This window comes from the organism of the source record quoted next, unplaced genomic scaffold (assembly GCF_019419815.1).
Source record: "Pyrus x bretschneideri cultivar Hongxiangsu unplaced genomic scaffold, Pyrus_bretschneideri_v1 Contig55, whole genome shotgun sequence".
Taxonomy (NCBI): domain Eukaryota; kingdom Viridiplantae; phylum Streptophyta; class Magnoliopsida; order Rosales; family Rosaceae; genus Pyrus; species Pyrus x bretschneideri.
In genome coordinates this window covers 741,981-814,069 of record NW_025999793.1, presented here as the reverse complement: position 1 = coordinate 814,069, position 72,089 = coordinate 741,981, and the positions used below count along the sequence as shown (strand labels likewise).

At 38.2% G+C, this 72,089-nt stretch overlaps 3 protein-coding genes and 1 long non-coding RNA gene across 5 annotated transcripts; 3 read left to right on the top strand and 1 right to left on the bottom strand.

The window, feature by feature from the left end:
* Positions 1-1,084: 1,084 nt before the first annotated feature.
* Positions 1,085-4,537, top strand: LOC103938569 (transcription factor bHLH113-like). Its single transcript, XM_048570841.1, has 5 exons — positions 1,085-1,851; positions 1,933-2,040; positions 2,238-2,300; positions 2,425-2,544; positions 3,993-4,537. The coding sequence occupies exons 1-5, from the start codon at positions 1,522-1,524 to the stop codon at positions 4,170-4,172; spliced, it is 801 nt and encodes a 266-aa protein (XP_048426798.1). The 5' UTR covers positions 1,085-1,521; the 3' UTR covers positions 4,173-4,537.
* Positions 4,538-37,968: 33,431 nt separating this feature from the next.
* LOC103938568 lies at positions 37,969-40,971 on the top strand. 2 transcript variants are annotated; one of them, XR_007253340.1, is made up of 7 exons: positions 37,969-38,313; positions 38,482-38,597; positions 38,730-39,164; positions 39,730-39,865; positions 40,356-40,488; positions 40,568-40,656; positions 40,767-40,971. It is a non-coding gene; the product is annotated as an uncharacterized LOC103938568 (long non-coding RNA). The 2 variants fall into 2 exon arrangements; XR_007253339.1 differs by having other exon boundaries at positions 38,482-39,164; positions 40,767-40,969.
* Positions 40,972-44,747: 3,776 nt separating this feature from the next.
* Positions 44,748-45,140, bottom strand: LOC103938577. Its single transcript, XM_009348596.1, has 2 exons — positions 44,945-45,140; positions 44,748-44,881 (listed from the first exon to the last, which is right to left on the bottom strand). The coding sequence occupies exons 1-2, from the start codon at positions 45,138-45,140 to the stop codon at positions 44,748-44,750; spliced, it is 330 nt and encodes a 109-aa protein (XP_009346871.1).
* A 9,881-nt stretch (positions 45,141-55,021) lies between these two features.
* Positions 55,022-55,843, top strand: LOC103938567. The gene has a single exon (XM_009348584.2). The coding sequence runs from the start codon at positions 55,037-55,039 to the stop codon at positions 55,712-55,714; it is 678 nt and encodes a 225-aa protein (XP_009346859.2). The 5' UTR covers positions 55,022-55,036; the 3' UTR covers positions 55,715-55,843.
* The last annotated feature ends 16,246 nt before the right edge of the window (positions 55,844-72,089 follow it).

Sequence of the window (72,089 nt, the reverse complement as noted above, 5' to 3'; positions counted from 1 at the left end):
TACCCTAGGAAACCCAGATTATTTACCAGGAAACACCATGCAACCATGCCAACTCTCTCTCTCAACATGCTAAACTGATGAACTTCTAGCTTGCACACCACGCTTCTCTTGTTCATGTCATTATTTGCCTAAGTCATGCTATCTTCGAGTTGTTGATCTAACCGGGATATTTCCTAAGACAAGCTAACTCTTTTGAGATATTCCGAGACTTAGTACGAAATCTAACCAAGGGAGACAAGAAGACGTTTTCAAAGTCCAAGTCCACCTTAACCTAAAAGTCCCTCAATAGTGGTTTATATCTTCTTTCTCATGTGATGAGAGATGAAAAAAAAAATGTAAGTGGAGAGAAACTCGTTACATGTAGGTTTTTGTCCAAATAAAATGATGTCAGGAGAGTGATTAGTCTTATATTTGATGTAATAGATGTGAAGTGCGATCATCTAAAGGTTAAACTTTTCCAAATTGTCGGAGAGAATATAACCATAGGAGAATATGTATGCAATGTTAACACACAATATAATGTTTGTTGAAACTTTTCCCATTTGTAGGAGAGCATTCAACCCTCTTTTGAAAACCTATATATTGTTTTCAATTTTGATACACACATTTAACTACTTCTTTATCTAGTTAAAATTGCCACCATCGCTCTCTTAGTATATCAATATTTCATCTTTTTACATAAAGATATTCACACTAAAGTGATTGGGTAATAAATTGATTACGAACTCGCTATTTCTAATATTTATAAGGATGTGATATCCACACATCCTTTTTTACTTCTCATATACTTTTTTAGTTTATGACCGTCGGATCGGATGATTTAAAGAAGATTAACGAACATAAATTAATAAGGGGTGTGTGAGAAATAAAAAGAGGTGTGTGGATAGCACATCCCTATTTATATATAAGACTTCTAACTTACAAAAAAATGTTCAAACTTTTTCGTGTCTGTACCGTAGTACTAAGCGATAATATTACACCTTTAATACGGAAAAATGTTCAAACTTTTTCGTGTCTGTAAATCTAATATCACATAAGTTATGCGCGCACACACGCATAAATAAGGGAAGTTATAGTCGAAGCTGGTCCATTGGCATGTAACGCTGTCTGGTCCTGTGTCCTCCTGAGTCCTGAGTCTCCTGACAAAGGTGACGAAAGAAGAAACGTTTCAGAGTGTGGGGGCTAGGCAACATCGCGTTGGAGCTCGAAACCACGGTTTTCTCGGGTCAGGTGGGTTTGACCAAAAGTCGTCGAAAACCGAAGCCTCCACCCTTGGAAAGCCCAGCGCACACCCTCCTTTCTTCTCAGCCCACCCATTCCCTCTCTCTCTACACTGTAACGCTTCTATACTCTCAAGAGTCTCACTCGCAAACATAAAGCAACAGAACAAAATCAGAGCACCCTCTCTCTCTCTCTCTCTCTCTCTCTCTCTTATCAACAAGAAACTTCCGTTGTTTTCTCCTAAAAACCCCCTTCTCTCTCTGAAAAGCTCAAAGCTTTTTGAGTTCGGTGGGGTTGAAAATGGCGGAAAGTGGTGGGTTCGAGGGGGACCATTTGGCGGTGACAGAGGGGACTAGCTTCTCTCAGCTACTCTTCGCGGCCGACGAAGTCGTTAACCTTGCCGTGAACTCCGACCAGACCTTTAACTACACCCGCTCATCTACTTATCCCACCCAGATTAAGCCACCCAAAATGCTCTGCTTCGGAAACTACGACCACCAAACCGACGTTAACCGTGTCGAAATTGGGTTTTCGGAAACGCCCAAGAAATCAGCCATCACCTGCAGCAGCTCCTCCTCCGTTTCTTCCACAAGCACCGCCAGCATCAGCGCATTGCCCAACTCCAAAAATGTCAGCCATTAATTCCTCATTTCTTTTAAAACTATTTTTCTTTCTTTCAAAGTTTCTGAAATTTTCTGGGTTTATTGGCAGAAAAGGCGAAATGGGTTGGCTCCGATCAGCAGCACAACTACTCCGACAACCCAGAGAGCCACTAAAAAGACGAAATCGGAGAATCGCTCGTCGGCCGGCAACGGAAAGGTACGACCTTTCAACAAAAACAAAACCCCGTGACTTCATCTGCGTCACTGCATGCTACTCTCTCTCTCTCCCCACAACTCACACCCTCTGCATGCTCCTCTCTCTCTCTCTCTTCTCTCTCTCTGCCATTTCTGCAAAGCAGAACAATTTTCGTCTCTGTTTTTACCAAAGGGGTTCTGGTTTCTGCAAATGTACAGAGGAAAGAGAAGCTCGGAGAACGAATCACAGCGCTCCAGCAGCTCGTTTCACCCTACGGAAAGGTGGAATTGCAAAAACCCAAATTAAGCCACCCATTTAATTATTTTTTGACAATGTTTTTGCAAATTCATCGAAAATATCTGATTTTTTTTCTTCTGGGAACTTGGAAAATTGGGTGTGTTGCAGACAGACACGGCATCGGTGCTTCACGAAGCGATGGGATACATCAGATTTCTGCAGGAGCAGGTTCAGGTGCTGTGCTCGCCTTACCTTCAACGCCTGGAGCCTCCTTCGCAACCTGTACCTGTAAGTACCAAAAAAACACTCTCACCGTCAGATTTTTTTACTTCTATTTGTATTCCACGTCATCTAGGGACCTGTACTTGGCCAGTAGTCATAGTGTGGGACCCGGAGTGATTGTGACTTCACTGACTTTTGGTCATGTCATGGAAATTTTAGTCAAAAGAGTGACGGTGTCTGTAGATTTTGGATTTTTCACATTTTAGAAAATGCTACTTCCATCTGAAAATTTAAAAAATAATGTTGCTTTTATCATATTTTTCGTACTGCGTTTGCGAATATTTTTCTAACAAAAATAAAGCTTATCAAATATGTGGGTTTTATTTTTATTAGAGATATTATACAAATAAGATTCTAAAAGATATTAGATACTAATCGAGCATAGGTTGAGGCTTAGCGGTTAGGCATGACATAGGCAGGGACCTAAGCAAAGTAGGCGAACTAGGCAAGCTAGGCATGACATAGGCAGAGGCTTAGATATACTATGCAAATTTAAGTAAATTTATTATATATTGTATAAATAAATACCTATTTATACTTAAAAACAAACATAATTATATTGGGGTACGTATATTGCTAAATAAAATGACATAAATTTAAAAGTATTAGAACATATTGAAAACATGGATAACAAACATACGATGAATGTGCATTCAAGTATTCAACAAATATCTTATATTTATTAAAAAAATAAAAAGTAAAATAAAAGTTATCGATTTTCTGTCTATGTCAGAGTCGCAACTTAGGCGGATTTAGGTGGTCTAGGTTGGGACCTAGTCGGGTATAGATGTGGATTTTTTAAACAGTGTGTACAAATGTAGTATGAAAAATGTGGTAGGTGAATTTTTGATCAAGAATCTATTTGTCATAATCAATTTAGTGTGTGACTGGTGCTAGGCGGAGAAAAACAATGCGTACAAATATAGTATGAAAATATGGTAAGTGTAGTATTTTCGATGAAGAATTTATTTGTTGTAATCAATTTAGTGTATGACAAATTCTTAAAATTGGTCCTTGTCATAATCCATTTATCATTATCCCAAAAAAAAAAAAAAATATCTTAAATTGATCCCTGTGGTTTACTTTTACCATTGGTAGTGATATTTACACCACAATTTTCTTTTGCTGCACTCATTACCTAATTTATGTTTATTCATTATTCTGACTTGTTCAATCCAACACCATACACCATTGGAAGAATGGAAATCACTTCCCTAAATATCGATAGTTGTTGAATGATCAGTCCTCCTCAATTTGTATAACTTGGCATTCCACATGCAAAAATCACGGGCATCGTGTTTTTATATCAGAAGTAAACGACAAGGGTAAAATCGATAAAATGACAACCCAAATATACAAGTTACTAGTTTCTAGTTACTGTAAAGCAAATTGACCATTTGTAACTTTTGGCCTACCATGTTTTCACTACTTTTTTCTGTGTTTGAAACTTTTAGGGTGGAGTTGGAGAGGTAAAACAAGAAGCAGGAAGAAGCGACCTGAGGAGCAGAGGACTGTGCCTGGTTCCTATGGAGTACACAATGCACGTCGCGAACAGCAATGGTGCAGATTTTTGGTTACCCGCCATGGCCAACACCAACATTAATCCTGTGTCATCTCCTTCAACCAATTATTGAATGGAATACTAGTACAAACTAGAAAGAAAGATGTTTAGCTTAGCTAGTTAAGCTAGTAGGGGATTCCGGGTCTTGAGGGATTTGATGTCAAAGGAAAGGACGGTGTGGGCTTGGTAGAGGGAGGCAGAGGTGTCGAGGAAGATCAGATGAGTGTCCGATCAGATGAAGATCAGATGAGGATCAATTTCTGGAAATCGGGGAATCCTTTCTGGAGGAGAGGCTGACTGAAAAAAAAAGGAGAGAGACGAGGGTCTGATAAAAAGGAGTCGATGCTTTAGATGAGGAAAATAGTGGTGGGTGGAAAAATAATAGAATATTAAAAAGGTTTTGTTGTTAAATAATAAAGTATTGTAGTGTTTGTTAAATTACGAAGTGTCGTTAGAGATGAAAAGTTAAAAAACGTTCCTCAAACAACTTTTGCGCAATGTTCAACAGCTATTTTAGCAAAAATTGAACTTCATTGGTGTAGATGCTTTGGTACATGGTCGGTCGCCCAGTGAGAGTGCCCGCTCGTTTTGGTAATTTGTAAGCCTAGCTACAAATTTGGCATGACATCTTTATTTTTTAGAAGAATAGGTGAAAAGTGAAAAAAGGAGTACACAGAATGAGGCAGGGCGATAGTGAAAGGAAATGAAATTAAGAGAAATGAAAATTGAAATATAAGGTTACTATTTTCTTGTGCAAGGAAAGACAAAAGTTGTGCAATCTCACAAGAGAAAGGCACTAAGGTGACATAGGAAAACACTTTGAATAATTTATATATTTTAGAACAATGCTTGACTACTTAAAGATGAGTAGGAACTTCTACTCAATACTCTTCGTGTTCAAATCACAAAGCTTTGTGTTTATGATCAAAATCGTTCAGATTATAAATCACACTGTAACAATCATCTCTGTAAAAAAATGAATTAAAACTAAGGTCGTTTAATTAATCTATTATAGCAAATACATAAATAGTTCTTAATGCTTTTACCAATTCCGTTCATTTGTTTTTATACAGTTTGATGACTAAACAACCTTAGTTTTAATGGATTTTTTTATAGAGGGGATCTTTATAGAGTGGTTTATAATATGAACAGTTCTAATTATAAAAACGGAATTCTATAAATCGATAATGAATAATTTTGAGTAGGAACTCCTACTCTTTCTTTGAGTAGGCAAGTATTATTCTATATTTTATAAGCACATATAACTTACATTCAAAAATTGAAATGATAACAAAATTGAAGTCCTAGGTTATAGAACTGTTTTTTAATGCATGTCTGCATTAAGAGTTATTATGTATGCTTGTATGCTCAAATATTCTTATATGTTCTTAGGGCAAAATTTTTCCTTCAATTGAATTGTTGCCTGGCCAAAGATTTTGTAATTTCATATACAAAGATCTTATGTAATTATGAGGCAAAAATTTAGCACGCATGTTTTTGTTCGTCATTTCCCATGTTTCAATTTTTCTCTTGCTGTCCAAGAGGCCTTAATTTGTTGCCACCAAGCTAATGTTCTGTTTGGTAAACAAGTGGCCACCAATCCTACCTTTTTGTCTTCTAGAACCTCCTTAAATCAAAGATTTCCTCTATTTTTGTTAACCAGTTTAAGATGTCCTCTAGTTGCATCCCACAGTGAAACTCAGGGATTTCAGTTTGAAATTTGGAATCATAGCAATTATTATTATTTTGAATCACCCGAGTAGCTGCTTATGGGGAATTTAGGTACCGTTTGGTATGTGGGACGGGACAGAATAGAGTGGGATGAGGCGTTCCGTCCCACGTTTGGTATGCCTAAAACGGGTGAAACGCGTTGTTCCACGGGACGAGTTTTGGGCGAATTTTCGTTCCACCTCCACCCCCTCGAACGACTCGTTCCACATCCGTGGAACACTAAATTATAACCTCTCCATCTCCTTCTTCTTCCTCCTCGCTTCCATCCGAGGGCGTGGGGAGCTATCAGAAACGGCGGCCGGGCGGGGACCAAAGCCGCACCAGCAATGGCGACACTGGCTGCGCCCTGGTGGAGAAAGGCGTCGACTTCGCCAACGACTTCTGCACCTATGCCTTCCGCTACCACCAAAAGGAGAAGCTCTCCGATCGAGTCCGCATGGACGCTTACTACAACACCATTTTCAAGAACAAGCACCACGTCCATGGCAAGGTACAACATCTCATGAGCTCACTACTTAATTACTCCTCCTTTACCATTTGTTGTTATGATGTAAAATATTTGGGATAAATTTTGTTTTAAGTCCAGAAAGAACGAAAATTTACTGAAAAAGTTTTGAAATCAAGAGGTACCCACTTGGTTTTTCCCGACGATTTGTTCGAAATCGGTCTGAAACATTTCTTATTTGTTTGATTTGGGTTGGGGTTTTCTGTTTTTTGCAGGCGCGGAACAACCATTCTGTTCTGTCCCTGCTCGTACCAAACATACACGGAACCTCCATCCCGTCTTGTCTCGTCCCGTCCAGTTCAGTCCCGTCCCGTCCCGTCCCGTCTGCGTACCAAACGGTACCTTATGGTCTCCTTTGTGCCTTAAAACCTGCAAATGGATTAACATTTTTATGTTCTTTATAATCTTCCTCATAACCCTCTGGTGGCGTTGGAGGGTTTTGTCTTTCCCAATGATTTGATGGATTGTTAGGGAGCCTAAGTCTGATTTCTTCCATCATACGCAACTTTTTTGCAAACCGATTGTCATGTCGAGCCAATGATTGCTTGATTTGTATCATCTCATCTCCCTGTAATGAATAACTCGCTTTGGAAACATCCTAAAAAATGTAACCAAGCTCTGATACTCAACTAAAACAGGGCAATAGTGAAAAGAAATGAAATTACGAGAATGAAAGCTGAAATATAGGGCCCACTATCTCCTAGTGCAAGAATAGACCTACAATGGACTAGCAATAATGTGGTTCAAATTCGCATTTGGTAAGAATCAAACTTAAGGCCTCTCATTTATAAGTGAAGAGAAATATCACTAAACCGTAATACTAAGTGGCTAGTGATTTGTTAGAGCTAGGGAAGAAAGTTAGTAGTTGTAACTCATATTAAAACATCTTAGCTTTTTTAGAGATGTATCCTTGCGATCAGTGGCGTAGCTAGAACAACCTTGAAGGAGGGTCAACTTTATGTAACTATAAGATTAAAAGATAATAAGAAAAACTCATATAAAAATAACAATCATTAGTCTTAATAGGTGTTCATAAAACATTCTACTAGAATTACAATTGCCCTCGACGAGTTTTCATAGTTTGAAATCTTCTCATAATCACATCATTGTCAATATTAGCGAATATATCTTTCTCGATATATATTATCATGTTGTCATTCATCCACATATCTCCCATTTGGTTTCACAAATCACTTTTCAATATTTTCATGCAGAAAAAGTTCTTTCAACACTAGTAGTGTCAACTGGTAAGATTAGTGTCAATGTCACAAATAAATAGACCAATGAATATACCTTGTCTTTGTTTTTGTTGTCTCAACCAATATTCCTCCAAGATCACTAATTCCTTTCAGCCCCAAAAACACATTAGTCGACTGCATATCAAATATGTATGTCTCAAGTTCATCTTCAAGTGCTAAGAGATCACCCTCAGCAAAACGATTGTTCAGCTCTGCAAGTTGCAAATCTATAACTGCAACAAATAAATCAACTTGATAGTAATGCAAATTTGTCATTTTTGGAGCTCTCCGTCGCGATTGGCGTGGAAGGAAATTTGTCAACTCGATAGTAACGAAAATCTATAGCTGCAACAAATAAATTAACTCGATAGTAATCATAATTGATTTGTTGGTTCTAAAAAGAATTCCAAAGATGAACAAGTGAAGGCTTGCTGTCTTGGAGTTGGAGATGCCAGAATCTTGGAATAGGAGTAGGGCAAAAGTATTTTTTTGTTGAAGGAGGAGAAGTTTAAAGTTTAATACTAATTGATTGATCACCTTTTTCAGTTTGTATAATCCCCATAATTTTCTTAATATTCTAAATGTTTTAAATAATGAAAGAAGAGAAAAAGGTAAAAATAACTCTACCAATGTGAGACTCTTCGGTCAACTAAGGGTTAAATTGTTTAGTGGTCACAAGGGTCAGATCAATAAGAATAATCTAAAATATTAATAAATTATAATATAATGTACTCTTTTATTGAGTATTATTAAAATCTTAGGAGGGTTAAATGACCATCCTCATTACACTGTGGCTCCGCCCTTGCCTGTGATTCAGAGAGGTTCTTCTGTGGTTAGAGAGATACCTCAGTTGTTCAGAGTCATTTAAACATTGACTTATGCATGTTCTGAGTGAGAAAGATAATCTTAATGTACGAGATGGATGCTCAGATCAGTCCCTTAAACGTGTTGCGTGTTTGACCTCCTTGGTTTCCTACGGAGAGAGATGAATCCTTCCTGGTGTATACCCAAGCTAGGGTATTTATAATAGTTGTTCAGAGTCCCCGTAGGAAAAACAATCCCTATTATGGTTGGAGAGTATTTAGGAGGAAATCTCGGATAAGATCTCTAAACCTCCTCGAATCGTGATTACTTTACCTAATCTCCAAGATCATTGTGAACACGAAAAATTCCTGAAAACAAGAAACAGGAATATGGGTAGAAAATAATATTTTTGTGTTTGATGATTTTGGGGTTACGATCTCTTAAATTTGGTCCTCTGATTCAATCTCCGTAAGATGTAGATTTGTTGATCCAAGGGCCGTCGAGGCTTGATCTTGGATGAACAGTTGTAAGTTTCTTCAAGGGCCTTCGTGGCTTTGATCTTGAAGGTTGATGGAAGTTTCTTCAAGGGCCTTCGGGGCTTGATCTTGAATGTTGATGGATGAGCGGATCTTCAAGGGCTTTTGGGCTTGATTTTGAAGAACGGTTGGTTTTCTTCAAGGGCCGTCGAGGCTTGATCTTGAATGAACAGTTGGTTTTCTTCAAGGGGGCTTTTGGGCTTGATCTTGAATAATGGTTGTGTGGACTTCTTCAAGGGCTTTTGGGCTTGATCTTGAAGGTTGATGGATGTGCGGATCTTCAAGGGCTTTTGGGCTTAATCTTGAAGAACGATTGGATGTGTGGATTTGTTGAGGTTGTTGATCCAAAGGGCCGTTGGGGCTTGATCTTAGGATGAACGGATGATGAACGATGAACACTTTCTTCAAGGGCCGTCGGGGCTTGATCTTGAATAATGGTTGTGTGGATTTCTTCAAGGGCTTTTGGGCTTAATCTTGAAGGTTGATGGATGAGCGGATCTTCAAGGGCTTTTGGGCTTAATCTTGAAGAACAATTGGATGTGTGGAGTTGTTTGTGCTGTTGATCCAAAGGACCGTTGGGGCTTGATCTTAGGATGAACGATGAACACTTTCTTCAAGGGCTGTCGGGGCTTGATCTTGAGTTGGTGGAAGTTCTTCAAGGGCCGTTGGGGCTTGATCTTGATGGAGGATTTGACGAAGAATGAAGAGTGCTTTCTCCATTCTTCGGGATTCTTGGGACTTTGATGGTTGGATGCTTGAGAGCTTTAGAGTTTCAAAGCTTCAAGGATTTTGGATATGTGGGGAGTATTCTCTTCCATTTTGGGAGTAGAGAAATGTATTTGTGAATTGGTGTCTGTTTGTGTGTTGGTGTCTTTGTGAATTGGTGTCTTTGTGAATTAGTGTCTCTTCCTCTTGATAGAGAAGCCTATTTATAGGCTTTGAGAGTGAATCACCACCATTCATTTTTTTTGGTGAAGTGAGTGGATGATGTAGGTGAAATGAGTGGAGGTTGTTGGTGAAGTGAGTGGAGGTTGTAGGTAAGGTAAATGGATGATGTAGGTGAAATGAGTGGAGGTTGTTGGTGAGGTGAGGGAATGATATAGGTGAAATAAGTGTTGTATTGGTTAACATTTATTTCACTAAAATTTCGATGTCTACAATCATAATTTGACTTGAATCAGTATTTTCAAGTAACCATAAAACTTCAAAATGCTTATGAATTACAAAAATAATGAGAAGTGTTTTTCTTGCAAGGATTTGAATTTTAATAAGATTTTATTGTGCTTTTAATAAAATTTATGTCACCAAAAATGTGTATTGACATATAATTGTTCCCCACATAAACGTTTTCAAATTAAACAAGCCTCTAGTTTGTGGACTCATATTATGTTGCTTTCTTTTGTCAATACTCATATTGTGTTGATAGTTTCATTTCTATAAGTAATATTTAGGTGTCCTTAGAATACAATCATATAGAGTGATTATTTCACTCAAATTATAACGTGATTTATTTATTTATTAATATAAAGCAAGACATATCAATCTTATGGTCCATCAATATTATAACACATTGAACGGTCTCACTATGTGTCAATGTTTCTGATGCACACAAAAATTTAACATCATGTTGTGTCCTCCTTCCTCCTAATGTTAAATTACTAGATGAGGAAATTCTGAAATTGTAGCAAGGTCCCTCTTAACTTACCAAAATGTGAAGCTATGATCATTTTCGTCAACTTCATTAGAACTTCCGTCAAAATGAGTCACGAGCGATGCACGTGAGACTGAATCAAGGGGCAAATATGGAACACCAAATGAGAAAAAGTGTAGCAATGGTCCTTCCATTTTACCCCAATTGGAGAAATGGTCTCTCCACTTTAACCCAATTGGAGCAATGATTCCTCAACTTTAATCCAATTGTAGCAATAGTCCTTCCAACATGACTCATTTTGACAGAGTTGACGAAAATGACCATAGTTGCATGTTTTGATGGGATAACAGACCTATATGAATTTTTAGTTAATGACCATTGCTCTAATTAGGTTATTGATGGAACATTTCTACAATTTTCTTTTACTAGATACAATCCAAAAACAATTAGAGCACTGTTATTGACCCTAAAAAGGAAGAACAACTCTTTGATCAAAACAAACTAGCATATGGGCACACACGAAGTGTGTGAGAATTCTTTTTATTTTTGTTTTTGAAATAGAAGGAGAGAGGTAGAGAGTACTAGAGAATGTGGGAATGAGATTTTTTTTTTTAATTAGAGATATGTTAGGATAACATGTAGGTGAGGCTTCGAAAAAAAAAACTGTAAAATTTGGTTGTGTGAAATTACATTTCTGCCCCATATTTCGAAGTCATGTTATATTTTAATTAGAGGGTTAAACTGGTAATTTCATAGAGTTTTGGTTGACAATGAGTGTTTTATTAATTAGTAGAGATAAAAAATAAAATAAAGAACTCTAAAAAAATTAAGGGAAGTGATTTTCTCACACTTAACCTTCTTTATTTATGACTATTCGATTGGATAAATCAAAATGAAAAAACGACTAAAATTAAATAGGTGTGTAATTTTGGAGCCAACATGTGTGTGTAAGAGATTAAAGTGTGTGAAAATCCCCTCCCAAAATTAAATGGGGTGTATTCAACTGAGAGTTTCAGAGACTTTAATGGATTTATAAATCTATAGATTTTTTTGGAGTTTAATTGATTTGTAAAGATTTCATATAAAATTTTGATTCAATTCTCTCGAAATCTTATTGGAAAATGTGAGATTTGTGGATGCTTAAAATACACTACGAAATCTCTCCAATTCCCCCTAATTCCTCAACTTTCTCAAATTCTTTAAAATTAATTTCTAATTGAATACACTTACAATGTTATAAATTTCTTTAAAATCCTAATTGAATACACTCGGATTTCTAAGGATTTTAATAAATTATCTTAAAATTCTAATTGAATACATCTTAAATTTTAGAAAATCACTGAAAATCTTGATTGAATAGTTCTAGATTAATTAAAATAATTAAAATCTCTCAAAATCTCAATATAAACCACCGTCCGGTACGTACCGTTACAAAAAACCGTTACTATCGACGACTCCCACCAGACATATAAATACAGCTTCTAATTTGCCGCTTCATTTGAATGACAAAATCTAACAGCTTCTCCAACACTCTTTCCTCCGTAGAAATGAGTTTGAATTCGTCTCGCTCCGCCGGCTCGTCCGGCCAGCGATCAAATTCCAAGCGGAGCGTCACTTCCAACTTTAGAGCAGTAACTCCAAGAAGAAGAAGCAGCAGCAGACGACGGCCAACAAGAAAATCTTAGGCACCTCTAGAGGGCGCCAATTCTCTCTCGTACTCTCGCTTCTCCTTAAAAAATCCCCCTTCTCCGATTTCGGCAAGTAGTTCTCTCTTCCTCTTTCGTTCATTGCCGTCAATTTTCAATTTTTGTTAAGAATGCTATGGCAATTGGAAAAATTGGAAATTGGATGAGATCAATAAAACCTAGTTTTGTTTGATTTGCATTCAATTTTTGAATCTGTGTGCTTGTTAGTGATTTGGAGTTATATTCTGATTGGTGTTTGTGAAATTGGGTGCAGTTAAATGCTAGAGAATAATACCGGAAAAGATACATTTCGCGGGGTTTCGAAATTTGCGGATGGCTACACGGTTCCTCCCAATTAGGTTTTTTGGTTTCTTATGATTTTATGTTGGCAGTTTTTGTTGGAAATTCAAATCAAAACAGGTTGTAAAATATTGCTGCTAGCTGTTTGTTTCTTTCCAGCTACAAAGAACAAAGTCTCCTCCATGTGCTAGCCGAAAGGTGTTGAAAGACAGCAAGGAATGATGCAGAGCATGTGTGTAAAAGTGTCTAGCAGCTGGTGCATATGTGAAAGGGTGTAAAGATGGTAATCACCATCTGTCGCTGCATGTGTGTGTGCCAGATTGTTCTAAGTTCATTTGATCTGTTTGAATGATTGTATGTGTTGTTGTATTTTTTTATTTAAAGCACTTGAGTGGTTCTTTGCTGTTTGGCTTGTATAAATAAGCCTCCTTGCTAGGCTTTAGAACCATCCCATCCGAATCCCACTTCCAATTGTGAAGAAGCTTGTAAGCTTTCTTATTTCATCAGTTTGTAAACTGTCTTTTATTTCATATATCAAGAAAGTGTGTTTCGTGGAATCTTGTTATTTCTTATCCCTTCTCCATTTGTTAGTCCAATTTTATTGAGAGTGAAAGTGAGAGGTGTGATAGAGTTTGTAAACGTATCACCCACATATTTTGGTATTGAGTTAGTAAACTCTTGTGAATACCAACAATTGGTATCAGAGCCAGAATACCATTCTGGCAAGTGCAGTAGCTATGGCGTCCAATTTAGTGCAACTCCAAGTTCCCACATTGAAGAAAGAAAATTATGAAAGATGGTGCATCCAATTCAAAGCATTGTTTGGATCATAGGAGCTATGGGAAGTTGTCAGTAGTGGGTATGCTGTACCCACTGCCGAGCAAGAAGCCGTATATACTGCGGATCAAAGGAACACTCTCAAGGACTTACGAAAGAAGGACCAAAAGGCGCTGTATCTTCTATACCAGGGTTTGGAAGATTCAACGTTCGAGAAGGTTGCAGAAGCAACAACGAGCAAGCAAGTATGGGATACACTCAGTACAATCTACAAAGGAGTAGATCGAGTCAAGAAAGTGAGGTTACAGTCACTTCGAGCAGATTTTGAAACTGCTCACATGAATGAAGGGGAGAGCATCTCTGACTATCACTCAAGGCTCATTGTGATAGTAAATCAGATGAGGAGAAATGGCGAGAGACTCGATGAAGTACGAGTTGTGGAGAAGATACTCCGGTCACTCACATCTAAGTTTGAGCATGTGGTGACTGCCATTGAGGAATCCAAGGATTTGGAGGTAATGAGCGCAGAGGAGCTACTAGGATCCCTCCTAGTTCACGAGCAACGCATTCAGAAGAATGCAAACCCCACAACGCTAGAGCAAGCTTTGGAGTCAAAGTTGAATATTGACAAACCAAATGGAGGTCGTGGGCAGTGGAACTCACGTCGTGGGAGTTCATCTAACCGTAGCCGAGGACGAGCTCGAGGAAGAGGTCGAGGCTATGCACAAAATCGAGGTCAGTCTCAAGAGTGGAGATCTACTCGAGGAAAGGCGCATATCTAATGTCACAGTTGCAAGCAGTATGGACATTATGCAAATGAATGTTCATATAAAAATGGTGAGCATGTCAACATGGCAGAATCAAGTGGAAATGCTGGTGAAGAACTTACAGTCTTACTAGCACACCATGATATCAGTAGCCAACAAGATGTCTGGTATTTAGACTCTGGTGCAAGCAACCACATGTGTGGAAAGAAGGAGTTTTTTGCCGAACTAAAAGATGGGGCCTATGGATCTGTAAGTCTTGGTGACTCCTCAAAGTTGCCAGTTGAAGGCAAAGGGAAGATCAAGATCATCCAGAAGGATGGTAAAGAAGAATACATCTCCGATACCTACTACATACCAGGTATGAAGAGCAACATTTTAAGCATTGGTCAACTGCTCCAGAAAGGGTACATTATACATATGGAGAATATGTTTCTCACTCTCAGAAATGCAAGGAGAAAACTTATTGCACGTGTTCAAATGTCAAAGAACCGAATGTTCCCGTTGAAGTTGAACACAAAGATTGGGAGTTGCAACATCGGAGTAATGGAAGATGAGTCATGGAAATGGCACCTTCGATTTGGCCATCTTCATTTCAATGGCCTAAAGTTGCTGTCTGATGCGAGTTTTATACGCACACAAATTAAACCCTCTTTTTGTCAATTGTAGTATAAGTATAAGTAGGGATCGTTCTGGACCGGGGATTAGGAGGGATTGTTAATCACTTGGATTTTTTACTCAAAAACGTAAAAACAATATAAAACACTAAACTAGACTCAAAGAATGTGAAACTAAACGTTAAATCATTAAGACAAACCAAAAGACTCAAAATTCTATAAAAACACAAACTAAATTGATTTCTAACTAATTTGACAATAAAGTAAAGGGGGGATTGTGTTTGGACGAGATTAAATTAAATGGACAAATTGTAATTAAAGGCAAAACGTAAATATGAATGAGATGAAAATATGGATGATGGAATAGCCAAGGGGTTCATCTCCACACATGTTATACTTGCATACAAAATTGATTCTCAGTTGGTCTTTCGATAAACCATGAATTCTCAACGCCCCAGGTTAACCGTGATTGCACTAATTAACCCTCAGATTTTCCTAACATTATTGAATTGGATGATTGCATACGACAACCCAAAACATTTCCCACAAGTCCCCTACATGATTGCATAATAGAGATACAAGTAAGAATCATTACGTTCTTTGAAAACCATAAGCATTGACAAGGCATTCGTTACTATGATTGCATGAAACTCGTGCCAAGAATTTATTTAACGCGATTGTTTATAAGCAACCTCCACTACTTGTGAATATAAGTTCATAACGATTAGGTGAAATTCACTTATATTCTAGCGTCATATTCATGCATGAAAATTAAGTGTGCACTCTCAATCAACATACATAAATAAGTTATCGATCAAGCAGTTAAACAAATTGAATCCACAACTTATGAAATTCCAACCAAATATAATCAATTCATATTGCAAGCATAAACATGGTTTCGAATTACCCCCTAGCTAACTAGGGGGATTTAGCCTCTCATGTTCACAAAAAGAGAATTACAAATGAATTTAAACATAAAGCACAAAGGATTGATTACACCTAGAACGCCCAACGAATCCACGTGAATTGGTGCGCGTCGAAGCTCCTCTTTCCTCTTCTCCTTCTGCGGCAGATTGGTTTTCTTGTGTTTTTGGTTGATTTTCTGGTTTAGGAATGGATCTATGGTGATAAGGTGGTGCGGCAAGGGTGTGTTATATGTGGAAGATGGCTAGAATGGTGTGGAATGGTGTGAAAGGTTGGAGGAATGGCTGCGGCAATGGGAGAAATTGGGAGATAATACACGGCTTGGTTTGGAATGGAAGGAAGAATGGATGGTAGGCTGCGGACTGGAGAGAATTATGTGGAATATGGCTGATTAGTGTTAGGTTTTTGGGTGGAATGGTGGGGGGATTGCACTATTTGAATGGAAAATGGGATATGCGGCTGAATATAAAACAAATGAATGAATGGGATAATTAGGTTGTAATAAAAAATGGGATATGGTGGCTTAATGGGAATGCATGGATTAGCATTATGGGATATTGGCTTATGGTGGCTGAAGTTGTTTGATTAGTTTATTAGCCCTAATGGCAATGCACGGTTTAGGGTTAAATAATGGGAAGTGAATGGATTAATGGGAAATGGATGTATTAATGGGAAATGGATGTAAATGGGATAGTGTTAGAACACGGCTTATGGTATGGTGGGATTAATGAGCCAATATGGCTGAATAATGTATTCGACTTAATGGAAAATGCACGACCTAAAGTATATGGTTTATTAGGGTTTTAATAATGGGAAAGAATGGATTAAAAGGAAAGTGGGATTTGGGGCTGGATGTTTTTTGGGTTATGGCACGGCAATCACTTTTCTTTTGGTGATGGAATGAATATATTATGGTGATGCGGCTGAATAAAGAATGCAATCCATTGAAACCCACGGCTGGAATAAAATATGAAAATATGGTGCTATTAGGTTTTCTTTTGATAAATGGGAGAATGGATGCCACGGCTAAAGGCCAAAGAATGAGATAATGGGCTGATTATATATTAGGGTTCATGGATGATGGATAGGAATGGTGGGATGCACGGCTTAGGAGGAAGATTGTGTGATGCATTGTTTTGGACGTCCATTCCTCGTGCTCTATTTGCATACACCACATTCCAGCTCAGTTTTGCTCCAAAAGCTCCAAATTGCATCATTTCATGTAATATGTCCTTTAAACCTGAAAACACATGAAAGTAGCTTAAAAGACTACTTTAACAAAGAAAACATAACAAAAATGCATAAGAACTAGCTAACTAAGGCGCATAAATATGCTCCTATCAAATTCCCCCACACTTAGCTTTTGCTAGTCCTCGAGCAAAACAAACAAAAGAAAGAAAACAAAACGAAACAAACTAACCAAAACCAAAAACTAAACCTTCCAACGTTCGCCTCAGGGATTTCCAATGAAACATGACATGTCAAAATTCATTACTCACATGGCTTTTAGTCTTCCTTTCCCTCAAGCACATACTTAATCATAGTCACCATTCACTAGTTCGCATTTAATCAATTAAAACATATTTTGAATGTAGTAACATGCCTTAGAGAATTCCCTCAATTCCTCACTCGTTATGCACTCAATTTTCACTCAAATTTTCTGACTACACACCCTACACTAGTTATATGTGAGAAGATTGATGTAAACATGAAAGACTAGTACTCACATACGTTATACAAAGAAAGCAATTTCGGGAGTAATTAAACGTGTATGGATATGATCTCATGAATGGGATGCTACTACTTAGATGCGAGAACCAGTGACACCATATGCTCATACCAAATTCAAACTCCACATTTGAAATGCACAACACTCAAGATAGAAGTCAAGGGTTGTAACGGGGCTTGGGGTATTGGCTCACAATGAAAGGTAGGGATACACAAAAATTCTTTAAGCAATAGTAAGTAAAGTAATGAAATTAAGACCTAGAATTCCCTTAGAATGCAGAAATCAACTTTTAAACAAATAGGGAAGATTCAAACAACTCTTAGGGCCTAATTCATTGTTTTGGGCCCTTACTTCAACAACCAATACTTTGGAACTCTTTTTCACTTCTTTTTTTTTTTTCATTCTTTTTTTTTCTTTTTTTTTTTTTTAATTTTTTTTTTATTTTTTTAACCGTGCTTATGGCACAAAAACTCACATCCATAATCCTTCCCCCACACTTATTTTCTGCAACACATTAATCAAAAGGAATTCATTGCTTACTATGCTTCAAGAACAAGGGTAAAGATGGTCCTAATCTAGGCTAGGAGAGGATAATGTGGGTTAACAAAGAAAGTAGGCTACACAAGGCTCAACGGGGTTAAATCCTATAAAACAAATGAAAAGGGAAATATGGCAATTTGGCTATGGTGTTCACTACACAACTTCATCTTGAATACGTGTTATGCAAATCAATAACATGCTTTGAATGAAATGGGCATAAGTTCTAGCATTTGGAACTAAGTGATGAAACGCCTTCTAAGTAGCAACCAAGAAAAGAATAATGAGATCATGCAACGACTTTAGAAAACAAAGAATGCACAGATTTTAACTCTCCAAATAAACGTTTAAGCTCAAGTCTCACAGGGATGTAGTGTTAGTTTGAGCTCATTCCTTCAAGCATGTTACAAAAACTAATTTTTTTTCTTTGTGATTGCATGTGAATTCGTGAACTATAACTACAACCAAGCATAAACCAAAGAGTATATCAAACGTCCATCCATGTTTGTAACTTTCTTTAACCGTCATGCAATTAAAAACCAAATCCTCATCATTGTGTTGGAAGGTAACCTACGACACAAACACACAAAAACAACTCTTTTTGGGTTTTTCAAAACAATTTTTCAAATTTTTATGGGATTTTCGAATTTTTAAGTCAAAACACATTAAAACAGTTTAAAAACATTTTAAAACAGCAAGGATCAATACTTGAAGTTATGGGTGATAAAATCCAACAAATTTGCATCAACATACTTAGTTACCCCCCCACACTTAAATCAAACATTGTCCTCAATGTTTTAAGCTTAAAACACACCAAACAAAAGAAAACATATAAAACAACAACTAAACATACTAAACATGGCAGAATGTATCTATCAAAGAGAAGAGTTATAGAGATGCAAATCTGGTTATGGAGTGTAAATTCCATCTTCTCCTTGGTGATTGTAGTGAGGCTTCATCTTGAGTGATTCCACAGGCTTACTCTTGAAATGCGCTGCTCCCATCGTTGATTTTCCTTTGTGCTACTCTTGAACTGGGTAGCAGGCTTCCTTTGGTCTCCCCCGAAGGTCTGAGCTTCCTCATTTTATCTGTTTCTTTGTTCAATCTCTCCAATTCGTATTGAAGAGGGTTAGAGGATAGCTCAGCAAAGCTAGGTAAGCAACCAGGGAATAGAGTCCAGATAGACTCCAAGTGCCGGCTGATTGCTTCTTTCACTTTGCCATGCAAGTAATATCAAGGACAAAGGAAAAGACAGGGAAAGAGCATGATATGAGATACCTTTGCTTTTGCCCTTGATGATATGAGATACCTTTGCTTTTTGAAGAAGCGGTGAATGAATCAGCACATGTATTTGTGGTGCTGTTTCCTCCTGGGTCATCTGTACTTCAGGCATCTGGTATCATCTTTGGGGAAGAAGAAAGAATGGAGTATTTTGAAAGGCTTTGCTGGGAGTGCGCCCTCAAAGGTGAGAAAGAGTTGGGCATTTTCTTCAGTTCTGCTTTGCCAAAAAATGAAGGTCGACATATATAGGGAATTCAATAGCAAGTGGTGGTACTGTTCTTTTACCGTTGTCGACAAACGTTTTGATCCCGCAAATCCGGCTTTTTGAAATAGTGACGACTCTTCGATCTTTGAATTTGCCTCTTCGATTTCTGAGCAGTCGCCCCTTCGATTTCTGAACGATGCCCTTCGCTTTCTGAACGACACGTAGTAGCGCGGATGCGGCTCTGTCTGAGATCTTTTGACAAGTGGCACGCGTTTTCTGCAAAGCCGGGAGTTTTCTACAAATATGCACACGCTTTCTGGAAAGCCGGGAGCTTTCGACTTTGTCTCCCACATTTGTCGGCTAAAGTGTGCAGCTGATTTCTCGCCTTCCACGCATCTTCTGAAAAGCTGGGATTGCATCTGACGAGCTGGCGATCTTTACGTCGGAAATTCCGGTTTTGAAGAGTGGTGTCTCTTCATTCTGAATTGGTGAACGCCTCTCCTTTAATAGAGGTAATTGATCACCTCTAGCATGCACACTTGAAAATTGCCCAGAAATCATCTCCGGCCTGTTTGAAAATCTACTCCGTCCACCCCTTCTCTTTTAACTTTGTGAACAATGGCTAGCTCATCCAACCCATCGAACCTTTGCTTAGATTTGAGTCTAAGCAGTGATCCGGTCGCGTCTCGTCAGGGTAAGGTATGGTGCCCGTCTTTCTTATCTTCCCATGGCCCTCTTACAGATGAGGACTCTGTGATGACGGATCCCACAACGGCTACGATAGTGGCTCGGAACCTCCTCACTCCCAAAGACAGTCAGCTGCTTTCAGGACGGTCCGATGAGTTGGCCGTTCAAGAATCCTTGGCTCTTAGCGTTCAGTGCGCTGGCTCTGTGTCCAACATGGGCCAACGCCTTCTTGCTCGCTCCCGTCAGGTTGAATCCTTGATGGCGGAGGTGGAGAGTCTTAAGCAGGAGATCAAACAGCTTAAGTACGAGAACCGAAGTTTGCACGTGCTTGCCAACAATTATTCGTCAGGCATGAAGAGGAAGCTTGATGAGCTTGATGACCGTCAAAAGCTTGCGGCTTTCTTCCAGAGGCACCTCTTTCCTGGTTCATCCAGCGTTCCACCAAGGTTTGGGGCCTTGAATGATCTTTCTTCGGTGCCTCCTGCTCCGATGCCTTCCGCTCCGATACCTCCTGTTCCGACACCTTCTGCTCCGAGACCTCCTGCTCCGAGAGTATTGCCATGTAGTGGGGCCTCACGTACACAACCCTTGTGAAGGCTCCATCTTTTTGCCATGTTTAGATACAATTGTAATTTCTCAAAAATAAATGAACAAGTTTTTTTTTTTTTTTTTTTTTTTTTTTTTTTTTTTTTTTCATCACTCGGAAATCAATAAACAAGCTTTATTCACTGTATTGGGTTGCCTCCCAAGTAGCGCTTGCTTTAACGTCGTACAGCCGGACAAAGAACACAATCATGCCTTAATGGAACCCACGGCATGGAGTTGATCATTGAATGGATGATAATACTTGAAATGTTCCGGCAATGGTTGAATTTCAAGAGTGGGTGCCCTAATTATTGACATCAACAACATATTAGTCAAAAACGACTTTGGATTTTGAGTTGGTGGCTTACCTACATGCTCCAATAAGAACTTAAGTACATCCTCCACGAAATGCTTCTCAAAACATTCAAGAATTGGATCTTTGTATGGAGTGGAATAGAGATCTGTCCTAAGATCCATGTAAACTCTTTCACCAAATTGGATTTGAGTAGGTGCCTGCAATGAAGAATGTAACACACGATTAATTGAAGTGGGAATTGGAATTTGAGTTGGTGGCTTACCTATGGGCTGCAATATTGGCTCTAAAGTCGCAGCACATTCAACAAATGCACAAGGGATGTTTTCATTTAGATTGGACATTTTGAAGGTTGTGGCTGTGTGATCCACTCCAATTTCCTCCTTGATGAATTCAAGATGCTCCTCAACCACTTTTTCCTCGTGAATTGTTGGAAAGGTGTCCAAGATGTCTTTCTTCCCCTCATCTTTCATGGATTGCATGAACCTGCCAGGGAAGGGTGCATTTGGGGGAACAAAGTTAGAAATAATTAAATTTGGAACAACCTTACTTGAATGGGGTGGTGTAGGAATATTGGGAGGTTGCAGCAAGGGTTGTTCTTCCCTTGCCGTGCCTTGTGCATCCTCCTCATCTTCGAGCAGTAGCAATTCATCCATGGGCTCATCTTCAACCATTTGTTCTTGAATTTGTTCCATGCATTCTGCATTCTGCCTAAATTGACTGTTCCACTCAGCCAATTTTTTTGCTTAATAGAAATCCTCAATTGGTCGCCAAAATGCGTTTTGTTGAAATGGTTGAGCTTCCCTGCCCTGCTCCACAGAATTCATTTGTTGAATAACTTCCTTATAATAATTTGATATACCTGAATTTGGATGTGAAGATTGAGGGGAAGGCTGTGGTGGTGCATATGAATCCTCATATGGTTGCCAATATGTTTCTTGGTGAGTCTCCTTAGCTTGATTTTGTGAACCCTGCACCAAAGAGTTTAATTCATTAAGAATTTGATTATAATCTATTGACGAACCTGAGTTTGATTGAGCATATTGCATATAAGGTTGTGGCGGCTACATAGGTCTTGAACAGAACTCCTCATATGGCTGCCAATATGCTTCATGTTGAACTTGTTGAGCTTTCCACCACATAGAGTTTGAATGATCACTCCAATCGCTTTGTGGATATTGATTGGCTTGGTATCCTTGCCTATAAGACGCACTAAATGTAGGGACATTTTGTATTGTGGTCCTTTCAGCAATCTGCGACAATTGAGAAGTAAGATTTGCCAATTGAGCTTGAATGCTAGCAACATCCATGTCTTACTTCTCAAGCACCTATAATCAAAGAAAAAGAACTAAAGCAAATATCAAAAGTAACATCAAACAAAGAAAATAAAACTAAGTTAGAAACTAAAACGAAAACAAACTAAACGAAAATAAAAGAACCAAGGGATTAGCAAAGTTGCTAATCCCCGGCAACGGCGCCAAAATTTGATGCGAGTTTTATACGCACACAAATTAAACCCTCTTTTTGTCAATTGTAGTATAAGTATAAGTAGGGATCGTTCTGGACCGGGGATTAGGAGGGATTGTTAATCACTTGGATTTTTTACTCAAAAACGTAAAAACAATATAAAACACTAAACTAGACTCAAAGAATGTGAAACTAAACGTTAAATCATTAAGACAAACCAAAAGACTCAAAATTCTATAAAAACACAAACTAAATTGATTTCTAACTAATTTGACAATAAAGTAAAGGGGGGATTGTGTTTGGACGAGATTAAATTAAATGGACAAATTGTAATTAAAGGCAAAACGTAAATATGAATGAGATGAAAATATGGATGATGGAATAGCCAAGGGGTTCATCTCCACACATGTTATACTTGCATACAAAATTGATTCTCAGTTGGTCTTTCGATAAACCATGAATTCTCAACGCCCCAGGTTAACCGTGATTGCACTAATTAACCCTCAGATTTTCCTAACGTTATTGAATTGGATGATTGCATACGACAACCCAAAACATTTCCCACAAGTCCCCTACATGATTGCATAATAGAGATACAAGTAAGAATCATTACGTTCTTTGAAAACCATAAGCATTGACAAGGCATTCGTTACTATGATTGCATGAAACTCGTGCCAAGAATTTATTTAACGCGATTGTTTATAAGCAACCTCCACTACTTGTGAATATAAGTTCATAACGATTAGGTGAAATTCACTTATATTCTAGCGTCATATTCATGCATGAAAATTAAGTGTGCACTCTCAATCAACATACATAAATAAGTTATCGATCAAGCAGTTAAACAAATTGAATCCACAACTTATGAAATTCCAACCAAATATAATCAATTCATATTGCAAGCATAAACATGGTTTCGAATTACCCCCTAGCTAACTAGGGGGATTTAGCCTCTCATGTTCACAAAAAGAGAATTACAAATGAATTTAAACATAAAGCACAAAGGATTGATTACACCTAGAACGCCCAACGAATCCACGTGAATTGGTGCGCGTCGAAGCTCCTCTTTCCTCTTCTCCTTCTGCGGCAGATTGGTTTTCTTGTGTTTTTGGTTGATTTTCTGGTTTAGGAATGGATCTATGGTGATAAGGTGGTGCGGCAAGGGTGTGTTATATGTGGAAGATGGCTAGAATGGTGTGGAATGGTGTGAAAGGTTGGAGGAATGGCTGCGGCAATGGGAGAAATTGGGAGATAATACACGGCTTGGTTTGGAATGGAAGGAAGAATGGATGGTAGGCTGCGGACTGGAGAGAATTATGTGGAATATGGCTGATTAGTGTTAGGTTTTTGGGTGGAATGGTGGGGGGATTGCACTATTTGAATGGAAAATGGGATATGCGGCTGAATATAAAACAAATGAATGAATGGGATAATTAGGTTGTAATAAAAAATGGGATATGGTGGCTTAATGGGAATGCATGGATTAGCATTATGGGATATTGGCTTATGGTGGCTGAAGTTGTTTGATTAGTTTATTAGCCCTAATGGCAATGCACGGTTTAGGGTTAAATAATGGGAAGTGAATGGATTAATGGGAAATGGATGTATTAATGGGAAATGGATGTAAATGGGATAGTGTTAGAACACGGCTTATGGTATGGTGGGATTAATGAGCCAATATGGCTGAATAATGTATTCGACTTAATGGAAAATGCACGACCTAAAGTATATGGTTTATTAGGGTTTTAATAATGGGAAAGAATGGATTAAAAGGAAAGTGGGATTTGGGGCTGGATGTTTTTTGGGTTATGGCACGGCAATCACTTTTCTTTTGGTGATGGAATGAATATATTATGGTGATGCGGCTGAATAAAGAATGCAATCCATTGAAACCCACGGCTGGAATAAAATATGAAAATATGGTGCTATTAGGTTTTCTTTTGATAAATGGGAGAATGGATGCCACGGCTAAAGGCCAAAGAATGAGATAATGGGCTGATTATATATTAGGGTTCATGGATGATGGATAGGAATGGTGGGATGCACGGCTTAGGAGGAAGATTGTGTGATGCATTGTTTTGGACGTCCATTCCTCGTGCTCTATTTGCATACACCACATTCCAGCTCAGTTTTGCTCCAAAAGCTCCAAATTGCATCATTTCATGTAATATGTCCTTTAAACCTGAAAACACATGAAAGTAGCTTAAAAGACTACTTTAACAAAGAAAACATAACAAAAATGCATAAGAACTAGCTAACTAAGGCGCATAAATATGCTCCTATCACTGTCAAGTGGAGGAATGGTTCGTGGTTGATGCGAGATTTATACGCACACAAATTAAACCCTCTTTTTGTCAATTGTAGTATAAGTATAAGTAGGGATCGTTCTGGACCGGGGATTAGGAGGGATTGTTAACCACTTGGATTTGACTTCAAAAACGTAAAAACAATATAAAACACTAAACTAGACTCAAAGAATGTGAAAGTAAATGTTAAAACACTAAGACAAAACAAAAGACTCAAAATGCTTTAAAAACACAAACTAAAATGATTTCTAACTAAATTGAACAATAAAGTAAAGGGGGATTGAGTTTTGGACGGAATTAAACTAAATGAACAAATTGCAATTAAAACATAATGTAAATATGAAATTAATGAAATGGAATGAATGGATGCTAGCCAAGGGGTTTATCTCCACACATGTTACACTTGCATAATAAAAAGATTTCTAATTGCATTTCAATAAACCATGAATTCTCAACGCCCCAGGTTAATTAGGTCCGCTTAAATTAACCGTCAAGTTTTCCTTAAGTTAATGAATTGGATGATTGCATACGACAACCCAAAGCATTCCTCACAAGTTCTCTACATGAATTGCATAATAGAGATACAAGCAAGAATCATTAAGCATCATGAAAACTATAAGTGTTGACGAGGCATTCGTTACTATGATTGCATGAAACTTATGCCAAGAATTTGTTTAACGCGATTGTTTATAAGCAACCTCCACTACTTATGAATATAAGTTCATAACTATTAGGTGAAACTCACTTATATTCTAGCGTCAAATTCATGCATGAAAATTAAGCGTGCACTTTCAATAAACATACATAAATAGGTTATCAATCAAACAGTTAAACAAATTGAAAACACAACTTATGAAACGTAATTAGAAGTAATCAAATCATATTGCAAGCATAAACATATATTTCGAATCCCCCCCTAGCTAAGGGGGGGGTTTAGTTCCTCATGATACAAAACAAAGAGAATCAAAGAAACACCTAAACATTCCAACAACTCAAACTTGAATTGTATGAACGTTTAGGTCCTCTTCTCTTCCATTCCTCATTCGTACAAAACAAAGAGTATTGAAATTAAACATTGAAATCAAAGAAACACCTAAACATTCCAACAACTCAAACTTGAATTGTATGAACGTTTAGGCCCTCTTATCTTCCTCTTTATTGTAGCATAAGGTCTAGGGATAGTTGGTTGGGGGAATGGAAGTGTGGAAAGGAGTGAGGAGTGATGGAAGTGGAAGATGGTTTTTGGATTCTAAGGGAGAAAGGAATGTGTTTGTGGTGTGTTGTTGTGTTGTGAATGAGATGAGATGGAATTGAATGAAATGGAAGTGTGGGATGAATTGAATGATGCTAATGAATGAAGTGTGTGTGGTTTATATAGGGAGAGAATGGATGGGAGAGCATGTGAATGATAGCTAGGAGAATGATTAAAGGGGTGTGAATGGTTGGAAATGCATGTGGGTGAATTGGTGGTGCAATGATGAAAGAATAAGTGCATGTGTGTGTTTTGTGTTGGAATGAATGTGGATGCATGATGAAGAGTTAATAAATAATGCATGTAGGGTTAGGAAATAAAATCATAACTTAAAGGGGGGATGATTAAAGGGTGTGTGAATGCATGTGTTGAATTGGTGGTTCAATGATGAAATAATAAGTGCATGTGTGTGTGAATGGTGGTAGCTAGGGTGAATTATGATAAATGCATGTGGAATAAAGATGGAGAAGGTGGTGAAATGATGAAGTAGGAAGGTGGAAATGCATGTGAGATGTTCTTTGGAGAAAGGTGGATGAATGTGCATGTGAATTAAGTTGTGAAAGCATGTGGAATGTTTTAAATGGTTGAAATGTGTAGATGATTATGAGTATGATAAGTGATAATTGTATGGTTATGATAAGTGATAAATGAATGATATGTGGTGATAAATGAATGATATGATAAATGAATGATATGTTAAGTAATAAATGAATGATATGTGGTGAGTGATAAGTGAATGGTTTGATAATTGATAAATGAATGATATGCTAAGTGATAAATGAATGATATGTTAAGTGATAAATGAATGATATGTTAAGTGATGATAAGTAATGATAGGTGGTTATGATAGTTTGGTCTTTAATTTCGTCCATTCCTTTTGCTCCAAATATAAGCTATCCAATCCAAGTCCGATTTTGCTCCAAAATGCTCCAAAAGGCATCCTTTTGCATACCTTGCCCTTAGAACCTGAAAACACACAAAAGAAGCATAAAGGACTAAAATAACTAGAGAAACATAATGTAAATGCATGAGAACAAGCCTTTTAAGTCGCATGAATATGCTCCTATCAAATACCCCCACACTTATCTTTTGCTAGTCCTCGAGCAAAACAGAAAGAAAAACAAAACAAAACGAAACGAAACAAAACAAGTAAAACACAACCTAAACCTTCCAACAACTGTCTTAGGGATTTCCAATGCACATGACATGTTAAAAATCATCATTCCCACAGATTTTAGTCATCTTCACACTTAAGTACATTCTTAATCATAGTCACCACATACTAGTTCACAATTAAGCATTTAAAACCATGTTTTGAATGTAGTAACATGCCTTAGAGAATTTGCTCAATTCCTTACAAGATATGCACTCAATTTTCACTCAGATTTTCTAACTACACACCCTACACTAAGTATATGTGAGAAGATTGATGTAAATATGAAAACGACACTCACATATATGTATCACAAGGAACGCAATTTCTGGAGTTAATAAGCATGTTTAGATATGATCTCATGAATGGAATGCTACTACTTAGACGCGAGAACCAGTGACACCATATGCTCATACCAAGTTCAAACTCCACAATTGAAATGCACAACACATCAAGATAGAAGTCAAGGGTTGTAACGGGGCTTGGGTATTGGCTAACAATGAAAGGTGAAGGATAAACAAACATTCTTAAAGCAATAGTGAGCAAAGTATTGAATCAGGCACTTAGAATTCCCTTAAGAACGCAGAAGTCAACTTTGAACACCCAAAGGAAAGTCACACAAAACTTAGGGCCATATTCACTTTTTGGACCCTTTCTTCAATCACTCATTCTTTCATTTTTTTCAAGCTCTTTTTTTTTTTTTTTTTTTTTTTTTTTTTTTTTTTTTCTTTCTTTCTTTTCTTTTCTGTTTTTCATTTCTTTACTGTCTCAAAACATACTTAAGAACAAGCATTCCTTCCCCCACACTCATTTTCTTGCATAATGTAAAAAGGAATTCATTTAAGTCATGCTCACTATCTTTTAAGAACAAGGGTGTGGATTGTCCTAAACTAGGCTAGGTGAGGAAAATGTGGGTAAACAAAGAATACAGGCTAAACAAAACTCAACGGGGTTAAAACTTACAACAAATACGAAATATGGGAAGTAAGGCTATTTGGCTATGGTGGTGGTCACTACGCAACTTCTTCTTGAATATGTGTTATGCAAATCAATAACATGCTTTGAATGAAATGGGCATGAGTTCTAGCATTTGGAACTATATGATGAAACGCCTTCTAAGTAGTAACCAAGCAAAGAATAATGAGATCATGCAACGACTTTAGAAAACAAGAAATCACAGATTATACTCTCTAAAGAACGTTATAGGCTCAAGTCTTTCAGGGTTGTAGCGTTTGTTTGAGTTCCTTCCTTCAAGCATGTCACAAAAACGAATTTTTCTTTTATGATTGCATGTGAAGTCATACATTATAACCATAACCAAGCATATACCAAGAGTAAATCAACTTTTTCTCTATGTTTATAACTCTTTTTAACAGTCATGCACTTACAAACCAAATCCTTATCATTGTGTTGGAAGGTATCCTAAGACATAAACACACACACAAAAACAACTTTAAAACAACTCTTTTTGGGTTTTTCAAAACAATTTTTCAAATTTTTATGGGATTTTCGAATTTTTAAGTCAAAACACACTAAAACAGTTTAAAACAGTGAGAAACAACATGTGAAGTGATAGGTGATAAAATCCAACGAATTTGCATCAAATATACTTAGTTACCCTCCCACACTTAAATCAAACATTGTCCTCAATGTTTTAAGCTTAAAAGCACACCAAACGAACGTAAACACATAAACAGCAACTAAACATACTAAACATAGCATAATGTATCTAACAAAGAGAAGAGTTTAGAGACGCAAATCTGGTTATAGAGTGTAAATTCCATCTTCTCCTTGGTAATTGCATTGAGGCTTGGATCTTTGTGATTCCACAGGCTTACTCTTGAACTGCGCTGCTCCATCGTTGATTTTCCTTTGTGCTACTCTTGAACTGGGCAGCAGGCTTCTTTTGGTCTCCCCCGAAGGTCTGAGCTTCATTCTCTTATCTGTTTCTTTGTTCAATCTCTCCAATTCGTATTGAAGAGGGTTAGAGGATAGCTCAGCAAAGCTAGGTAAGCAACCAGGGAATAGAGTCTAGATAGACTCCAAGTGCCGGCTGATTGCTTCTTTCACTTTGCCATGCAAGTAATAACAAAGACAAAGGAAAAGACAGGGAAAGAGCATGATATGAGATACCTTTGCTTTTGACCTTGATGATATGAGATACCTTTGCTTTTGAAGAAGCGGTGAATGAATCAGCACATGTATTTGTTGTGCTGCTTCCTCCTGGGTCATCTGTACTCCAGGCATCTGGTATCATCTTTGGAGAAAGAATTGAGTGTTTCGAAAGGCTTTGCTGGGAGTGCGCCCTCAGAGGTGAGGAAGAGTCGGGCATTTTCTTCAGGTTTGCCTTGCCATAAAAGATGAAAGTCGACAAATATAGGGATTTCCCAATAGCAAGTGGTGGTACTGTTCTTTTACCCTTGTCGACAAACGTTTTGATCCCGCAAATCCAGCTTTTTGAAATAGTGACGACTCTTCGATCTTTGAAGACGCCTCTTCGATTTCTGAGCAGGCGCTTTCTGAAAAGCAGAGAAAGCGTCGCCGAACTTTGCGCTTGTCGGCTAAAGACGTGTAGTTGTGATGGTGGCCTCCACGTGTCGAACGCGTTTTCTGAAAAAGCCGAGGGAGCGTCGCCGAACTTTACGCCTCAAATTCCAGCTTTTTGAATCGGTGGACGCGTTGCCTTGGCTTTTTATAGAGCTATCGATCACTGCCAACTTACACACTCTGAAGATTTCCCATTCTTGATACTCGTCTCCGGCCCTTTTGAAAATTTACTCCGTCCACCCCTTCTCTTTGAACACTTTTGAAAAATGGCAAACCCATCGAACCTTAGCTTAGAATTGAGTCTCCGCAGTGATACGAGCGTGCCACGTCAAGGTAACGTATGGCGCCCTTCTTTCTTATCTTCTAACGGTCCTCTTACAGGTGAAGACTCCGTGATGCAGGACGCCACAACAGCTACGATAGTAGCTCGGAACCTCCTCACTCCCAGAGATAGTCAGCTGCTTTCAGGACGGTCCGATGAGTTGGCCGTTCAAGAGTCCCTGGCTCTCAGCGTTCAGTGCGCAGGCTCTGTGTCCAACATGGGCCAACGCCTCCTTGCTCGCTCCCGTCAGGTTGAATCTTTGATGGCGGAGGTGGAGAACCTGAAACAAGAGATCAAACAACTTAAGTACGAGAATAGAACTTTGCATGTGCTTGCCAATAACTATTCGTCGGGCATGAAGAGGAAGCTTGATGAGATGCAAGAATCTCAAGGTCGGATGCAAAGTGAACGTCAACGGCTTGCGTCTTTCTTCCAGGGGCACCTTTTTCCTGGGTCATCCAGCGTTCCGCCAAGTATTGGGGCCTGGAATGCTCTATATCCGATGCCTCCCGCTCCTATGCCTCTCGCTCCGATGCCTCTTGCTCCGATGCCTCTTACTCCGATGCCTCTTGCTCCGATGCCTCCTACTTCGATGCCTCCTGCTTCGATGACTTCCGCTTCTAGAGTTTTGCCTCGTGGTGGGTCTTCACGCAAACAAAAACAAAAACAACCTTTGTGAAGCTCCATTTGTTAGATACATTTGTAATTTCTCGAAAATTAATGAAAAAGCTTTGTTTTATTCACTGTATTGGGTTGCCTCCCAAGTAGCGCTTTCTTTAACGTCTTGCAGCCGGACGAAGAACACAATCATGCCTTAATGGAACCCACGGCATGGAGTTGATCATTGAATGGATGATGATACTTGAAATGTTCCGGCAATGGTTGAATTTCAAGAGTGGGTGCCCTAATCATTGACATCAACAACATATTAGTCAAAAACGACTTTGGATTTTGAGTTGGTGGCTTACCTACATGCTCCAATAAGAACTTAAGTACATCCTCCACGAAATGCTTCTCAAAACATTCAAGAATTGGATCTTTGTATGGAGTGGAATAGAGATCTGTCCTAAGATCCATGTAAACTCTTTCACCAAATTGGATTTGAGTAGGTGCCTGCAATGAAGAATGTAACACACGATTAATTGAAGTGGGAATTGGAATTTGAGTTGGTGGCTTACCTATGGGCTGCAATATTGGCTCTAAAGTCGCAGCACATTCAACAAATGCACAAGGGATGTTTTCATTCAGATTGGACATTCTGAAGGTTGTGGCTGTGTGATCCACTCCAATTTCCTCCTTGATGAATTCAAGATGCTCCTCAACCACTTTTTCCTCGTGAATTGTTGGAAAGGTGTCCAAGATGTCTTTCTTCCCCTCATCTTTCATGGATTGCATGAACCTGCCAGGGAAGGGTGCATTTGGGGGAACAAAGTTAGAAATAATTAAATTTGAATGGGGTGGTGTAGGAATATTGGGAGGTTGCGGCAAGGGTTGTTCTTCCCTTGCCGTGCCTTGTGCATCCTCCTCCTCTTCGAGCAGTAGCAATTCATCCATGGGCTCATCTTCAACCATTTGTTCTTGAATTTGTTCCATGCATTCTGCATTCTGCCTAAATTGACTGTTCCACTCAGCCAACTTTTTTACTTGATAGAAATCCTCAATTGGTCGCCAAAATGCGTCTTGTTGAAATGGTTGAGCTTCCCTGCCCTGCTCCACAGAATTCAGTTGTTGAATAACTTCCTTATAATAATTTGATATACCTGAATTTGGATGTGAAGATTGAGGGGAAGGCTGTGGTGGTGCATATGAATCCTCATATGGTTGCCAATATGTTTCTTGGTGAGTCTCCTTAGCTTGATTTTGTGAACCCTGCACCAAAGAGTTTAATTCATTAAGAATTTGATTATAATCTATTGACGAATTTGAGTTTGGTTGGGCATATTGAATATGAGGTGGCTCCCAATATCTTTCTTGTTGAACATTTTGAGGTTCCCACCACATAGAAGTTGAATGATCACTCCAATCCGAATTGTAAGTATTGGAAAACACGTTATTCCTTGATTGAAGATCAACTATATCAACGTTTTGCATTTGGGACCTTTCCATGAGCTGTGACAAAAGATAAGCATTATCAAGTGCCATGTTGTGCTTCTAAAATCAACAAAATAAAACTAAAAATATATACACACAAACGAAAATAAAACAATCCAAGAGATTAGCAAAGTTGCTAATCCCCGGCAACGGCGCCAAAATTTGATGCGAGATTTATACGCACACAAATTAAACCCTCTTTTTGTCAATTGTAGTATAAGTATAAGTAGGGATCGTTCTGGACCGGGGATTAGGAGGGATTGTTAACCACTTGGATTTGACTTCAAAAACGTAAAAACAATATAAAACACTAAACTAGACTCAAAGAATGTGAAAGTAAATGTTAAAACACTAAGACAAAACAAAAGACTCAAAATGCTTTAAAAACACAAACTAAAATGATTTCTAACTAAATTGAACAATAAAGTAAAGGGGGATTGAGTTTTGGACGGAATTAAACTAAATGAACAAATTGCAATTAAAACATAATGTAAATATGAAATTAATGAAATGGAATGAATGGATGCTAGCCAAGGGGTTTATCTCCACACATGTTACACTTGCATAATAAAAAGATTTCTAATTGCATTTCAATAAACCATGAATTCTCAACGCCCCAGGTTAATTAGGTCCGCTTAAATTAACCGTCAAGTTTTCCTTAAGTTAATGAATTGGATGATTGCATACGACAACCCAAAGCATTCCTCACAAGTTCTCTACATGAATTGCATAATAGAGATACAAGCAAGAATCATTAAGCATCATGAAAACTATAAGTGTTGACGAGGCATTCGTTACTATGATTGCATGAAACTTATGCCAAGAATTTGTTTAACGCGATTGTTTATAAGCAACCTCCACTACTTATGAATATAAGTTCATAACTATTAGGTGAAACTCACTTATATTCTAGCGTCAAATTCATGCATGAAAATTAAGCGTGCACTTTCAATAAACATACATAAATAGGTTATCAATCAAACAGTTAAACAAATTGAAAACACAACTTATGAAACGTAATTAGAAGTAATCAAATCATATTGCAAGCATAAACATATATTTCGAATCCCCCCCTAGCTAAGGGGGGGGTTTAGTTCCTCATGATACAAAACAAAGAGAATCAAAGAAACACCTAAACATTCCAACAACTCAAACTTGAATTGTATGAACGTTTAGGTCCTCTTCTCTTCCATTCCTCATTCGTACAAAACAAAGAGTATTGAAATTAAACATTGAAATCAAAGAAACACCTAAACATTCCAACAACTCAAACTTGAATTGTATGAACGTTTAGGCCCTCTTATCTTCCTCTTTATTGTAGCATAAGGTCTAGGGATAGTTGGTTGGGGGAATGGAAGTGTGGAAAGGAGTGAGGAGTGATGGAAGTGGAAGATGGTTTTTGGATTCTAAGGGAGAAAGGAATGTGTTTGTGGTGTGTTGTTGTGTTGTGAATGAGATGAGATGGAATTGAATGAAATGGAAGTGTGGGATGAATTGAATGATGCTAATGAATGAAGTGTGTGTGGTTTATATAGGGAGAGAATGGATGGGAGAGCATGTGAATGATAGCTAGGAGAATGATTAAAGGGGTGTGAATGGTTGGAAATGCATGTGGGTGAATTGGTGGTGCAATGATGAAAGAATAAGTGCATGTGTGTGTTTTGTGTTGGAATGAATGTGGATGCATGATGAAGAGTTAATAAATAATGCATGTAGGGTTAGGAAATAAAATCATAACTTAAAGGGGGGATGATTAAAGGGTGTGTGAATGCATGTGTTGAATTGGTGGTTCAATGATGAAATAATAAGTGCATGTGTGTGTGAATGGTGGTAGCTAGGGTGAATTATGATAAATGCATGTGGAATAAAGATGGAGAAGGTGGTGAAATGATGAAGTAGGAAGGTGGAAATGCATGTGAGATGTTCTTTGGAGAAAGGTGGATGAATGTGCATGTGAATTAAGTTGTGAAAGCATGTGGAATGTTTTAAATGGTTGAAATGTGTAGATGATTATGAGTATGATAAGTGATAATTGTATGGTTATGATAAGTGATAAATGAATGATATGTGGTGATAAATGAATGATATGATAAATGAATGATATGTTAAGTAATAAATGAATGATATGTGGTGAGTGATAAGTGAATGGTTTGATAATTGATAAATGAATGATATGCTAAGTGATAAATGAATGATATGTTAAGTGATAAATGAATGATATGTTAAGTGATGATAAGTAATGATAGGTGGTTATGATAGTTTGGTCTTTAATTTCGTCCATTCCTTTTGCTCCAAATATAAGCTATCCAATCCAAGTCCGATTTTGCTCCAAAATGCTCCAAAAGGCATCCTTTTGCATACCTTGCCCTTAGAACCTGAAAACACACAAAAGAAGCATAAAGGACTAAAATAACTAGAGAAACATAATGTAAATGCATGAGAACAAGCCTTTTAAGTCGCATGAATATGCTCCTATCAGTGGTCTACCCCAAATTGAAGCCACACGCCAAGTATGTGAAGGTTGTGTGCTTGGCAAGCAAGCACGACTATCGTTCCCTGTTGGTGATACATGGAGAGCAAAGGCACCACTGCAGTTGGTGCACACAGATATATGTGGTCCATTGGATCCCATGTCTTATGGAGGTAATAGGTATTTTATTACTTTCATTGATGATTTTAGTAGGAAGACTTGGGTTTACTTGCTCAAGGAGAAGTCGGCTGCCCTAAAAATCTTCAAGGAGTTCAAGGCACTCACAGAGGCTGAAAGCAACCATAAGCTTGTGGCTGTGAGATCAGATAGAGGTGGAGAGTACACCTCCAATGCTTTCCAAGCATACTGCAAGGAACAAGGAATTAGACATCAACTTACTGCTGCCTATACCCCACAGCAAAATGGGATAGCCGAAAGAAAGAATCGAACCATCCTTGACATGACAAGGTCCATGCTTAAGGAGAAGAATTTGCCAAAAGAGTTATGGGCAGAAGCTGTAGCTTGTTCGATTTATTTGTTGAATCGATGTCCAACAAAGAGTGTCAAGAGGATGACACCACAAGAGGCTTGGAGTGGATACAAGCCGAATGTTACACACCTAAGAATTTTTGGGTGTGTTGCATATGCTCAAGTTCCAGAAGCCAAGAGGAGGAAACTTGATGATAGAGGTGAGAAGTGTGTGTTTGTGGGCTATAGTGAAGAGTCCAAGGCGTACAAGCTCTACAACCCACTAACTGGCAAACTAGTGGTTAGTAGAGATGTCATCTTCAGTGAGGAAGAGGCATGGATGTGGAACAACAAAGAAGTCAGTAAAGAGAAGATTGTCTCCACTGATTTTGAAGAACCAAAAGTTGTACCACCTGTTGAGCAACAACCTGCTCAAACAATCACAACAACTCCAGTGCACAGAATTGCAAGGAGTGGTCCTACATCTAGTGAGGAAAGCAGCTCCTCAACTCCAATGAGGTTAAGGAGTCTCACAGAGATTTATGGACAAGAAGAAGAAGAAACCAATTTTTTTTGCTTCTATGCAGACCATGAGCCTCTCTCATTCAATGAAGCTGTGGAAGAAAATTGTTGGAAAAAAGCCATGGAAGAAGAGATCCATGCCATCGAGAAGAATGACACTTGGGAGTTGACAAAGCTCCCACCAAATCAGAAGGCTATTGGTGTCAAGTGGGTTTACAAGATCAAATGCATTGCAGATGGAAGTGTGGATCGATGCAAATCAAGGCTTGTAGCAAAGGGCTACAAACAGAAGTATGGAGTGGACTATGATGAAGTCTATGCTCCAGTTGCAAGACTTGACATGGTAAGATTGCTAATCTCTCTTGCCGCTCATCATAAATGGAAAATTTATCAACTAGATGTCAAGTCAGCCTTCCTTAATGGAGTTCTTGAGGAAGAAGTGTACGTGGAACAACTGGAAGGCTTCCAAGTACAAGGAGAAGAAGAAAAGGTGTATCGTTTGAAAAAGGCTTTGTATGGCCTCAAGCAAGCACCACGAGCTTGGAACTCAAGGATTGACAACTACCTTCACCAAAATGGATTTCAGAAATGTCCATACGAGCATTCAGTTTACATGAAGAATGGTGCAAAAGGGGAGTTCTTAATTATTTGTCTCTATGTAGATGACTTGTTGTTTACAGGAAACAATGAAGCAATGTTCTGTGAGTTCAAGCAATCCATGTTCAGTGAATTCGAGATGACTGACAATGGATTAATGTCATACTTTCTTGGCATAGAAGTGAAGCAAGAAAGTGATGGTATCTACATCTCTCAACAAAGGTACATGAGAGACATATTGAAGAAGTTCAATATGGACAAGTGCAACACTGTCAATACCCCAGTCGCAACTGGATTGAAGTTGTCCAAAGGAGGAGAGGGTGAGTTTGTAAACTCAACAGTGTACAAAAGCCTCGTTGGAAGCCTAAGGTACCTTACAATCACAAGACCTGATATAGTTTATGGTGTTGGACTCGTGAGTCGATACATGGAAACACCAAGGGAGTCTCATTGGCTGGCCGCCAAGAGAATTTTGAGGTACATAAGAGGTACTCTAAACTATGGTCTATTTTATAATTTTGGTGAAGATGCAAAATTATTTGGTTATTCAGATAGTGATTGGGGAGGTGACCAAGATGAAAGGAAAAGCACAACTGGCTATGTGTTTTTTCTAGGATCAACAGCTTTCTCATGGACTTCAAAGAAGCAATCAATTGTTGCTTTGTCATCATGTGAAGCCGAGTATGTTGCTGTAGCCTCAACCGTGTGTGAGGCAATTTGGTTAAGAAATCTGTTGAAGTCAGTGTGTCATCCACAAGTGGAATCGACTGTGATTCATGTAGATAACGTGTCTGCAATCAAACTTGCAAAGAATCCTGTTCAACATGGAAGGAGCAAGCACATTGATACCAGGTTCCATTTTCTAAGGGACCATGTGAAGCAAAAGACAATTGAACTTGTCCACTGTCACACCAAGGAACAAGTGGCAGACATCTTCACAAAGCCATTGCAAATTGAATCATTCCGGCTACTGCGTGAAATGCTAGGAATGAAGGCGTTTTGATTTGAGGAGGTGTGTTGGAAATTCAAATCAAAACAGGTTGTAAAATATTGCTGCTAGCTGTTTGTTTCTTTCCAGCTACAAAGAACAAAGTCTCCTCCATGTGCTAGCCGAAAGGTGTTGAAAGACAGCAAGGAATGATGCAGAGCATGTGTGTAAAAGTGTCTAGCAGCTGGTGCATATGTGAAAGGGTGTAAAGATGGTAATCACCATCTGTCGCTGCATGTGTGTGTGCCAGATTGTTCTAAGTTCATTTGATCTGTTTGAATGATTGTATGAGTTGTTGTATTTTTTTATTTAAAGCACTTGAGTGGTTCTTTGCTGTTTGGCTTGTATAAATAAGCCTCCTTGCTAGGCTTTAGAACCATCCCATCCGAATCCCACTTCCAATTGTGAAGAAGCTTGTAAGCTTTCTTATTTCATCAGTTTGTAAACTGTCTTTTATTTCATATATCAAGAAAGTGTGTTTCGTGGAATCTTGTTATTTCCTATCCCTTCTCCATTTGTTAGTCCAATTTTATTGAGAGTGAAAGTGAGATGTGTGATAGAGTTTGTAAACTTATCACCCACATATTTTGGTATTGAGTTAGTAAACTCTTGTGAATACCAACAGTTTTGAACTGATATGACTTGCACGAAATGTAAAGAAGATTGGAAAAGGAAAACTGAATCGCCAAGTTCACTAATGTTCCATTTGTAACATTATGGCAACTTAGTAATGTAGAATGTATAATTTGATTATCCTTTTCTATTGATTTTCCTCAACGATTTTGGTGATGATAGGGAGCGGAGTTGTTTCGTCACTATCATGTGGATTTTCTTTGAGGTGTTTATGATAATCTGTTACAGGAACTGTGAGGCTACACGTTAAACTATGGTGGAAAATATGAGAACTACTTTTCTAGACGCCATGTCACACATATCATTTGCAGTAATCTAGCCAACAGCAAAATAAAAAATTTGAGGTTTGTATTATTTTAGTTACTTTCAGATCAATAAAATTGTGAAAATTCAAATTTGATATTTAATTAATCTCCAGTAAGTTTGATTTACTGTTCCTGATCCTAATACTGGTATTTTAGTGGAGGGTTCCCAGTGGTGAAACCCTCCTGGATTTTAGATTCAGTTGCTGCTAACAAACTCTTGAGTTGTAAGTTCATGGGCCTTTTCTGTTTTGTTTTTCTCTTTTCTTCTGTCTTCTTTTTCTTAAAGTTTTAATTTGGTCTTCCTATAAGTTTTAACAGATGACATTATGGACTCAGCTAAGCATTACTACCGTGTACTGACTAATTGGGTTGGGTTGTATCTTGATACACAGTATAATTATATTAAATGCAACAAAAAGTAGCAGTGGAGATTGGATGAGGGGCATTTGAGCAAGGAATGTTTTCTGTAGGAGCTTCTGACATGTTTCCCCTCAGTATTTTGGTCATGGTTTGATGACAGTCATCTTTTTTCGTTTTTTGAATGATGGCATGAAGAACACTACATAGTTCATAAATTAGTATTTTAACCTTGAGGGATTTTCATTTTCTGATTTCATGTGTTCCTTACCAACTTGAACAGATTGCTTGCAACCGACCAAGACTGTCAGCCTTCTTTTCTCCGAAAATAATCTGAGACTCTGGTGATGCTTTGAGAGATGCTGCTAATCTTCGATGGGTGCCGTAGTGGAAGGTGCTACCAGATCTGAAATGGGCAGATCCACATATCACAGGAAAAATTAGTGGATAATCTGATAACATTATGTTTGAGAACGACAATGAAGAACCTGGTCAGTAGCCATATGTAAGTAGTGAAAAAGATTGTGAAGTGCAAATTACCGAAATGACTACTTCGGACGCAGAAGAGGATGGCAGGGTAAAAGATGAACTTCCGTGTTTTACCCACCAAACATCAGCTTCAGATTGCAGCTACCGCTTGCCAAGCTCTTCAAATGTTGGGTCTAATAGAAATCATTCAACTCTTGAGGATCCCAATTTTGTGGAAAACTGTTTTAAGGTACTGAACTGGAAAGTATTTATGTACCGTCTCTCACTAGTGCCACATTTTTTCATCTTGATTTGTACCATCAAGAGTCTTAATTCCTATTTGTCTTCAAAATAAAATTATTTGATTAATTTTTTCAAAGGCTATGTATGCCTTCTCCTCTTTTTTGTTTTTTCTTAGGTTGTCTTTGTTGAGAAGGGTAAATACTTTTCTACTGATACTTGTTGGCATACTCCATCACTTGTTGGCATGCTCGTTGCATTGATCTTATGCCATTTTCAAGACCAATTAGCCTGAAATAGTTGCCAATTGAAACTTCCCTAGGGTATTTTTTGGAGGGACCCATGGTATTTGATGCGCAGTTTGGCTTTGTGGTTGAGATGATACTAGTATATTTGCTTATACATTTTCAGAACTTTCTGATGATGAGTTATATCTGTTATGTGGTTCTAAACTTCTAATGGATGTTGTATATTTGTGAATAATTAGTATTTGACTGCTAATGCTATTTTCTTATACTGGTTAAACTTACCTGCAATTTTGTATTACTATCATTTTATATCTTTGGTTACTGCAGAGCTTAAGGCTGCACTTCATACGAACATGGAGAAATCGGTATTGAAAGCGTTTTCCAAGTTCCTCTAAAGGTTTTACGAGCACAGAGCCAAATTTCGACTGGTTCCCAGAAGGTTGCCATCATACACATTGACATGGTACCTTCCTAACACAAGACTGTTAAACCTGAATTTTGATTATTATGTCCTTATGCTTGTCTGGTAATTACTGGTCTCCCTGTGTTATCAGCTAATCGATGGGCCTCTCTTGTGTGCTATAAATTTTTGACTTTCACTGGCCATGCTATCTGTTCACACTCATCACTGTCATCTTCTCCACTATTGCCGCAGATACCATTATTTTCAAGATGACTGACATTCTTAAAATCTTGTACTATAAATCTCATCTTCAACAATAAAGTCATTTTTTCCCAAAACCTTTTTAAGTTTAAACCTCTATCTTCTGGGCCAAGTTTGAAATACATGGTCTCTGTAATTTCATTTAATCCCTAGTGATGTCATTGATGGATTAATTAGAGTTGTAAAGTTGATTGATCTTATAGTGATGTGCAATATGAATATCTTGGACGAGATGAAGTTATCTGTATAATTTAGAATGTAAGTGAGATAATGCAATATGCTCTTGTAGGACTGTTTTTTCGTGTCAGTGGTCATCAGGAAACGCCCTGAGTTTAAGGATAGGCCGGTAGCTGTGTGCCATTCTGATAATCCAAAGGGAAGTGCTGAAATTTCATCTGCAAACTACCCTGCTTGAAATTATGGTTGGTTTTTCTTTTTTTCAATTTTATTTGTCTTGGGAGGATATATTTTGTATTTAATCGTTTTATTTCTAACTTTCAGGAGTGAAAGCTGGGATGTTTGTTAGAGATTGCAAGGCTCTTTGTCCAAACCTTGTCATTATTCCATATGATTTTGAAGCTGATGAGGAGGTATGTTTTATCTTAGATACTTTTACAGAGACAACGCTTATTTTTTCTTTTGTTTACAGTATTTTACCTTGTTGACTGGAATTCTATAAGCTATATGATCTGCTGTGTAGGTAGCGGGTCAGTTCTACGACATCTTGCAGACGCACTTCAATAAAGTACAGGTATGCTTGCTTGTGGGATTTTTTTCTTGAGTACTTGAAGTTTAAGTTGCCTTCTTGTTAATATTGAACTTCTTGAATTTAGGCACTAAGCTGTGATGAAACATTTTGCTGCTTCAACTTCAGAGCTTAAGTTGAAGCAGCAAAATGTTCACAAGTGTGGACAGTTGCTTATGACTACAAAGGTTTTTAATTTGAATTTCAGTTTTATTTATTTATTTATTTTATCTGGGTCTTGACTTTCTTTCTCCACCAACTGAGATAATTAAGTTACAGTTGTACCTTGCAATATTTATTCAACTTTTTCGAGATGAGAAGATCATGATCTTAATGGTTAGTTAAATTTATGCTCGATGTTTTGATTTCTAAGTAGAGAAAAGTGTATGAAATGGTTATGGATACAGCTAAGTAGTTGGAAGTATAAAATTTCTCAAGGGCGAAGCTTAAAAAACAAGGAAAGGAGTGCCAACTTATCATGGATTGTTATTTTAAGTGGATTGATGATGGCTTCAGAATATGTTGCCCAGCGTTGTGTTACTTGTGGTCTATTTGATGTGATATTCTACTTTACAACACTTGGTTTAGGAGCAAATGACATAGCCAGTCTTTATTTTTATTTTTATTTTTTCAATAAGAGGATCGGAAAAACCAATGTGCCGCACCCTTCCCTTGTGTTTCCTGATTTCAATTTCCTATTTCCTAGTTTAATTCACTTTCCTAGTTCTAAAACTTTCCCTAAAGTCCTAATTTCTAATTTCTTGCAAGGAATGGACTTTTCCTTCCTTCTTTTGCACCAATTTCGTACCTTACCTTAAATTTCCTTTCCTTGCTGTGCAAGAGGTTTAATTTCTGATTCCTTGCGAGGCAAGGACATTCCTTACTTGTTTTAAATTCGTGCATCCCCCTTTTCTGATTTTATTTGGACTTTATTCACTTACCTTTTCTATTTAGACTAGGAAATCTGAATCATAACTCAATTAGGTATGTTATTAACTTCCTAAAACACATATAATCAGCCCTTGGCTGAACCCTAGGGAACCATTCACCACCAAAACTCGTCCATTCACTCCCACACGCATAAAAACATCCCAAAACACCATTCTGCAACCCAGAAATACAACCAGCCGCTCCACCTTCTTCCACCATCATTATCGAGTCTTCCACCACCTTCCAACCATCAAACACTCATCCACACTCAACCTACATCCCTTGCTGTGCCTCTAAACACCCCAAAATTCATTCTACATCAGAAACCATCATCACCCAATCTGCCGCACGCAAGGGAAAGGAGACAGATTCACTTAATTGTTTGGCTCTTCATTCTGAGTTGTTGAACAATTTTAGGTGTATTCAATCTTATATTTCAATGTCTAATTCATGTAATCTTTGTTTTGCTTTGAGTATGATTGGCTAAATTCGTTTTGGCTAAGGGTGTATTCGAAACCATGATTATATATGTGAAATAAGTTGATTACTTCTAGTTATCGTTGCATAAGTCGTGAATACAATTTGCTTAACCGTTTGATTTAGAACTTATTCTTGTATGTTGATTGAGAGTGCACGCTTAATTTGCATGCTTGAATTTGGTGCTAGGGTATAAGTTTGTTTCACCTAATCGTTATGAATTTATATTCGCAAGTAGTGAAGGTCGCTAGTCACGATCGTGTTAAGTAAATTCTTGGCAGGAGTATCATGCATTTCATAGTTACAAATGCCTTGTCGATGCTTATGGTTTCCAAATAACGTAATGATTCTAACTTGTGTCTTTATCATGCTGTTCATATAGAGAACTTGTTAGGAATATTTTGGTTGCGATGCATATTCATCCAATTCAATGATTCTAGGGAAATCTGAAGGTTAATTTAAGTAGACTTAATTAACTTAGAGCGTCGAGGTTCATAACTTATTGAATTGATAATTGGAAATTGATTTACGTTGCATATATTTCATGTGTGGAGAAGAACCCCTTAGCCATTCCATCATCCATTGGTTCATCACAAATTGTTTTACAATCTGTCCATTTAATTTAATTTCGTCCAAACACAATTTCCCCATATTTTGTTAAGTCTTAGTCATTATAATATGTCTTATTTTGTGTTTTTAAGTATTTGGAGTCACAAACACTTTCAAATTCGTCCAAATCAAGTTTTAGTTTCTGTTTGAGTCAATTTGATTGTTTAAGGCAGTTTTGAGTGTTTCAAATCTGTTTTGAGTCATAGTAGTCTAGTTAGAGTCTTTAAGTTTAGTTTTTGTGTTTTTAAGTCAATTTATATTAGATTAGCACCCCTGGTTAATCTCCGGTTAAAACGATCCCTACTTACACCATTACTACAATTGTCACAAATATGGTTTAATTTGTGTGTCACATTCGTAACGCATCAATGATCTCATGAATGAAATGCCACTACTTAAACACGAGAACCAGGGATACCATATGCTTGTACCAATTTTAAACACCACATATTGAAACACATAACAATCAAGATAGAAGTCAAAGGGTTGTAATGGGGCTAAGGTATTGGCTAACAAAGAAAGGTTAAAATAAACAAAGTTCTTAAAGCAATAGTAAGCAAAGTATTGAAATAAGCACTTAGAATTCACTTTTGAATGCAGAAATCAACTTTAAACACCCATGGGAGATTTATTCAACACTTAGGGCCAGATTCAAACTTTTGAACCCTTTCTTCAACAACCAATACTTGTGAGTTTATTCTCACTTATTTTCAACTCTTTTTCCTTCTTTTCTCAACTTGTTCTTTTTTTCTTTTTTTTTTCCTTTTTTCGTGCCCTTTTTCTTTCTTTGGCACACAAACGTACAACTTCATGAAATTCCAATGAAAAACCTTCCCCAACTCTTGTTTTTCTGCAAATTGTAGATCAAAAGGAATTCCCTCTAAGTCATGCTCCACTATTCTTTAAGAACAAGGGTATGGATAGTCCTATTCTAGGCTAGGTAAGGATAGTGTGGTTAACATTGAAAATAGGCTAAATAAGGCTCAAAGGGGTTAAACCTACAATAAATATGCAAAGGGTAAGGCTTTTTGGCTCTGGTTTAACTAAACAACTTCTCTTATTGTATGTTATGCAATCAATTTTATGCTTTGAATGAAACGGGTATGAGTTCTAGTATTTGGAACTATAGTGATGAAACGCATTCTAAGTAGCAACCAAGCAAAGAAATAATGAGATCATGCAACGACTTTAGAAAACAAGAATTCACAGATTAATGACTCTCTAAACAAAGTTTAGGCTCAAGTCTTTTAGGGTTGTAGCGTTAGTTTAAGTTCCTTCCTTCAAGCATGTTACAAAAACTGATTTTTTTCTTTTTGTGATTACATGTGAATTCATAAATGACAACTACAACTAAGCATAAACCAAAGAGCATATCAAACTTCAATTCATGTTTGTAACTTTATTTAACAGTCATGCAATTAAAAACCAAATCCTCATCATTGTGTTGGAAGGTACCCTAAGACACAAACAAACATAAAAACAAAAATGACTCTAAAAACAACTCTTTTTGGGTTTTGTAAACACTCTTTTTCGATTTTTTTATTAAATTTTCGGATTTTCGGTTTAAGACACATTAAAACACCTCAAAACACACTAAAAACACTTAAAAACAATGAGTAATAACTTTAGAAGTGATAGGTGATAAAATCTGATGAAATTCAATGCAAAATCATTTGTTTACCCCCCCCCCCCTACACACACCTAAACCAAAGATTGTCCTTAATGTTTCAAACATAGACTCACAAACAAGAAAACAAATAACACAACTATCATGGCAAAGTAAAAGCAATAAAGAAGAGGGTTTAGGAACGCAAATCTGGTTATGGAGCCGAAAGTTCCTAGGTCTTCTTTATTTAGATGCATGGGTTGCCTCCCAAGAAGCACTTGCTTTAACGTTTTCCAGCCGGACGATACCTCCTTTTAAGCTTCATTGGAGCCCACGGCCTGGAGAGGTATATCCTCCATGACATGCTCCTCAAAATGTTCATAGTATGGCTTCAAAGGATGTCCATTCACTTGGAAATCGTTTCCGGTCTTTAAACTTTGAATTTGGACTGCACCATAAGGAAAGACATTAGTAACAACAAATGGGCCCATCCATTTAGAATGTAACTTACCTGGAAACAATCTAAGGTCGGAATTGAAGAGTAACACTTTCTGCCCTATGACAAACGTCTTGGTACGAATCTTCTTTTCATGGAATGCCTTCGACTTCTTTTTGTAAATAAGAGCGTTCTCGTACGCCTCGTTTCGAATCTCTTCAAGTTCATTCAATTGAAGCTTCCTATGAATTCTAGCGGCGTCAATATCCATATTGAATGTCTTGACTGCCCAATGTGCACGATGCTCTAACTCAATGGGAAGATGACATGGTTTCCTATAGATGAGCCGAAATGGGGACATTCCAATTGGTGTTTTGTAGGCCGTACGATATGCCCACAATGCATCATTCAGACGCAAGCTCCAATCTTTTACGTTTGGCCCAATGGTCTTCTCCAAAATTTGTTTGAATTCCCGATTAGAAACTTTGGCTTGCCCATTTGTTTGAGGATGATAAGGTGTTGCCACCTTATGCGTGACGTTATACTTCTTGATCAGCACCTCAATGGTTCGATTGCAAAAATGGGAACCCCCATCACTTCTAAGAACCCTTGGCATTCTAAATCTTGCAAATATGTTAGTTTTCACAAAATTTGCAACCACTTTGGAATCATTAGTACGGATGGCTTTTGCTTCCACCCATTTCGAAACATAATCAACCGCAAGTAAAATATAAACAAAATCATGAGATGAAGGAAAAAGACCAATGAAATCAATGCCCCAAACATCAAAAATTTCATCACAAAAGATAGGGGTCTGCGTCATTCGATCTTTTGAACCAATGTTTTCGGTTCTTTGACAACGATCACATGTTGTGCAAAACATTCTAGCATCCTTAAAGACAGTAGGCCAATAAAAACCACATTCAAGTACTTTACATGTAGTCTTTTGAGTGCCAAAGTGACCTCCACATGCATAAGCGTGACAAAAAGTTAAAATCGAATGAAATTCATAATCATGCACACACTTACGAATGATTTGATCAGCACAGTATTTTCACAAATAAGGATCATCCCACACATAAAGATGAGCCTCTTTCTTAAGTTTATCACGTTGGTGCTTATTTAGAGTGCTTGGAACTTGTTTAATGACCAAATAGTTAACTAAATCGGCATACCATGGCTCACTTACCTCGATGGAGAATAGCTGCACATCTGGGAATGTCTCTGGGATAGGCACGACATCCTTTTCATGCACTATACGGCTCAAGTGGTCAGCCACCACGTTTTCCCTTCTTTTCTTGTCCCGGATTTCGATATCGAACTCTTAGAGAAGAAGCATCCAACGAATAAGCCTTGGTTTGGCCTCTTTCTTCGTAAGTAAGTACTTCAACGTTGCGTGATCAAAGTAGATTATAACTTTAGTACTAAGTAAATAAGAACGAAACTTATCTAAAACAAAAACAACAGAAAAAAGTTCTTTTTTCGTTGTGGAATAGTTCAATTGAGCGTCATTCAATGTCCGAGAGACATAGTATATGACGTGTGGCTGTTTGTCCATTTTTTGTCCTAAAACGGCCCCTAATGCATAATCAGAAGCATCGTACACAAGCTCAAAAGAAAGGCTCCAATCTGGTGGAACAATGATGGCGGCCGAAGTGAGCATCTCCTTAAGGTGTTTGAAGGCTTTCTCACATTCCTCATCGAACTTGAAAGGTACATCTTTCTGAAGGAGACGGCAAATGGGGTTGGAAATCTTTGAAAAATCCTTGATGAATCGCCAATACAATCCTGTATGTCCAAGAAAAGAACGAACCTCTCTAATCGAAGTAGGAGAGGGTAAGTAACGGCACAAGATCTATTTTTGATTTATCAACCTCAATTCCCCTTTCTGAAACGATATAACCTAAAACTATACCTTGTTTTACCATAAAGTGAAATTTCTCCCAATTCAAAACAAGATTAGTTTCAACACATTGTTTCAAGATTAATGTGAGATTATCCAAACAATTATCAAATGAATCACCAAATACACTAAAATCATCCATGAATACCTCAATAATCTTCTCAACGAACTCTAAAAAGATATTTACCATACATCGTTGAAATGTGGCAGGTACATTGCATAAATCGAATGACATGTGACAATGGGCAAAGGTACCCAAGGGGCATGTGAAAGTGGTCTTTTCTTGGTCATCCGGAGCTATGACAATCTGATTATATCCCACATAACCATCAAGAAAACAATAAAAATAATGACCAGCTAACCATTCAAGCATTTGATTAATGAATGGCAAGGGAAAGTAATCCTTCCTTGTGGTGGCATTGAGCTTCCTATAATCAATGCAAACTCTCTAGTACCAAGAGTGGCAGGCATGACACTTTTCTTCTCCTTCCTTCCTTGTTGCGGCACTAGAGAGATTTAGGTGTATGTGGTGTGAGATGGCTGAATGAATGAATGCTTGAATGAGTGAATGGATGGATGCTTTTCTACGGCATAAACATGTATTTATATGCTAGGGTTTTGCACAATTTCTAAAGGGAAAAGGATTGCACAATCCTAGGGGAAAAGGACTAGGATTTGGTAGAAACCAAGAGGGAAAAGGTTAGGAACCTGTGGCAAGGATTTAGGCCTTCTAGAAAGGGTATTATGGTAGGTTTCTAGAAGAACAAGCGCTAAGGGGTGTGGCACCAATGTAGGAGAAGGATAGAGCTTCTAGAACCTGATATTTAGGTGAATTAATATGAAATTAAGTCCTCTTTGCAGCTAGAATTAAGGTGGAACAAGATTAGGTTAGGATAAGATAAGATAAGGTTGGATAAGGTTTGGATAATGTTCCCTGTTTCTTGCTCTTTCCTTATCTTCTTTGTTGTGAACTTGTTTCTCCAGATTTGTAGCATGTTCCTAGCCTATTTTGACTTCAAATTCATCCATCGACCTTGTTCCATATGCAAGCTATCTATTCTAAGCCCAAAAATGCTCCAAATTGCTCCAAAATGCATTTTCTTGCCGCTTTTGCCATTTAAACCTACAAACACACAAAAATAGCTTAAATCACTATAATAAATAGAAACTAACTATGTAAATGCAAGAAAACAAGCGAACTAAGTCGCATAAATGTGCTCTTATCAGGAAGTTTCTCGGCTTCATTGTCAAGCATCGTGGCATTGAAGTGGGCCAATCAAAGATTAAGGCCATTCAAAGCATGCTCGTGCCAAGGAATTAACATGAGCTGAAAAGTCTAGAAGGACAATTTCCCCTCATCAGACGCTTCATCTCTAACCTTTCTGGATGCTATCAACCCGTCAATTGACTTATAAAGAAGGACACTCCATTTATATGGGATGATACTTGCTGTAATGCCTTCAGAAGCATAAAAAGGTACTTGGCAAACACACCTATCTTAAGAGCTCCCATGCCTGGAAAGTCGTTCATCGTATACATTGTTGCACAAGAAGGTTCCATTGGAGCACTCTTAGCACAAGAAAATGAAGACCAAAGGGAAATAGCACTCTACTAACGAAGTAGAATTCTCACTGGTGCCGAGCTCAACTACTCACCGATCAAGAAGATGTGCCTTGCCCTACTCTTTGCCGTCCAAAAGCTTAGACACTACGTGTATGTTTACATCATCCACTTAGTTGCTAAAGCTAACCCGGTCAAATACATCATGTCCAAACCAGTTTTGATAGGGCAACTAGCTAAATGGGCATTGCTTCTTGTTCAGTGTGTGATCATCTACGTCCCATCAAAAGCCATCAAGGGACAAGCCCTAGCAAACTTTCTTATCGATCATCCAATCCTAGTCGATTGGAAAATCTTAGATGACTTGCCTGTCGAGGAGGTGTTGTACATCGACATCTTTTTGACATGGAAAATGTTCTTCGACGGACCCGCATGAGCAGATGGAGTGGGGGCAAGAGTAGTATTTATGTTAGCACAAAGACAAATACTATCTTATTCCTTCTGATTAAGCAAATGCTCCAACAATGTCGCTGAGTACCAAGCACTAATTATCGGACTCCAAATGGCGATCGACATGGAAATTATGACGCTAGAAGTGTATGGTGACTCCAAGCTTATAATCAATCAACTCTTGATTGAACATAAAGTAAGGAAAGACGATTTCGTCCTGTACTTTTGACTAGCAACTCAACTACTATGAAAGTTCAAGGCCATGACACTTAAACATGTGCCAAGAAAAGAAAATCAAATGGCGGACGCTTTCGCTAACTTAGCTTCAAGTATAGCGCTAGAAGAAGATGAAGATGCAGACGTGCTAGTTTGCCAAAGATGGGTGATCCTTCTAGTCATTGAAATGCTATTAGATGATACAAATGTTATCTCAGTACTTCCAGTCGACACTGAAAAGTGGAGATAGCCGCTGATCAATCCTAGATGCCGCTCTAAAGTATGTCGATGAGCACCTCGTTTCCACTACTACAAAGGAACACTTTACCAACACTCTTTTGAAGGAGGATTTCTAAGATGCCTAGGTGAAGAAGAAGCCAATTAAGCCATGGAGAAGGCACATTCAGGCATATGCGGAACATATCAGTTTAGACCAAAGCTACACTTTCGGCTCAAAAGAATGGGCTACTACTGGCCAAGCATAGTGAAGGATTGCCTGGAGCATGCCAAAATGTGCTAAGCCAGCCAATTCCACGCCAACTTCATACATTAACTGCCTGAGCCATTACACCTTACGGTTGTTTTATGGCAATTTGATGCATGGAGATTGGATATCGTGGGACTAATCGTAGTAAAATCATCTGCTGGAGAGACCTACATCTTAGCCATAACATATTACTTCTCCAAATAGACAGAAGCCTTACCCTTAAGGGAAGTCAAGAAGGAAATTGTCGTCCCCTTTATCAATGAACATATCATCTACCAATATGGTATGCCTAGCTACATCATCATCGACAAAGAAAAACAGTTCTCCAACTAATTTGTGGACGAGCTCTGGGATAAATACAAGTTCAAGCAGCACAAGTCTTCTATGTATCATGCTCCGGCCAATGGTCTTGTATAAGCATTCAACAAAACGTTGTGCAACCTCTTGAAGAAGGTGATTAGCCAAACAAGGAGAGATTGACACGAAAGAATAAGCGAAGCACTTTGTGCCCCTAGTGCCGAAGTCTATGCCAAGACGTCTATTGGGAGCTAAGTTCGGTTTACCTTTGGAGAGATTTACTACTATGAAGAACGATAAGGTGGACTTTGCTGCTAAAGTGGCGTCAAGGCCTATTCCTCTTGTTGCTGAGATCGATTCGCCTACTAAGAAAGAAGAAACTGCTCACGTGGGCAGTTGTGAGAAATCTACCAAGCATGTTTCTGGAGAGGCTATTGAGATTTATACGTTTTTGAAGCTAGATCTGCTTGAAGACATAGACATATGTGCCAAGCTTGTTGATGGCGTTAGAGGGGTTGTTTGCCTAAATTCCTTTGCGAACCACACGACCCAATACAAGAGGACTGCTCTTCTTGCCACGATGCAGAAAATGGCAACTCTAGCAACTGAGTCTATGCTCCTTAACCAGGAGGATACCAAGGAGATGGCAACGACTATGGTAGCTAATGTGTGTATTCTTCTATCGAGAAGATTAATAGGTTCGAGTATGACCTATTCGCTTTGAAGGGGTCCAATATCTTTGCCCCCACTTCTCTGTAGCTTGAGACCGCTCGCTAGGCGATCGTTGATTTGAAGACTAGGCTTGACGCGATCCAAGTTTAAGTATGAAAGTGTAGAGAATGAGATTGGCTGTTACATACCTCAGATTCAAGATCTTGAGCGTGCCATTTCTGAGCTTCATTTTGCTGCTTACCCAAAGGATGATAAGTTGATTGCTACATATAATCAAGTAATCCGCTTCAAGAAAGCCATTGATAGACTTAAACCCCAAGTGTTGGAATTGCAAAGCATGCTGAAGATCAAAGAAATTTGAAGAAGGAAACAGATGAGCTGCAGCACGTCCGTATTGGTTTGCTCGAGGAAAACAAGTAGTTGAAGGGTGAAAAAGCTGGACTCGAGGCTTCGCTTGTTCAGAGTCAAGTCAATTTCTACAAGCTGGGTTATGTACATTATCTCTTTGGTAGGCCGTCTGACTTTGAGTTTGCTTGGAAAGACTTTGAGACCTTCTCTATTTCTCTAGAAGACATGTTTGCCTCTTCTTTTGGGGTTTCCATTGGTGAAGTAGTTGGAGAAGATGGTGCCCAGGCTAGGGTATCTGGGGGTGAGGCACGGGATGATGCCGCTGCTGACATTGTCGTGGCTGCTAAAGGTGTGGCGACCGAGTAGTCGTAGAATATCCAAGCTACTGAAGAGTAGTCTTCTAGGTAGCCTTTAGGATTTTCTTTCTTTTCCTTATTGCTTTTTTGCTTTGCTTGAACTCCATTACCTTTGTTATTTGTTTATCAATTTTGCTAGAAAATTTAATAAACTTCTCTCTTTTGCTTTTCTTCATCTTCGCATCTTTTGTTTACGCCGAACCTTTAACTTTTAGACCAACGACAGGTGTGCTACTTTTTTTATAAGTAGACGGGCCTACGTAGCCTATGCAGCCGTAGGTGTTGGTGTAGAACTTTTGGAAAGTTGTTAAACATAGGGTTGGCAGCTGGATGCCTTACTTACAGAAGTAGACAAGTCTGCATGACCACTTGGCTGTTAACTTTGGCTTTCTTCAATCTTTTGAGTTGTGTAGCCTGCATCACAACATACTAAATATTTATAGGTCATGAAATTCGCTAACCTTTCGTACCAAAAGTATGTGGTTATATGGAATTTCGTAGGAAAGGGTCCGAGAGAACACCTTGCTTTTTATGTATCTAATTCTGTGGGTTGCGTAGCAAGTATCAGAACACTTTGGGAATTAGTGTAGATCTGAATAATCATTTGGTGCTTGGCAGAGGTGAAGCTTATCAACTACATAACAAGTCAGCAGTGGGTAGAGCTTCGTATATGCACACTAACTATTTAGCCTTTCACAAAAAATGTGCAATTGTATAGCTTTGGCGCGACTTACTGCTTGAAGGGCAAGCCATAGCCAAGAGCGTACTGTGTAATGTGCCTCTTCCGTCTTTGAGGCTCGGTTCCTTGCAGATCAGGCCATGATACCAAAAATCCTTCAGTTCGCTAAGCGTTGAAAAATACTATTGTGGCTACTTCTAGGAATCCCAGCGCAAGCCATCGCGCACCTAGTTACACCAAGGTAGCCCGACTCATCCACGTCTGAACATCCAGAGTGTATAGTTTATCCTCTTGCATCGGAGAGCAAACCCATGTAAGTGTCGAAGAATTGGTTTACCCTTTTGAACTGGAGAGAATGGTTGGTCCCCAAAGGGTGTAATTCTTGCGATAAGTCCCTAAAAAGGACGATATCTTCTTTTGAAGTACATGAGTGATCAGTTATTGTAAGCATGTAGTCGAGCCAAGTTGTGAATAACTTCTAAATTCCTCAATGAAAAACGAGCGAAACGAATGAGAACTTAGCTCTAAGGTAGGAACTGCATAACAACTGGATAATCCTCGGCTTGTGAGGTGGTGCTTATCGAGCTGCTTGAGTCTTCAGGCTTTGATGTAGTGAAAGGTCATGCATGGTACTTCCTCAGGTTGTAGGTGTTCCATTTTTTTTTTTATCTCTTTGTAGTTCATAGTGGTGAGGGTGTAGCTACTCTTGTCGCCTACTTTGCTGATCTTGTACAGACTTTCCCAGATATGATCGATCTTTTTGGAGCATTGTATGCGGACAGTGATAAAGGTTTTTCCTAAGACTAGATATCCAAGTTGGAACTGCCTAATCTTAGCCCTTTTGTTGTAACTGGAGAGCAGCTACTGCTAGTAGGTTGCAGTGTGGGTGATGACCTTCTCGTGTTCCTCCTCTGTTAGATCTAAGTTTGTGCCATCCCTTTTCTGTTCTGCTCAATGCTTGGCAGTAGAGTGCTGATACTTGGCACGATGACATTGGGAGGAATAATTGCTTTTGAACCAAATGCCAAGGAGAAGGAAGTCTCACCGGTTGCTCATCGTTTGGTTGTGTAATACGCCCATAGACATTCAGGAAGTTCGTTTCTTATCGGATAGGGATTTCTCGTCTTGTCCTATTGCCTATGCAATACCTCGGCGTAGACATGTACTGCTTGATGCCATATTTCTGGAAGAACTTTTCTAAATCTTTGCCTACGAATTGCGAGCCGTTGTATGTGACGATGGATTGAGGTATGCCAATGGTAGATGATATTCCTCCATATGAAGCGCTCTATGTTCGTCTGAGTTGTGGTCGTCATGGGCTCTATTTGCATCCATTTGGTTAAGTAGTCACGATCATCATGCCTTTGCCCATCTGCCCTCGGTAGCAGGCGGCATTGGCCATACCAAGTCGATTGCCCACTAAATGAACGACCAAGGACTTGTCTGCAGGTGTAGCTTGCTAGTAGGCAATGTTGGTACCGGCTTATAGTGTTGTCCGCAGTCGCACTTTCGTACTAACTCCTTGCATCTTAATGTATAGTAAGCAAGTAGTAGTCTGCGTTAAGAGCCTTATGTGCTAAAGATCGGCAGAACCTCTCCCTAAAAGTATAATATTTTGCATAACTTGTAAACAATCCTAGGATCCTGTAAGCCTTATATGTATATTCCCATATCTACCTAGCACGAGACCTTTTGGGAGCTTAATGGCTTCGGGTTCCATCGTAACTCCGAAGTTAAGCGAGTTCATGCGAGAACAATCCTATGATGGGTGGCCCACTGGGAAGTTCTCGTGTGAGTTCTCAGAAACAAAACCGTGAGGGCGTGGTCGGGGCCCAAAGCGGAAAATATCGTGTTATAGTGGAGTCGAGCTCAGGATGTGGTGGGAGCCCGGGCCAGGATGTGACATTACTTTTGTCTAATTGTTTTAGAACTTTTATATTATGACCACATAATATTAAAATCTTGAATCCACTACTATATTTTTTACTTTTATTTTTTTATTTATTTTTATTTTTTTTAGGTAGCATTACTTATTTGTTTGGAATAACCATGGAACAAAGTCTAACGGACATATCGCATGCGTGTGCTCATTCTAGTTCCAATGCGGTTCTAACGGAATACAGACTTCCTAGTTTCTCAATTCTCATGAATCATTGTATTCATCAATAAAAAACACATCATTATATTAACAAAAAAGTAAGTTGAAACCTTTTATTTTATTATATTTTCTCATACAAAGTTGCGACCTTCAGAAAAAGCATATTAGTTGGGACCGGGGCAAATCAAAACCCCTTCCAAAACCGGAACGTGTGGCCATAAAAGAAATGTGACTTGACAATCAGCCGTAATTGGTGCATGAATGAGAAATTAGATAAATTTGATTAGTCAATATTGGTGCATGAATGAGAAATTGGATAAATTTGGTGCGTGAATAAGAAATTAGATAAATTTGGTGCGTGAATGAGAAATTAGATAAATTTGATTAGTCAATATTCAATGTATTATTTTTTGATGCGGTCCGCGGATATTTTAACACAAGCTTAAATGTTGTTCTTTAAGAATTAAGGAATTGACATGTCACTCCATTTTTCTTGAATTTTTTAAAATAAGAAACACGTGACGTGACATGTGTTTCATTAAGCCACATGTTGGGTATTCACTAGGCAGTACTTAAACATTATTCATAGAACATTTCTGCTAGATCAGTTTAATTTCCATAGTTTATACCAAGTTGCAACAGTAACTAATAAAATTGATTAACTTATTTCATTCTCTTTACAAACAACTTATTAACTGAATGATTAATAGATGACCTGAAATTTCGTTGCTTCTCCGTATTGTTCCACACCAAACTTACGCTGTACATACGTATGTGCTTACGTTGTACATACGTATGTACCTACTAGCCCTATACCCTGAAATCAGATATACTTTTCCTAAATCAACTCAATATTTCAAAGATGGTTGTCCAAAGAAAAGTCAGCATTAAATAAGTGAGCATTAAAATCAAACGTTATCTAAGACCAGTAGGGTTTCAAGTCCGCAGAACCGACACCAAAATATCTAGAAGGGAAGACTTTGGTGTGATCTACACTGTACACATATTACCCTCTATATAAATCATAGAGGAATAGCTCACTCTCACATATCACAAAACCACAAAGTAGAAGCCCAGCCTTGATCCTTAAATTTCCCAGCTATGGTTCACCATATGTATTTCCTCTTGCTCATAACACTAGCAGGCCTTCACGGCACTGCCCATGCAGTCGACTACGACGTCACCAACAATGCCGGAACCAGCGCCGGTGGGGTTCGATTCGATAACGATATCGGAGCCGAGTACAGTAGGCAAACTCTAATATCTGCCACTGACTTCATACGGAGGTTGTTCCAGCAAAACACAGCCGCTGATGGAAAGAGTGTCCAAAAGATCAGTTTGGTAATTGAAAACATGAGCGGGGTCGCAAATACTAGCAACGATGTGATCCACGTTAGCGCCGACCACATAGCTTGTTACCCCGGCGATGTGAAGAGAGAGATCACCGGTGTGCTTTACCATGAGACAACGCACGTGTGGCAATGGAATGGGAATGGTCAAGCCCCAGGGGGTTTGATTGAGGGAATTGCTGATTACGTGAGGTTGAAGGCAGGGTACGACCCGAGTCATTGGGTGAAGGCAGGGCAGGGGGATAAGTGGGACCAGGGATACGATGTTACTGCTAGGTTTTTGGACTATTTGAATGGTTTGAGAGATGGGTTCGTGTCTGAATTGAATAGCAAATTAAGGGATGGCTATAGTGCTACATATTTTGTTGACTTGCTGGGGAAGAATGTTGATCAGCTTTGGACGGAATACAAGGCCAAGTATGCAAACTAATGAAGGTGGTTATGACTCTCAAGACATAATATAAAGGCTTGCAGGCCCATGTAAGCGATGGTTTAAGTGAATTAAATGTTGTATTAGAGGTTATCAAATAAATAAATGGTGGTGCTAGATTGAATTGAATTAGATCAAATTGAATTTAAGATGATCAAAAGACAAAAATTAACAAGGATTGTAAAAAAACGTGTGTAAATAACACCACCACTACTACAAACAAGTGTCTTCCCAAGAAAAACCAATTCACTGCGCAAAGAGAAATTTTGTCATGCAAAAAATTTTAGGCGACGAAATCTTCGTTGCCCTCATGTACTCGAACAAAGGTCGAGAAGCAAACAGTTGTGCCATGAAACCAAAAGTTTTGTTGCACAAAAAACTTGGTGCAACGAAGGTTTGTGACAAAGGTTTTTATCACATTAAACTATAAGGGACGAAGGTATTTCGTCGCGCTAACTTTAAGGTTACAACATTGTGCCCTCACATGCATTAAGGTTGAGGCGAAGACTTCTCTTCATTACGAAAAACTTAGGGCAATGAAAGATGTCGTTGAGTAAATCATGACACAGAAATTTATCATATCATTTTTTAGTTTTCAAGTATTTTTTTTAGTTTTTTTATTTAAAAATACTTTGTCACTTAAAGTTACATGCAATGTATACTTTTGTAGTGTTAAATTTTTGGCGACACATATTTTCGTCAGGCAAATTTTCTTTTAATTTTTTTAAATAATAATAATTTTTTATTAAATTAGATATTTTACTTAATTTAATGCTTTGTTATTTAAAACACCAAAAAGAATAATTAATTTAATTATTAATTATATTATATTTAGAAATGTACGTACAAGCAATAAAAAGTTATAATATCCTAATAAAAAAAAATTAAAAAAACTTTGAAAGTAGGGGACTGAAGTCTGCTAGGGCGAATGCCTGGGGATCTGCTGGGTGGAGCTACTGATTACTCGATATCTGAGGTGGTTGGGGATCAAATGATGGCATCGGAAATCAAAAGCCGGACAACTGGAGGGTGTGTAAGATTTGGCTCATCTGGTCACTTCGGGCCGCAAGTTGCCGCTTCAAGTGCTCAACTTTCATTGTTAATGTGGCGATTAGTCTCGAGCTTCTCTAGATAAAGATGAGGCACCAATGTCACAATGTCAATGCCCTAGTAAACTCTACCAGGGCTACAACCGAGGGTCTGATCTAACCCCTCAATCGTATTATGAAGACCTGCATTGGGTCGGAGTCACGTCCTAATTAGGGGTGTTTGGGGAAGCTGTGATGCCACCTCTTGGAGCAAAGCAATCCACAGTAGCATGTAATAAGAAAATACATATTAATATTTTTCATATTTATACTTATCTATAAATGACATAAAAGTAACAGTTAGATAAACTTTTTTAAAATTAGATCTCCAAAGGAGATGTCAAATTTTGAACCTAAAATTTAAATTTGACAACTTATATGACATTATGACATATTTTAATATTTTGTTCTCCACTCGATATGTCAAATTAAACTATTATTTTAGTACATTTTTATTTTTATTTTTAATTTCTGTCTTATATTTTAAATTTTATATATAAATAATTCATAATAAAAATCATATTAATTAATACTAATACAAATAATCCAACAAAATACAGATGCTCTCCCATAATCACCAAACGCAACCAACAACACAAACAAATCAATCGCACCACTACCCAGATCACAAAGATGGAAACTTTATCAGATTCCCAGCAGCAAGAAGTCGAGGAAGATGCGCTTTCCCTCTGCGATCTCCTGCTGCACGATGACAATGGCGAATCGGAAGAGAACCCCATAATCTCCGCTTCTTATTCTTCCGCTCCGGACGACCTTTTTGAATTTCGGGTCGACCCGATCCGGAGATACATCCCCATGGACCTTTTTTTTTTTTTTTTTTTTTTTGCGGAAAACCATTTTCCCTTTGGACCCAAGAGCCCCTATTCGAAAACCCATTGTTCTCCAGGTCTGAATCCTTGAATTCTTCATCTCCCTCCCACCCTTACTCACACTGGTCACCGGGATCGGAGCTGGTGCTGGATTTTGGGACCTGCCGGTCACACCAGCAGTCGAGCAATTCGCGGAAGCACAAGGTGTTCATAAGATTGGTGAAGTACCAGCCGGAGATGGAGATGAATGAGATTAGGAAGCGGCAGAGTCGGCGCGCTCCGGCGCCGATGTTCCTGGTGATAAGCAGCGGAGAGCAACTGAGTGTAGCCTGTGGGAGGAGTGGGTCCGGGAAAGGGCATTGGGGGCTGATGAAATACAGATAATCCAACAAGGTCGTCTGGGGCGGAAGAAATAGGTAGTGTTTTAAACCAACATATTAATAAAAGACATTTAATAATTAGTAAAAAAATTTGAAGTTCCTGTCAAATTTGACAACAAACTCTTTTGCTGTCAATTAATGTCACGTCACATAAGATTTGATATTTTAGTTGGAAACGATTAGTGATTGTTTTTTTTTATTATTATAACTTATGTGGATAATTTAACATCTTTTTGAAAATACTTTTACATTTTTGCAATCCTTCTCCCTCGACTGTGGATGTCGCGGGAGTCTGCTTTGGGTGGTCGCCCGCACGATTCGAAGAATCCTACGAGCTGTGGATACGTCATCAAAGCAGTGCGTGACGCTGACACCTTCGAAACCGTCGGAGAAGCTAATGTAACTGGTGTAGGCCCCACAATCGGTGGAGCATTATTGGTGGAAGCAGGATTTGCGAGAGGTACGCTAGTCGCCCAGCGATGGTGCGTAGAAATAAATCACATCATCTGAAAATTTGTCAACAATAAAAATAATGAATTAATTCTAAAATACTATAATTAATCCTAATCTATAACTAAAATCCTAAAATGTCATTCTATAATTCATCCTAAAAGGAATCCTTATAACTACTCCTAAAAATTATTCCTAAAAATTAATTCTAAAGTTCATCATAAAACCCTACAGACTAATTCTAAAAATTAACCTTAAAACTAATCCTATTATAATATTAATATAAAAACTTACAAAATGAAAAACAAAATTAATTTGCAGAATTTAAAGGCTAAGAAAAACTTAATCCAAACCCCTAATCTGCCAAAACCCACCCCCATCCCGTCACAACACCACCCACACCCCCAGCCCCGCCACTGCACCACCCCGAACCCTAAACCTAAAATATCCAACCCGTCACCCTTACCCCCACACCATCCCAAATCATCAACCAAATCTGTCAAACCCACTCACCCTCACCTCGGCACCAGCATTAATCGGAAAACCCTTAAATCCTTAAAACACCTAAAACTAAAATGAAATTAAAATTAAGCTAAAAATCAAACTATAGCTAGGCTTCGAAATTACCATAAAGGAGAGAGAGGGTCGGAGATAGGGAGTCGCCGGGGTTGGTGTCAGAGGGAGAGTGACAGTGATAGAGGGAAGATTTCGGGACAGAGGTAGAGTGAGAGAGGCTCAGAGGAAGGGTGAGTATGAGATCCCGTATTTTTAAACTTTACTATGGATGTTATTTATGCTTGTACCTATGCATGAAAATGCATGCTTATGTCTTTTACCAAGCTAGCTAAGTTTATTTCCAACTTCCAAGCACATGCTCTATCAAGATAATGAGCAAGCTCACTCACATATATAGCCTTAGTGACTAAGCTAGTAACGTGGAACTGTAAATGCTAATCAACCTTTCTACAAACTGGAGGTTGCAGATGCAAATTTTCGTCGTCTTCTCTTTTGACAAAAACGCACCTGCAAAATAATAACACCTAAGATCAAGGCCAAGAGTCTCACGCGCCCACAATGAATTTGGGGTTGGGGGGGGGGTTAGGGGGGCTTTGGCCAAAGAATCTCTGTTGCCAAAGTTAGAATTTGAGAGAGAAAGTGTTTAGGGAATTTTAGGGAGAGAATGAACTTAGCATTTTGGTGTGAGAATGAGACTATATATAGGGGTGTGGCCGACCCTATTTGGAGAATAGGGACCAGTCACTTATGGTGGTATAATGTTGTAAGATATTATGTGAAATAATATCTTGCAATTAATTTGGTAATTAATCCTAAATTAAGTAGGAAAATTGGGAGTTACCTTTTGAGTTAGGATTTGATGAGGAATGATGAGAGGAATTTGAATAAATACCATTTTGATCACCTTTGACTTTTCCTTTATTGAACTGTCATTGTCCATTGCATGCACGTGAGAATTCCGGTGTACCTGAAGGTAATTTTGTCATTTTCACCGTCCACGTGTCACCTGTATAATTCTCTTGATTATTTTTGGTTCCACAAAGGTGGTAGTAAGTTTACGTGCATGCAAAGGAGATTTAAGTGACTCATGGTTTTGTTAGCAGGACGTGTTTGTATAAGGGAAACAATTATCCCAAGTAGAGATAAAGATTTCCAGCTTGTGGTTGCTTAGTTCCCAAGCTTTTATCTGATTTGCCATGTTTATATCCGAACCAGTATTATGTCAATCTACACTGGCTGACATGTTGTTTTAGCCACCATAGTGCCCTATAAATAGGGAAAGGGATCCTCTTCGGATTCCTTCCTCCTAATTCACCAAGTTCGGGGATTCGGGCCAATAAAATTTGATCCCACAGCTAAAAATAAGGGCCTGCTTTAAAAGTTATAATAACAATAGCCTTTGGATCAAATTTCAATGGCCCGGATCCTCAGATTTGGTGGATTAGGGGGAAGTGATCTGGAGAGGATCCCTTTCTTATAAATAGGGAATGTCATTCTATTCTTTTCAAAAATAATGGTTTGTGGCATTAGGGTTTTACAGGAAAAAAAGAGTTACAGAGAGGGAGAAAGAGAGAGAGTTAAGGTTTGATATGGGGAGATCGGTAGATAGGTTGTCTTGTTGAGATTTTAGCTATTGATCGAGGTGAGTAGTTTATGTAATGTGTTTCAAAATATTCTTATTTTCTGCTAAACAAAAACCATGAGTTATCTTGGGATTTAATCTATTTTCAAATATCTCTCTATTTCAAGTCAAGCATGTTTGATTTCATGCTATATATACATTTTATGTGGAATTACTTGAAATTGTTCATGGAGCATGAAACTTTAGTGTTGGGTTATCCAAGGGATAAATATATGGCACAAGGGGACACTAGGGCAAAATGGCCAATTGTGAAAGGATGATGCGATATGGCACTATGTGTATAATGGTTTGATATTTATTATCATATATTAACTATTGATCGAGGTGAGTGATTTATGTAATATGTTACAAAAATGTTCTTAATTCTAATAACTGAACCCATGAGTTATTATGGAATTTTACTCTATTTCCAAATATCTTTCATTTGGTGATATGTGGATTATTTGGAAATGTTCATGGAGCATGAGAACTTTGGTGTTGCATGAATCTGTGGAATAAATGTAAACTGCACATCGGGATACTACGGTAGAATCTATGGAATAAATGTAAACTGCACACCAGGATACTATGGTATAATGACCCTTAGGAGTTATGTGGTGAGTTACATTTCATGAAGGATATAATGGACACCTGAAGGGCTAATGTGATATGAAATTATGTGGTTAAAAAGCTTTGATATTATTCTCACATTTTCTATCATTTTTAAAACAACATTGCGTGACTGGCAAACTACATATTCTACTTACTAGGTGATGGTGGTTGTTGCTTACCCTTCACCGTTTTATTTTTCAGATGAGTTATTTGGCAAGACAAGGAGTAGACGAGTTGAGGTTGTGTTAAAGGAGAGATTTAAGGATTTGATTTATTTTTATTACAATTGTAAGGCTTTTGAAATTATTTTACAAGAGAAGTTTTTGTTTTTGTTTTTTTTTTATTATTATTATTAACTCATGCGCGGGGCGTGGTTTTTTTTTCTATCGACCCCGGGTCCATGCGTGATATTGAGAGAGGGTGGGAGAAGGGAGGGGAAGGATTTGGTCGGAATCAGGGGAATTGCCCGAAGTTATGGCCTAATTTGGAGAGTTTAGGCATCTAAGATTGGAGAGGACAGAGAAAATTGGAGGAAAGAAGGAAAGAAGAAGGAAGAAGAAATTAAGAAGAAAAGAACTTGATATTAATTTAATATGAAGCACTTTGCGTGACTTAACTTCGTCGTGCAAAAAACATTAAAAATTGAAAAACGCGCCCACTTATCAAGAGCCACCAAAACTTTTAGAGTCGTAAAGGGGTTTCAAATTAAACTATAACACTTGATAACTTCTAATAGAGAAAGAAGGCAATAATAGCAATGAATGATAAGTATAGCACTACACTTTTAACTCCACCATGAAGGTTAATGCGCTTGCTCATTCTAATTCCCCTGCAATTCTAACAAAATATAGAGTTACTAGTTTCTCAGTTCCCGTTAATAATAATATTCATAAATATCTCCCACCCTTTAGTATACATAATATCGATTGTTCAAAAATAAAAAAACTCATAAATATTAAAAGAAAAAAAAAACATCATTATATTAACAAAAAGGGTTTAGGACACGACAAAAATGGAAAAGTCAAGTCAGTTGGAACCTTCGGAGAAAGCATATTAATTAGATTTTCTTAGTGCCAGGTCCACGACACGAGAAAAACTTGTATGGGGTTTTGCTTGCCACTAGATTTTACTGAGTGACACTACAATTAAATCAAAACTTGCCACATGGCAAGTCTTAAATATAATCTTGTTTGTACCATACTTGACCAATCCCGAGACTACCGACCATCGGCCAACATCATAGCTTCAAGGACCCACTGAGGGGTTCATGCTAAGGCACCCCTACCGTAGCACAAGAGCTTCCCTCCAACCAGGAGGCCAATCATAGCACGACACATCTCAACATCAGAATAAAGCTCATCGAGTCCCACATCGACCGCAGGCAAAAGCTAAAGAATCTCCTTAACTATAAAAGGAGACCATTCTCCTACAATTAATCCCTAATGTCATTATTGTACTTAAACTAATCATTAGAACTCACTAATGATGATTATGCTTGAACTTATGTATTGTGTAAACCCTTCACTATTAATGAGAACTCCCCTACTTCGTGGACGTAGCTAAACTTAGGGTGAACCACGTACATCTTGTGTTTACTTCCCTATCTTTATCTCTTTTCATATTATCCTGTTTAGTTGACCGGAGCAACCGAGCGAAGGTTACAAACTTGACACTTTACGTTGTTCCAAAGTCTTCACTGATTTTGTGCATCAACAAATCTTTTATCAAATTTTAATTTAAAACTCTCATAAATATTTTTTTCCTACTTATTAACATACACCATGAGATTAATCTAATGGTGTTGTAGGCATAATTTACTGAACAATTATAGAGGCTAGAGAGAGAAGGAAGGTGTGGCATAGAGAGAGAAAGAGAGAGAAAGAGAGAGATGTGTAATTGTGGTTGTGTTCTATTCCACCCCATTGTGCTTTTATTTATAATAGTAGGGAAGGTTAATTCCTTGTCTTTTAGGATTACAACTCTAATAAGATATTAACTACTAAAGGGAATATAAAAGATATTCCTAGGTATGCTAGGATTTACACAATCACATTCCTATTCCAATAAGACTGCAACACTTCCCCTTGAGTGTGTAAATACTCAAACAAATGGTGTATCAGGTCTTCAGTGATGAAGTCAGTACAGTTGATGAAGTTGTCAGCACAATAAGTGAATGCGAGTCTCAGATCAACGAAAGAATGCATAAAAAAGTTAAAACTCACAAAACCTCGCTATGGTAAAATCCAAGGTGTGAGAAAAACCCATAGACTAAGGAGAAAAGCGAGAAGTTGCAATAAGTCAAAACTATACGTCTTTTGGACGTAAGTAGAAGAGCTCACAAGGGTATGATTAGCCCAGGATGGGTGCCTCGTTAAAACCTAATTGGGTAGCAAAAACCCAGTGGGAAAAATGCTCATAATTGTATGAAAAAAAAGGCACATTAAGAGCAAATGAGTATACTTCTGGATACTTCCCAAGAGTTTGACAAAACTTCCAAATAAGAACTACAAGCATTGCATATGATAATTAGGCATACCAATTCCTTGGATAAGCTTCTGGAAAGTTGACTTTGGCAATGACGTCATGTAGAGGTCGGCAAGGTTGTCTAGGATTGGCTTACATGACTTCAATCTCCTGATGCTTTCCTGATGTAGATGCAATATGTCTTGGTGTTGACTTCGTTGATGTATCATGTCTTGGTGGGGTGGATACATGCGGAGTAGTCTTCATGGATCGTCGTTGGGACTTAACAATAAATGAAAACACATCAAGTCCTTTGAATATCCTCAATAAGAACTCCTAACAATGTCTCACTTGTGGTGTAATGAAGTAAGGTGAGTCTTGGAGTGATTCGAAAATATCACAACTAAGGTAATATTGTGGACCTTCAAGATATTGTGATATCCCTAACGGTAAAGACATAACGATTCGGGGGTTTTGCCTTATGCGGGTTTGATAAGTAACCTGCGTTAGCATAACAACAAGGCAAGCATCATTTTGAGGATCAGGGTGGTTCGATCTACTCGAGATGCGTTGGGATTTGCCCTCGTAGTACCTTCAGGTAACATCTTTAGTACCAATTCAGTGGATCCGTGTAGGTGTGGTGCTATATCTTTACCAGTAGATTAACAGCGAATGAGATGTCCTATCTAAATACAATGAGCTAAGTACAACGAAGCACAAAATTGAACTTAGATATGGAATTTCGGATTTCATAACCTCTTCAAGGGTCTCATTTGCATATAATGAATGGACGATCATAGGTTTACTTAAATGTAACACATTCAAGGTGTACTTCGACTGGTAGATCAAGGTACCGTCAAAACAATGCTTGAACTTTAAGTCATGGCATAAATAAGTTTTCCAAAGACCTTTCATCTCAAATTCCATCTTCAGGTGCAATGCAGTTTTCTCAAGCTTTTCTAGAGTCTTAGTGAGATTTATGTTATAAACTGTAACTCTAGCATTTCGGAATAAGACTTTATAGTTTGACACACAAGGGCATAATTCATATCCCTGAATGATCAAATAATCACTTAGACAGGTATACCACATCTGTCGGATTGTAAGTGAACACCTCAAACAAATTAAGAGGGTGTTCCGTGGAAAGCTCCTTCCTTTACCCATTCTAAAAGAAGCTCAGTTAAGCAGTCAGATCTTTGGTCTCCTGTTCTCTGACTTAGTCAGTTAATGGATTCCGCGCATTTAGGAAGGGAAAAGTGAGTCAGTTGGAGGTTCCTTCGGTTTTGAAACTATTTGAACCGGTCCATGTAATTCTTCAGGAACTTACATGTAAATCTCCGTATCTATATCCCCATGGAGAAAACACTAACCACATTTCATAATGCTACTATCAATCACATGACGTTTTGAGAGAAACCTTGCGCTGTAAGGCGTGCATCATAATGCACTATAAGTGAAAACATCATCGATACACACTTTGGTAAAGAATTTGATCTGGATTGTAATTTTGGTTGTTCTATCAGTTCTACGTTGCCACTTAATCAACGGAACACGGTTTGATATCGTCCCTTTTCATTTATGTCGGTAGCTACCATATAAGTGAAAATATCATCGATGATAATCTCATCCAAACTAGTATACTGGACCAAGAACTTTAAGTCTCTGGAGTAATCTAGATTAATCTCATGCGATGGAATGATTTGAACCAATGATCGACAATAGATTTATTTTTTTGTTGTGTCTTCCTCTTTCTAGGGAAGTGAATTCTACAAACCGAGTGATCTGTCGTGCTCCAGGCCAAGACAGATTGATTGACTATCAGCCAGTGTATCGGACCGTCCAATGGGGGCGTCCAAACCATCCAACAGGGGTGGCACACCTTTTAGGGATGTTGACTCGATGTTCGTTAAGTACATTTATCCTTGCAGGCATGTTTACAGTTGGTATATGATCTCGTCACTTTAGCTAGATCAGAGAAAAGCGTCTAGAGCAACATTCTAAAAGCTAGAATTCATCACAATTGCTTATCACATTTGTGCGGTATGGGGATCGAGATCAGACATAGTAGGCAACATCCATGCAACTTCACGCCGTTCTACAGGTATGTTAACGTTCTTATCTCCCTCTAACGGCAAGAAGATTGTCTCAATAAAATGACAACCCGTAAATGAGCGGTAAAAAGATCGCATGCAAGGGCTCTAAGAGAGCTAGTGTGAAGGAGAATCATAATCAACAAAGATTCACATCCCTCTTTGAGGACACATATTGGTATGTTGCGGCAGCGCAACTTGGCACATGTGATGCACACCCAAATGCGTAAATATGAAAATTGTCAAGTTTGTACCTAGTAACCAACTGGAACGTCAAATAGGTTGGGTGGCAATGGGCCTTAAGGCAGACCAACATAGCTGTGTACAAGATTGCATAGCCCTAGGCAGAAACCGAAAACTTGATACATTCACCAAAATTCGGGTGATCATTTAAATTACGCTTTATGATCACTAGGCGAGGCTATTTAGAGTGAACATGGGAATTCGATGTTCAATTTTAAACCCAAAATACATGCAATACTTTATCGAAAAACTGTTGATATAAACTTTCCGACATTATCCAGTCTCCCAAACTTTATGGGATAAGTAGGGTGGTGAACCCTTAATCGGCCAAGAGGTTTAGCACAATGTGTGTGGACAAACATGTTATAATTTTGTCGATTCATCAACAAAAACCATAAGTTTTTATATGGTCCTCATTTTGGTTGGATTAGTCCACATATATTCCCTTGAATCCACTGTGAAAAGAGGGTTGTTTCATATTTTTGTGAGGGATGATTTAAAAAATCAATTTCCCTAATGAGCAAGCTTGGCAAAGTATGCTTGAAGGCATAATTGTTTGACCTAAGTGTCCAAAATGGTCGTGCTAAAGCAAGTAAACTGCTCAATCACCAGGATCCAGGCCCGCCATATGTGGTGGATGCCTCAGTTGGGAGACAACCCATTTGCCCCAAATCAAAGCTCCAGGCTCATTTTTAGAGGTGGTGTAAAGATATTTCACTTTATTTTCTTCAGTGGTTTCATTTATGATCATTGTTCACTTGAATATCCTTAAAAACTCAATGACATGGAGAATTTAAGGTCTCTTAAATGGTAATTCAATACCACTCATACAACAAGGAGCGTGCCAATACTCTTAATCAGGTTGGATAGACTTGAAGTCGTTGTTAGAGATGTGATTTAGGTGTAAAGTTAGTGTGGGTAGTATCGCATTCATCTAGACAACTAACTTTCCCACATTCTTGCCTAATCACGCGTTTAATTGAATTAAGTCACATGTATTAAGAAACATGATTCAATTAACACATATTTGAGGACAATATCAACAAGATTATCCATAACTAAAACATACACCAAACTTGAATCCAAGAAAATGGAAAAATGTTCACAAAGTAAATGGTTTACTAAGGCAATTCAGCCAACAAGGCTATCCATGTCAAAATTCTACTCTTCCAACGATGTTTGGTAGAGCAAAATTAGTCTCACAGATTGGCTATAGGAATGGTACTCCTCAACAACATTGGTAGGGGCATGAACAGGTGCATAACCAATGATCTATTCCATCAAGACAGATGTAGATTCTATAGGGTTAAGGTTTGGGAATGCTATCCCTTATTCTTGAAGTTTTAGGTCTTAGGTACCAAGGATCATGATGCCATACCTTGGCAGGCCCTGATTCTACCATATGTTGTAAAAACAAACACAAAATTGGATTGTGAGAGAGCATGCCATTTGGTGTATCCCTGCCGAAGCAATGCATCACCATTCAGTAGGCTTTAACCGAACTGGGTCAAGCCATTCAATAGAATTTAGCCAAACTGAGTCTATACCGTTTACTAGAATCCAGCCAAACTGAGTCTATACCTTTCTCTCACGTTTGTCGTAGTAATTAGATCCAAGAATTTGGTAAACTTTCGCTTTCTACACTGCTACTTTAGGAGCGAGTTAGAAGCATGGAAGGACAAGAAAAGTATTCTCTAGTCAAAATTTGATTGGATTTATAAACTTCAGAATTGTACTCATTCATGAACGTAATCATGGTGTGCTTCATGCAATGTCTTGTACCCCACATCAGTGGTTTCTATTAGAAACATCCAAATAAGGGAAATTGAACTTGTGATGTTTGACAATCCATTGAATTGGAGGGAACAAGATTGTGATTAGTGCTATGGGAATGAATCATCCATAAGCATTAAAGTTAGAACATTTGAGTTCTAAGACATGGTTTTCATGAAAAACGTCGGGTTTTCATGGGTGTATTGTTTTATGAAAACTTTGGGTTTCAAAGGCACTAAATTTGAAACTACAGGTTCAATTTAGTTTATGAATGTTTAGTTCATATAAGAGAGGTTCCTGTAAGAACACATGATGCAATATGCTGATTTAAGTGTAGTGGATTTGAGTTTCTTTGGGAACTCAAGTGTGAGAGCTTCGTTACTACGAAAGTATGGCAACGGTTCAAAGTATAAAAATAAATTGTTGAATTGTTAATTTCCAAAAGCGATCTTCAGGTCAATAGTTTTGGATTCATTATCAAATTAATGGACTGCAGGTCCCTTTTAATTAATTCAATAGATTGAGACCATTCGGGGTCGACCGTAGAAGCAAAAAAAAAATAATAACGTTCAGGTTAAAATTATTTGAAATGCTAAATAATAGCATTTGGGTCGAAAAAAACCATAGCCCAAAAATTTGGGCTAGGTGGTGTGAGCAAAGGTGTTAGGTACAACTGCAAAAACAGCCCATGGGGTAGTCTTCAGGCCACGGGTCGAATAGGTAAGCCCAGCAGCAGCTGCTGGCTTTGGGTTGGATGGGAGGGGTGGCACGGATTAGGCCTAGCAAATTGCTAGCCATGGGCTATGGCACAAGCCTAGCAACAAAAAAGGTTACGACTTGCAGGCTGGGGCAGGTGGGACGAAGGCCCAGCATGGCTGCAGGCATGTGGGTCGGGTCTGGGGTCTTCAGGCCTACGGTGTAATCCAATCCAGGCCAAGACCTGGCAGTGGTACATGGACAGGGAGCCCAATGGGCTACTGTGATCCGTCCGAGGTGGTGCACAGTGGTGGTGAGGCGGGTGTGTCGTACCATGTCCAACTTTACCTTTTTTCTTTGACATGGGTAGGGCTTTACAAACCCTAGATTTGCTTCTAATTTATTTTATATACATTGACTTACAAATTCGACATATCAATATAATTGGGTAATACATGAAACAAATATATATATTGACAAACATATGGAACATGTACAATATATATATCGGAAGGTAAATATAAATGTAGGGAGTTCATGCATTATGGGGAATCTTTTCATACTTCATGATTGTTTCAAATATCTTACTTTATTTTATGCGTACCTGATTGGTAGAAAACTACAAATAGCCTTTGAATTTGTAGAATATCCTTCTCGGAACGCCGGAATTGCATCTCCAATACGTTGTATCACGTTCAACACAGAAAAATGAAATTGAATCAATAGCATGTAGATCAATTCAATAAAATAATAAATTAATCATAAAAAGAATGATTAAAACGTAATACTCCCCTAATTGAATATCAAACTCTTGTTAGCGCAGCGTCAAGAGCGTGCTGATAACGTGTTGTAGGCATAATTTATTGAACATTATGGAGACCAGAGAGAAAGGGAAGGTGCTGCATAGAAAAAGAAAGATAGATGTGTAATTGTGGGTGTGTTCTGGTCCACCTCATTGTGCCTTTATTTATAGTAGAAGGGAAGGTTAATTAGTTACCCTTTTTGGATTAAAACTCTAATAGGATATTAACTACTAAGGGGAATATAAAAGATATCCCTAGATATGTTAAGATTTACATAATCACATTCCTATTCCAATAGGACTGCAACAAATGGTTATTTTTTCTTCTTCCTCCTCTCTCTAATTTTCTTCCCAAATTTTCTCTATCGTCTTCTTCCCCATCAAGGCCCTTTCTTTCTTGATAAAAATATACAGAAAAAGCAATTAAGCCATCTTTTCTAACTATCATGAAATGAAAAAAAGACAAATCCAACACCTATTTCATATTTTACAAAAGCTATTTGTTCACTTTCTTAGTTATGAGCAACATTTTATTGCCCAACACATCACTTGTATATAATCTCATATAATTGAAAAAGAAAAAAAAAATTGCTGTACAATTTAAAGAGATTCTTTGCTAAGTGCTTGCTGCATTGAACATATTAGACGATATGGGATATGGGGTGACTGCCATCCTATACTGCCAGATTTGATGTTTCCTCTTTCCATGGGATTTTCTATTAAGCCTAATCCCTTAATTTGAGGAAGATTGACATCTAGATGACTTGTTGATAGTTGTGTGCTAGCTACTGGCTGCACTCCCTTAATTTAAGGAGTGACAACTTTAGAGGTTTACTGGGTAGTAGGATTTGCCAAGGTAAGGTTGCTTGTAACCTTCTACCTTATTATATATCCCCTTTTGTACATCTAATCAATCTATGAAAAAATACATTCAAACAAACTTAAAACTTCCACATGGTATTAGAGCAGTGTCATCCTTGACCTATCTATGCCCTTTTTTTCCGCTGTTGTCCATCTTCGAGCTTTAGTTATTGCTGAAGAAAGTTCAGTAAACCTAGGGGAGAAAACTTACAAAGTTCTCCCTCTTTTGTTTCAGATACTGAGATAAATACGAATCTGCATTTATGCTCAGTTTTACTGAATGAATTCAACCATCTCTTATGGTCTAGAGCAGTGTCTCTTTCTTTCGGTCGAAGAGGAATGCTAGGGTTCATCAATGGAGGAGTTGAGGCACCCGAGCTTTCTACCGAAGCATACAAAGCATGGTCGTGCAAGGACTAACAAGTCATGTCAATGTTTCTCAACTCAATGAAGAAATATATCACTGAAATCTTCAGCTATTTTGAGTCCTTACATGATCTGTGGAAATCTGTGAAGGACATCTACGCGAATGAAAGAATTATGCACAAGTGTTTCAGCTAAAGAGGGACATTTCCAGTCTTTAACAAGATGGAAAAACCTTTGTGCAGTACCGAGGAAGTCTCAAGACTATGTGGAATGAGTTAGATGTTTATCTACCTCACACTATTGATGTTGCAGTTCTTCTGAAAAGAGCTGAAGAAGACAAGATATATCAGCTGCTTGTGAGTTTGAACTCAGACTATGAGGATCTCAAGAGTCACATCCTAATGAATGTCGAACTTTCTTCATTCAAAACGGTGTGTGCCACGGTTCAACATGATGAAGCTCGAAGAAAGGTGATGAACTTGGAGAAAAATTCCAAGATTTCTGAGTCAAGAGTCTATGTTGGCAAACATAAACCCTCAGACAACAAGCCTTATAAGGGTAAAAATCCATACTTGAAGTGCAGTTACTGTAACGCTATAGGTCACGTGGAGGAAAGGTGCTGGATTTTGCACCCCGAACTGAAACCTAAGTTAAACAAGGTTCATAGAATGATTCCTTCAAGGTAGTTCCACACTGGCTCAGTCAAACGTCAACGTGCAGAAAATCGCAGCTATACCTCATTCCTTGAGAGCATTCAGGACTTTACTTCAAATCCTATCTTGCTTATTAATGACTTTGCAATATACATGCAAACCAAGGGACATAAAGAAGCTGAATGCTCAAGGTGTACAAGTGAAAATCCCATTGCGCTATTGGGAAAGTTCGTAGGTTTCCTTGCTGAAAATGAGAATATACCAAGAAGCAAAGCTCCAGGTATTTTTAGTGCATTCTCAACTGCTTTTCACACTAGTATTGAACATGATTCTTGGATTATCGACATAGGAGCCATTGACCATATGACAAACAAAGCCTCAAACTTACACAGTTTTCAAACTTTGTCAAAACCCTCTTATATGTCAGTTGCTAATGGAAAAAGGCCATGGTCTTGGGTGTGGGAAAAGTAAAGTTACTTTCAAACAACCTTAAGTCTACTGCATTATTTGTTCCTACCTTTCCTTTCCAACTTCTGTTAATAGGAAAGATCACTAGAACCCTAAATTGTCTTGTCACTGTCTCACCAAGTAGTGTTGTGTTTCAAGATTCTCTCACCAAGAAGACGATTGGTGGATGATTCTTCTTGAATGGTCTTTACTATATGTAAGGAACCTCGTCTAGTCAAAGCTTTTCAAGTTGATTCAATTCCTTCCAAGGACCAAAAAATCTGGCATCAAAGATTAGCCAATCCATCAGAGACTGTTTTGCTTAAACTCTTTCCCAAAATGTATAAATCATCTGTAATGTGTGATACATGTTAATTCTCCAAATTCACTACGCTCCCTTTTAGTTCCTTAATGTCTAGGGCTTGCAAACCTTTTGAACTTGTACACTTCGATGTTTGGGGTCCAACTATGGGATCTTTTGATG

Excerpts from the sequence above, each read along its gene's own strand:
- LOC103938567 (XM_009348584.2), top strand. The coding sequence starts at position 55,037 with ATGGTTCACCATATGTATTTCCTCTTGCTCATAACACTAGCAGGCCTT.
- LOC103938577 (XM_009348596.1), bottom strand. The coding sequence starts at position 45,140 with ATGGATATTGACGCCGCTAGAATTCATAGGAAGCTTCAATTGAATGAA. Across the intron at positions 44,882-44,944 it reads CGACCTTAGATTGTTTCCAG|TCCAAATTCAAAGTTTAAAG; the intron begins GTAAGTTACATT and ends CTTATGGTGCAG.
- LOC103938569 (XM_048570841.1), top strand. The coding sequence starts at position 1,522 with ATGGCGGAAAGTGGTGGGTTCGAGGGGGACCATTTGGCGGTGACAGAG. Across the intron at positions 2,041-2,237 it reads CGTCGGCCGGCAACGGAAAG|AGGAAAGAGAAGCTCGGAGA; the intron begins GTACGACCTTTC and ends GCAAATGTACAG. Across the intron at positions 2,301-2,424 it reads TCGTTTCACCCTACGGAAAG|ACAGACACGGCATCGGTGCT; the intron begins GTGGAATTGCAA and ends GGTGTGTTGCAG.